The following is a 62,686-nucleotide window of genomic DNA, read 5'->3' on the forward strand; positions in this document are numbered from 1 at the left end:
TTTTGAGTCTCATCTAAATCAAAACCGGACGATCTAAAATCTCTATATCATAAAATAATTTATAACTTTTCATATGAACTTGAATGAAGACAAAATTTATATCAAAATTGTATCTCTCAACGCGATCTACAACTTTGCAGTTTAAAAGTTTTTGAATTAAAATTTTTTAGAGTCCCAAAATTTATTTTTAACTTTTAAATTTTAAAATCTATAAACTTACAATAATATTTTGAGACCCTAAACAGTTTTAATTCAAAAATATTTCAACTAAAAAATTGTAGATTACGTCGACAGCTACCATTTTGATATAAAGTTTATCATCGTTCAAGTTCATATGAAAAAAGTTATGAATTACTTTTTGATATATAGATTTTAGATCGCCTTGTTTTGACCCATACGAGACTCAAAATCAAATTCAGGGACCGGAATGACATGATTGAATAAATTTGAGGACGTAAACGTTTGATTTTCTAGTTTAGGGACCGGAATGACACAGTGGAACAAGTTTATGTACCGAGATGACACAGATGGACAAGTTTGAGTACTTGAACGGTCGGTTTGTGAGTTTAGGGATCAGGATGACACAACGACAAAAGTTTAGGGACCGGTGATGGACTTTACTCTATCCTAAACGCTAAATAGTTGGTTGGTTACCGTTTGTTTAGCATTTAGACCGTTTAGACAGTATTTAAAGGGAGTTAGATAGTCTAAACGGTTTGGTACAACTCTAAAATACACATATTCGTGTATGTAAAATTTAAATATGCTTGAAATTATACACATTTATGCATATAAAAAATAAGTAATCTGCTAAATATTTCTTGGAAGATAATTAAACCACATTCAACTTCGTATACTTAAAATATTAATTAGTTTGATGCCAAAGTTAGCAATTGCAACCCCCTTATTGACCATAAATAGTTGTTTAACTCAACTCTGTCTAGACCGTTTAGAAAGTTCTTAATGGAACAGTATCACTGTTTAATTTACCGTTTAGGACCTATACGACATGGGTGGCCTTCGTTTAGCCTGTTTAAATACCGTTTAGACGAGGGCGAGAGGATGGGATTGGTAGTGTCAAGTGTGGGCAGTGAATGACTACGAAAAACAAAGAGGTCTCCGCGTGTGTAACGCAGGGCGCTTGAATGCTGGTGATGGAGCGAAAGGAGAACGGCGCACGGGCTTGAATGCGTGTGCCTCCGATCCCACTACGGGGGCTACGGCCCTGCTCCTCCACTCCACATGTGACGATCCAATCCTCATGGACGGGTAGAAGAAGAAGAAGCACTTCACTCTGCGTCTCTGCCATGCTCCTCCTCCGGGACCCTTTAATTTCCGTAGCTGTAAAGACACGAGGGCGAGAAAGGGGTAGGTAGCCATACCAGATCGCCTACTCCTAGATCGCTTTGGACTTGGACTAGGATACACGAGCATTTGATGCGACTGCTCCTTGGCAAGGCTACACGCACAGGCACTGGATCACGATCCCCGCGTCAGCTCCAGTCCATAAATACAGTGAGAGGAGCCGGAGTCAACCGACGGGGACAAGGCGTCGCCGGCCGGCCGGCCGACGAGCCTCGCCGTGTCTACGGCACCAGCTGCGAGAGTCAACATGATCGAGTCCACCACAGATGCCGAGATCGAGTTGCTTCCGGAGAGAGTTGCATTGCAGCGACCGTAAGACTGACTCCAACAAGAGAAGGCAAAATGGGACATGCAATCCTTCATTTGTATCTTCCACAGTAGTGTTAGAATTGATCTTCATCAGTTGGTCCAATGGCCAACTAATCCCTTGACCTCGCGCCCTGATTGGGGGCCTAGCCCAAGACGAGGCTGGTGGGCCCCCGTCGCGCAGCCCTATAAAGAGGAGGTGGGGACTGGCAGCTCAAGACACGAGGTTCATCGCCGCCACTGTTCCCCACCTCAAACCCTAATCCGATCAAAGAGGGAGGGCTGCAGCGGCGGGAAGCGCCACCGGCTCGCCGTTACGTCACTGCACCGCGCCTCCGCCGCCCCTGCGTCATGCCGCCATCACCCTCGACGACTTCCGCGTCCTGCGGCCATCACTACACCAACCATCGTCGCCGCCACTGCTTCCACTACTCCGGCGAACTCGGACCTCCACGACAGAGCCATGGAAGTCGGCAAGATTTCCCCCTCTGAAGGTCTCTCCAACTCGATCTTGTGACACCCTAGGTGTCTGCACAGTAGAACTGCATTTATTTTATGCATCATGTGCTTAATTTACTTGAACGAGGGTCTTATTTTAAAAATATAACGTTAATTGTGTAAATATGATTTGATGCAAGGTCATTTCTATAATTTAATTTGAATAGGATGGGTGAATGTTGCTTTTGTGGAGGGTTTCTTTGTAAAATTTAGTGTAATCATTACATGGTAGGAATTTTAATTTTCAGTCTGAAATTAAGGTGAATTTGCTTTGGAAAAGACAAAAGTCCATTAAATTCAAAATACTTTCTATGTTTTCAAAATAACTCTTTAACCTTTGGTCTAATCAATTTTTGCACAACATCAAAGTTGTAGATCTTGAAAAGTTGAACAACTTTCATGTTGGGCACTTTTTCATTTGAGCCCTAGTTTAGGAGTTATTTTTGTTTTACAGCAGGACCCCTAAACTTTTTTGAAATTGCAAACAGGTCTAGCCTGTGTCTTCCTCTTCTCTCCCTCTCTGCTTTCTCTGCTGCCAGCGCAGAGTGGCACCGCCCGCCGCCGAGGGAGGGCCGCAGGCCACCTCCTGCTCGCCGTGGCCTTCCACACGTCGTGCCCGGGCTCCTCGCCGCCCTTTTTCCCTCGCGCTGGACCTCCCCCGCTCCTGCCACGCACCTCCGAGGCCCCAGTCGGCCGCCACCTCGCCGCCGTCGTGGCAAGCTTGGGGAAGAGCCCCGGCTTCCCTTCTCTCGTGCGCTTCTGTACCAGGGGAACCCCCACGTCCCAACCCCCTCACACCCTCGCCACTTCCCCGCTCCAAATCTCCAGAACGCCGCCACCGCCCGCCCGAACGCCGGCGAGCTTGAGCTCCCTGTCGCCCCGCTCCTCCACGGCCGCTCCGCCCATGCAGACCCCATCCCTAGCTCCACCTCGCTCTCGCGTAACTCCCAGACTAGGCCATCCTACCCCTTCGCCGCCGGAAAGTCGCCACCGCGGCGCAGAGCCGCCGCCGGCCATCCTCCTCCGTGGACCCGCCTCCTCCGGCCTTCTCCTGTCGAGCCAAGCACACCTACAGGTGCAGCTCAGCCCCCTCTTGCTTTTCCCTACCCTAGCCCTCGCCGCCGGCGACCTATCTCGCCAGAATCGACGGTCAAAACCCTTCCCTCTGCTATGACTCCGGCCAAGGGCCTTTCTGCTAGAATTCAAAAACTTCCAGGGGTTAAACTGAGAAATGTACATGAACTCTAGAATTCAAATTAGTGAACTTTGAAAATGCCTAGAAATTCATAGAAAAATCAGAAAAATACAAATCCAAATGTTTTGGAATCCTTGTTACAAGACCTACAAGTTTTGTTACATCCACATCTTCAGTTTTGGTCTGCATGTTAATCCAAGAAAAAGAATAGAATAAATAGGCTTTAATTTTTCGAGGAGTTGTACTCAGTAACTTCATGTGGTTTTTGTCTAGATTGTGTCTTGCAGTATTACTAGTACCTGGTAAAATTTGAACCCTTTTTGACATCAATAACTAGGTCAAAGTTTCAAGATTCCTAGATCTACTAGTTTTGCTAATGTAGTTATGCTGGTAGAAATATTAAAGTTTTGGGTGTGAAACTTTTTCCAGGCATGCATGTCACTAAAACCTTGCTTGGGCTAGCTTGGTATCCTTTTGCGACGTGTTGTAGCCGTCATGTTTTATTTTCGCTGCTTAAACTCTGAACTTTAAACTTATGTCTTGTATAATGTTTTACTGAGTTTGGACCTGTAATAATACTTTGAACTTGTTGTAATAACTACTATGCCTGTGTTGTAAGATATATGGTTGTAATATCTCTAGAACTCGCCTTCGTGTGGGGTATGCTTGTTCAATCCGAGATCCGGTGGTTGTATCGAGACGTTACCCGACAGACCAAGAATTGTTCCGTTTGAAATGCGTTTGAGTCGGTGTTGCCTTTATGGTGATGGCCAGCGCACTTGAGCCGGGATAATTCAAGTGGTTCTGCCACAGATCTACTCCTAGATGTGTAAATAGAATTTAACATTGGTATCTAGAGCCGGTCTAGTGTGTAGATCGAATTGGAAATGAGGATTCGCTCGCGAATCGAGAGAAATCAGAGAAAAGAAAGAAAGGAAAGAAGAACTTTTCGATCTCGAATCGGAAGTTCGAACCCTAGCCATAACAGTTTGAGATGGGAAAGAATTAAAGTGACAGTTTCGATCCCGAATCGAATGAAAGATCTAGGAAGAACGGAAATAGAAAGGACTTACCTTGTCCCCTCTCGCCGTCGTCTTGACCACAGTTCGCGCGGAAGAACCGGCGCGCCGACTTGCCGGCTGTAACAGCCCGAAAATTTACCAAAATAAATCACGCACTAAAAATAATTTTCAAATCTCTTTTCATCGTTGAGCTCAAATCAATCATAAACCCATTTTCCGTCCGAACCCCTAATCCTTCGAAATCCTTCCCGGCGATCCACCATCCCGACACCTGCACCAATCACCGTCTCATCTCTCTGTTCTCCTCGTTTCGCGCACGTCACTTCCCACCGAAGCCGCGGCACGCGCTCGCGACCGCCGCCGCGAATCCCGCCGGCGCCCCTCTCTTTTTCCCTCCCTCCTTTTCTTTTTCCTTCTCCCCTTTTTCTTTTCTTTTTTTCTTTTCTTTTTCTCTTTTCTTTTTCTCTTTTCTTTTTCCTTCTCCTTCCCTCCCTCCTTTCTCCCGCACGCTGCAGAGGCAGCTCAACGCCACCCTCCCTCCACGCACGCGCGCCTGCTGTGAATTGTTTTCGAAATTGTGGCAGAAAAGTTCAAGTCACATTTTGAGGGGGAGAAATATGAGACAGTTAGAAAGATACTCCCCATAATGTGCATTGAAAAGCAAGAGATGATCTATTAAAGAATGAATGTGACCGTCTGGAGGAGTACAACGGTCACTATATTGATACCCCTATATAAAGAAATGGCTAAATTCCAGTATTTATGCTGGACGACACTCAAAGATAGTAAGATGGTGCTTACAGAGCACATATAAAGTTTTTAACAGATAACCCAAATAAAGAGATTTACTGATACGCCATATTTACAAAAGATGGCAAAATCTAGGGGAACATGGTATATAGAGACCTAAAACTTGAAGAGAAGTATGAATGCGTGTGCACTTCGATGATTCAAGAGTAACAAGGTTCTCATGCCAGCTGATGTTGTATACAACACCTGTTGTTAGCTCTCAAAGAAAATGAATAAAGTAAAGAAGGATCGAGGTTGGGATCACCACGACTACGCCGTCATGGTCGTGAAGCCTCGGGGTGTACGCTGAATTCGTAGCATGTTATGAGGCCTCCGGGCAGCTTGAATGGTTAAAGAAATTCATACCCGGTTTAAGAGTGGTAGACAGCATTCAAAGACCACTCAGAATGTACTGCGACAATGAACCCGCAGTGCCTAGGCCGCCAAACCAGCCTGCGCGCAGCGCCCACCTGGGCTTAGTTTGGCCCAACTGCCAGGGAACGATCCTGGCCGTCCAGAGCATCGGACAGCCATCCGTTGATCTCGCGAGATCAAAACCGGCCGGCGGCCAGGTCTCTCCCAAAACCCTAGCGCCATTTTCCCTCTCCCCCGTTTCTTTCGCATCCAGTGGTGGTGGCCCGAGCTGTGGCTCGCCGGAGAAGCTTGGTCGGCGCCACCGTCGGCCTACTCGCCGGCATACGCGCTTGCCGGTGCGGGAGCGCGCCACCGTCGAGCGGCCTGGCGGCGGTGCCCTGTGCTGCGAGGGCGGCCGTACCTGGAAGCGCCGGCTCGGGGTTCGCTGTCCTTACGATGGCGGTCGTGCGCCCTGTAGGTGGCGCTGTGGAGCTTTGCCGCGCGGCAAGGGCCGGCGGTGGTACCATCGGCGAGACCCAGGTGAGTCGCGCCGCGTCTGTTTCTCTTAGGGTTAGGGTTCGGTTCTAATTTTTAAAATCGAGATCGATTTGCCTATTGATTCTCTCTGTTTCTTTCGATTCGAAACGAATCCAATATTCCCAACCTCGATCTACACTAGTGCAAGCAATTGATACCATTGTTAGGCCTATAAGATCGACACAGTGCACAATCGAGAGGGAATCCTTTCTCTTTTCTTTGCTCATGTACAAGAGGTTCCTAGATCTACACAGAGTACACAGAGAGGGAGAGAGGGACTGTCACCACCACTGCATGAGGACGATCCAGCCATCTCAGGTTCGTCGATGGAGATCTGTGCTAGGGCAGCGGCGAGTGACGCAGCGGCTTCATGGTCGTGACGGCGTAGTCGTGGATGATGGCAGCCTATACCTTCTGGACATTAAAGGGCCCAAAGTTGAAGGATCTATTTCAGAACAAAGACATGTATTGTAGCTGTTGAATCTATCGGCAACTGACCGTGATGATGAAGCTGCTCTATGCATTATCTGTGATGAAATATGAAAAGAAATAAAGTTGAAAGTACAAGATGAGATCAAGGGGGAGAATGTTAGAATTGATCTCCATCAGTTGGCCCAACGGCCAACTAATCCCTTGACCTCGCGCCCTGATCGGGGGCCCAGCCCAAGACGAGGCTGGTGAGCCCCCGTCGCGCAGCCCTATAAAGAGGAGGTGGGGACTGGCAGCTCAAGACACGAGGTTCATCGCCGCCACTGTTCCCCACCTCAAACCCTAATCCGATCAGAGAGGGAGGGCTGCAGCGGCGGGAAGCGCCACCGGCTCGCCGTGATGTCACTGCACCGTGCCTCTGCCGCGCCTGCGTCACGCCGCCGTCACCCTCGATGATTTCCGCGTCCTACGACCATCACTACACCGACCATCGTCGCCGCCACTGCTTCCACTACTCCGGCGAACTCGGACCTCCACGACAGAGCCATGGAAGTCGGCAAGATTTCCCTCTCTGAAGGTCTCTCCCACTCGATCTACTCCTAGATGTGTAAATAGAATTTAACAAGTAGATGTATTGCCCATGCATTTTTAGTAGTCTCCAACAGCTGACGCAAATCGGAGGCCGCCCAAGGCTCGCCCGCCCAAGGCCGTGGCGGCGCGAAGCTCACCTACCCGCGGGGCGGCGCTGCTCATGCGCGGAGCTCGCCCGCCCAAGGCGGCGCGGCCCGCGCGCGGAGCTCGCCCGCGGACCACGGCAGCGTGGAGCTCGCCCGCCGGGGAGGGATGGAGCCGCGTAGGGAGGGGCGCCGGCGATGGAGCGGGTAGAGGAGCGCCGGCGGAGGGCACACCGCCGGAGATGGGAGGAGGCGGATCTGGCCGCCGTGGATCCGGCCATGGACCGGATCTGGAGAGGCAGAGGAGGTCGGGGAGGGAGGAGAGGCAGCAACTCCGCCCACCTCGCTTGGCCACGCCCGGGATCCGCCAGAGAGGAGGGAGAGAAGGGGAAGGAGCTCACGCTGCCGCTGGACCTCGACCCGCGGACATGCCTGGCAGCGCCGGCCGCTCCTCGCCACGGGCTCGCCTGGCCCCGCCGGCCGCGAGGGCTCGCCTGGCCCCGCCGGCTCATATGCCTACGAGGAGAGAGGGATTGCAATTTTGCATCACCTCTCTCTTCGAACGCAAACTGCCTCTCGGGTATGCCTTCGTTGTTGGAGTGGATGGCTCGCGTGAACAGTACAGTTTGAAGAGGCAAAAATGCATATTTGCCGTCTCTATTGGGGCAAGAGTTGCATTGCAAATTGCAATTGCAACGAGTCAGCCCCATCCCACACGCGGCCGCAGCCGCGACCGCAGCTCGCAGCGAGGTCGCGCTCCATTACTCCCCCTGGAACGGGAACAGTGGCCGCCCGGCCTTGGCCCTGGTCCCGCTTCCGCTCTCTCCTACCGCCAGTCCGACACAGGGCCCCGCCCGGCTCTTGTCCGTCACATCACACTCGCCCTCGCCGCTCGCCGGCAGCGCCGCCGCTGCCCAGCAGACGCGCCGAGGAAAAGGAAATAAATTTCGGCTTATCTCGACTTATTTTCTCTCACATAATACTATTTATTCTATCAGCCGAATATTATTCATTTGGTCAGCCGAACCCTGGAACCTTCGGTCGCCCGGGCGTCGTCCGGCCCCTCCCGCCGGCCCGTCGACCGAGCCGTCCCCAGTCACCAGACCACTGCTGGCTGGCATGGCATCTACTGATAGCTAGCTAGAGGCGTGGCCGTACGACACGACGACACGAGTGGACTTGGGCCTTGGGGTCTCCTTTCTTCCGGCGTAGGGCGCGCCGCGCGGCGGCGCGTTAATGCGAGCGAGAGAGTCAGGTTACTGTCCGAGGTAGGGGCTGACCTGCGGCGTGGATGGCGCCGCGGTTACGAGCCGCAGGGGCGCAGCCAGTTTGGACGGTTTCTTCCTTGGCGCGAGGGGTGGCGCCGCGCCGTGCCGGCTGTCGCCGCGTGTGATCAAGGCATCAAGCTTACCCGGCAAGCCATGCAGAATTATTGCCGTCGCCCGTTCATTGGCCGGTCCTGTGACTTGCTGCGCTACCAATTACTAGTAATTGATTGGTGATGGCGATTATCTAGCTACCTTATTGCTAGGCCAAAGGCCAAAGGAGAACTGAAGACTTTTTTTTTGCTCCATGCCGGAGGAGCAACCGTCTTGTTTTTTTTCCAAGTGACGAACTTTTTCCCCTTTTTGAAAAATATTGGCTTTTTTTTAAAAAAAGCATCCCATATGTCACTTGGAGTGTGAAGAATTTCCCCCCCAAAAGCCGGTTTTTGTTTCCAATGCTCACTTGATTCTAGGACTCTAGTCAACACATGTAACCTATGATTTTTATGTTTACATTGCTTATGATTGCAGTTTTAGCTAAGACCTCTAAACCAATTTATTTGAATATATATGCAATTTTGATATTGACCATGCATGAAGGCAAGCGAGGGAAATTTTATCAACCCTACCCTGAAATTCGCTTCCACGGGGAGTCAAACTCAAGAGTGCTACTAGAGCCACCTAACCAATTCAGCTAGATGCCTGTTTGCTAAGTATGCATTCACAACAATGCATCTTATGAAGGGAATATTGAACTCCTAGTAAATATCGATTTATTTTTAATGAGAACGGGTGGAGAGTATTCCACCTTGTCATTCATCATGGAGCTTCTTGCAATCTCAAAAAAAAAAAAGCTTAGCATCTGGGCAATATAAAACCGACTATGAATAATGTATGGACTTTTTTTTTGAAAAGTTTTGTTCCTAGAAATCGCTATCATATCCAGAACACACGAAAATGTAGTGTTTGTAAATGTAATATGAAACAACTACTTTCCAAACGAGATCAAATATGGTGAGCAGAGGAACAATCTACGTTGTCTTTTCAGATAAACAACTCCTAGCTAGCATAGTGCGTGCCGCGGACAGGATGAAGCAGCAACAACAGAACAATTGTACCAGACGGGGCCTTGATCCAGACGACCAAACCAGAGCCGAGATACTGGACTGTGTGCACACGGCCACTGGTGCCGCGTAAACGAGGAGCTGTGCGCGAACGTGCCCAGTTGTGTGCGGTGCCAGCATCATCTTCACCGGAACGCGTCCTCGAATCCCAGTCGATCGTGAACATGCAGGAGCGAAGCGAGTCCATGTGAAAAACTTGGGAGAGTCCAGTCGTCATCAGAGGCCAGACCACTATTGTTGCCGCCGCCGCTTGTCATCATCATGCATCAGCTTGTCCTGATCATGATGTGCTCCCATGCTAGCTGATCGATCGATGGCTAAGCACCACCACCACTCCTTCCACTTTGGTTGCAAAGCATCAATCTTTCTAAACGAACGTACGTACGGCCGGGCATGCTGCTTCGGCACGACGCCTAGCTCTTGGCACACAGGCCGCCGCCAAGATTCGCCCCATGCATCACCGTCCATGTCGCTGTATCCGCGCACACGCAACGCATGCTAGCGGGCCGGCCGGCGGACGATCGAGATCTCGCGCGGGGGGGGGGGGGGGGGGGGGGGGGGGGGGCGCCGGCGCGTGATCTCCGTCCACGCGCGCAGCACGGGCACGGCCCGGGGGACCCCTCGCGCCATGCCTCCATTGATGAGGAGCGCCCGTACGAGGCGCCGGCGTGGACCCGGGGGGGTGTGGGTCTTAGCGTGGACTCCTGGTGGGCCGACCGCAATTGGACGGATCGCAGTGGATGGGGATTTCGTCGTCTCGCTGGAACAGAGCAGAGCGGTTTTTTCTTTTTTATATTTAAAAAAAAAATAAAATTTCAAAAATATATGTCGGTTTTGGAAAATTTCAAAAATATACCCCGGTCGCCCTATGGGGGGCGACAGGGCTCAAATGTATTTTTTTCTTCAAATTTGCAACGAAGTCCCTGGAGAAAAAAAAGAGGGGGGCCTGTCGCCCGTTGGGGGGGGGCGACAGGCCCCTGTCGCCCACCCCAGGGGCGACAGGCCAGTGGGCCCGCCAGGGGGGCCGGTCGCCCCTCCTGCGGGCGACAGGGGGGGCCTGTCGCCCCCCCCCCCCCCCCCCGGGCGACCGGGTCAGCCTCCCATATAAGGCCCCCTCATTCCCTCCCCTCATTTGACCTCAAAAAATCCAAAAAAATCCAGAAAAAAGAGAGGGGTGAGAAGAAGAGAAGCGGCGAAGCTCTGCCGAATTCCGCACTTGTGATCTACCGGTAACTTTCGTATAAATTCGTTGATATTGTATAACAATTTAATTTAATTAGCAGATTAGCTGAATTAGATTTGGTGCTTTAGAACACTGGTTTAGTATTACAATTTGAGTACTATTACAGACTTTTTCAAATAAAATAATTATACATTAGAATAGAATTATGATAGTACCTTATTGATATTGCAGTATAAGACAATAGAATTATAACAGTACCTATATTTTCACGCATCGATTTGGTATACGATATGTGCATTGCTTAAATTATGGTTTGTTATTTGGCGCACCACACTATAGCGCCAATGTCTTCGTCAGGATCAACCTACATTCCGTGGAGCAAGTGTAAAGCCACCGTACCCAAAGGAATTAATGTGCCAATGTGCTTCTGCGGTTCGTTATGCAAGTTCATGCAATCTGAGGTTTTAGGAGATGACTACGGCATGAGGTTCTTTATGTGTGAGAACTACGAATATGATCCACCTAAGCGATATGGCAAAGACCGGGCCAAAGTAGCAGGATAACATACGCTATTTTTCTATATGACCTAACATTGAATTATGATTCTAACTTGTGTTGGACAAAGTCTCCTCCGCCTCTTTGTGATTTTATGCAGTGGTTCGACACCGTGCAGTCGCAGCAGGCAAAGGACATTGTGGAACAAAAAGCAAGATGGGCTGCAGAACGTTGGCGCCGAATGAAGCACGAGGAGCAGCAAGAGGAGAAGCGCAACAAAGAGCAATAAGAGATCCGCAAGAGGATGGAGGAGGTGGATCGTAAGGCGGCGGCCGAACGTGAAGCTGACAGGGAGAGAAAGCGAGAGAGGGCACGCCGTGTGAAGGAAGCCGGGCCCGAAGCAATTAGGAAGGGCAAATATCCTAGGTGCACTCAGTAGAGTAGTACCATGTAATCCCGGCATTTTACACTCCATAAGGCATGGTAGGTTTAGATGCAACAAGAAATTATCTTGTCGCGTGCACATGCCACTGCAATTAGTTGTTTATGTTTTAAGTTAAGAGCTTAACTCTGTGTGTTGTAGCCTTTACCATTAATTTGCAGTTGTAGCCGGGAGTCTATGAAATCTTTGAACTTTTTCTTAATATTTTCGGAGCTTTTCATGTCACTAGAATACTAAAAAACACACATTAATATAACGATAAGAATTAAGAACTAAGAAATACATCAGGGTCTGCTGCTAAAAAGCTCAGCACGGCGATCACAGGTTTCCCAAATGTCGCATTGTTTGCCTAGACATACGTGACAAAAGACGACAACCTAATAGCAGTGCTCTTCCAACATTTCAAAAAGATGTGACAACACGGCAACCACACCAGTTCACCTTCAAAGCATTCTCTCTGGCGAGGACGACGGACCTGTCATTCTACAGCGAAGGTCTGTGGCGTGTAGTGGGGAAGGCGGCATCTAGGCGCGATCGACCGAGCGACAGTAATGCAGTGCTGTGAGTCTGCATGCACAGAGATGCATCGAGTAGTGAAATTATGACGATTAGGCCGGTGCCCTGCAGTGTTCCGGGCGATGGGATATGTCGGGGCAGTGCAATAATCACGAGTGAGCGCTGTAGAGCGTGCAAGTGCTGAAGTCATGAGCAGTGAGACGTCGTGTCGTTGTTTAAAGTGGGAGGAGTGAGCGGTGTTGAGCGTGCGAGGGTACAAATCAAGAGCAACAAGAGGTCGTGTCTGTGTTTAAAGTGGTACGAGTGAGCGCTGTGGAGCGTGCGAATACTATAGGCTTTTCATGTTCATTTACACTCCACACTCCGGTTATCAGACCTTTGTGCGCCTATAAATACTCACCAGTTTGTGAACTCCCAGCATCACTCAAACACCAAAGCTTATTGTATACCCAATGTCTGGAGGTGGGTCTAGCGGGAAGAATTACTATGGTTTTGGGAAAGGAAAAGGGGGAAGAAAGGGAGACCCCATAATATGGGAGGGGCCTCTTGGACCTGATTCCTTTCCGGAACCAGTGTTTGAGTTTCCGCCACAGCACAAGAGTGAATTTACCAATGAAACTCCTCTTCGACAATACGATAACCGTAGAGAACCGTGGCCAAAATGCAGACATGGTGAGGACTGCTTAGTGCAGATGTGCACCGACGGGATGGATGGCGGTCGGCGTTTCTTTAAATGTCCACACGCATGGGTAATACTTGGTTGTTTCATTTCTTTATCTTCAAGGAGACACCTTACCTGGAATTTATTTTGCAGTCTTCCGATGCTCCAGAAAACTGTGGTTTTACTAGGTGGGTAGATCCTGCACCAATTGATTCTGTTCAGGAGTTCATCGAGTACCTCCATATAAAGATCTTTGATCTGGAATATAAGGTGAACCATTATGAGGAAGTGAGCGATGCTAACAAAGACGACGAAGTTGATGATACCAGCAATGCAGCCGGTTCACAGGATGAACCATGCACTATTCCTTACTGCAACTGCCCTTGTCACAAGAAGAAGGGCCATGCGCCTCCGGCACCACCACCTGCACCACCTGCAATGGGTGGATACTGCGGAGAAGGCTCAACACAGTTTGCTACGTGGGGGTACGGCTACTAGGACTACCCTAGTGCTAGTGACATGCTGCATCATTGTGTTTATTCTGTTTTTTTAAATTACCTAAGGCATGTTAGGTTAGTCCGGAATCTGTTTACCGTAGTTTGCAACGGGTTCTGACATGCCACTGCATGTGTGATGTGTGTTTCATTATCGTTGTATTATGATGTAAAATTTGGTGGTTCACATTATTACTTCTCGTCACCCCTCTCTTTTTTTCTGAATTTTTAGTCTCAAATGACAAAGGGAATGGCGGCGAATGGTGGCCAGGGTTTAAGCAATAACGGAAGCAGCAGCAATTAGTGGATTCATGTTGAGTTCCTCGTGTCAAAAAAAGAAATGGTTAAGGATAAAATCAACCAAGAAATTATTACTTCGAACTTTTAAGCTCTATTGGTAGAAGTAACTAATAAGTACAAATAAATGATAATCGAAATCGTCCGAATTGCTTCGAGATCTCGTTTTTAGTTTCTAATCATTATAGGTTTGTGAAATCTGCATCTACCAGACATCCGCGCTGACAAAAAAGTTTATAGTTCGAAATCACATGAAAAGTAGTTTCTCTAGTGTCATCCTTTAGAGGCCGCATCGCCCACCAAAATTGACATCCGACACCTTCCGTAAATTTCATGATAATTCGAACTCGATTTCCAAATCCTTCTGCAAATATATCACAATAAATCTTCGGACGCTGGAGGAATTTTATGAAATTCAATAGGCTTTGTTGGCCACACAGGACCCTGTCGCCCCCCCAACGGGCGACAGGGGCCTGTCGCCCCTGGGGTGGGCGACAGGGGCCTGTCGCCCCCCAACGGGCGACAGGCCCCCTCTTTTTTTTCTCCAGGGACTTCATTGCAAATTTGAAGAAAAAAAATTACATTTGAGCGCTGTCGCCCCCATAGGGTGACCGGGGTATATTTTTGAAATTTTCCAAAACCGACATATATTTTTGAAATTTTAATTTTTTTAAATATAAAAAAGAAAAAACCGCTAGACCAGAGCAGGCCTGGTGGAGGCCCCTCCTTTCCAATGGGCCGGGTTGTGTCTCTACTTTTTTTCGAGGAGAGGGTGGGTTTTCTGATTTGGGTCGGACCGCCTCTTGCGAACCTACGCGTGGGCCTCTTCCAGAAGAAGACGGGTCTCGGCCTGGCGGCCAACGTTTCCAATCGCGCCTACATTTTGGTACGCTGTCGACTACTACGTGCCGTTGTGCCACTGTCCGCACGTGTGGACTGAGCTCACCGTAAGGCCGACATATCAGCATGTTAAAATATAATAATTTTTTTACCAAACTTTTGGCATTTGATTAGAGCATCTCTAAGAGTTTGCCATATTTTACTTGGCATATCTTGTGTTTTGTCAATTTCTAAAAAGATATGCCAAGTAAAAAAAGAGTTTATCTCCAACAGTTTGGCATAATTCACTTGCCAAATTCAGATCTAACTTACATCAGGAACCCTTAGAGAGAAACAAAATTATATTTATGTCCTTCCACCTCCTGAAAACTTAAATCATGAACTCTTCTCTGTTATTTATTTCTTTTTTCACTCTCCCACCTGATTAGAAACCACGATGCCAACCGCGCGCCGCGCGCGTATATTTACGCGCTGGAGGCTGGTTTTTCCTAAATTGCCAAAAATTGCCAAGTCTTTTGCCAAACTGTTGGAGGAGTATTTTTAACGTTTTTGCCAAAAATCAAAGATAGCAACTCGATTTGCCAAACTGCTGGAGACGCTCTTAGGGCAAGCACAATGGTTAGACGGCTGTCGTCTGTATGTGTCTAGAATACCGCACGCAGACAACAAAACAGACAACATATATAATGGTGTGTCTATGTGGCTGTCTGCAAACTATTTAATATATGCCTAGACTCATGAAACATGGTGATCAAACATGTGGAGTGGATCTTTGTGTATTGTTTTGTGGCACACATGAAAGAATCATTTGTGCATGCAAATAAATCACATGCAAATAAATCACTTGTGCCCGTAAGAATCTAGTATATTTATATCACCAAAAAGAATACATTATAGTATTTGAATATAGTTCAATTGCACCACGAGAACTAATTTTCTTTATTTTCTTTGCGCTGCCATATGTGCTCCACTAAATCTTCCCTAAGTTTAACATGTGTTGAGCGAGCTCGAATAGCAGAATTTCTCCTTAGTACATCGGCGAATACGGGATTAGGTGCAGCAGAAGTACCGACTTCTGGTGGTAACGCAATCGATGCATTTGGATTTTCATTCAAATCCAAAGGAACTCTAACCAATTCCTTCTCATCTTCTACTATCATGTTGTGAAGAATTACACAAGCTTGCATTATGTTGACAACATCATCCCGTTTCCACAAACGTGCTGGCCGTTGAACAATATTAAAACGTGATTGCAGGACGCCAAATGCACACTCAACATCCTTCCTTACTGATTCTTGTTCCTTTGCATATAATTTATCTTTCTGTGTTTGAGGTCCTGGTATAGTCTTCACGAAGACCGCCCACTCTGGATATATTCTATCAGCGAGGTAGTACCCAGTATCATATTGCTTCCCGTTAACAGTGAAATGGACCCGTGGAGCTATCCCTTTCAGAACATCGATGAACAGGGGTGACCTATTCAACACATTGATGTCGTTGTTAGAACCCGCTGTTCCAAAAAAGAAATGCCAAATACGAAGATTTCGCGATGCTACTGCTTCAAGGATCATAGTAGGGACACCTTTGTCACCTCGTGTAAACATGCCTCTCCAAGCAGTCGGGCAATTCTTCCATGCCCAATGCATACAATCGATACTTCCAATCATCCCTGGAAAACCACGGGACTCATTCTCTTCCAATATCTTTTCAAGCTCTTCTGTTGTGGGAGGACGCAAGTAATCTGGACCAAAACATTCAATCACCCCTTCAGCGAATTTCCCCAAACACTCCAAAGTCGTGCTCGTGCCAATTTTGATAACCTCATCAAGAGCGTCAGCAGGGGTACCATATGCTAGCATTCTTATGGCTGCCGTACACTTCTGTAGCTGTGACAGACCATATCTACCTGTTGCATCCACTCTTTGCTTGAAATACGGTGACCAATCGCCGAGAGCAGCTACAATTCGAAGGAAGAGTGGCTTTGTCATTCTAAATCTTTGACGGAACTGCCTGTCGGTGTATATGGGATTCTCACAGAAGTAGTTTGCTACAATATCATCATGGCCAGCCTCTCTATTTCGTGGTATGACTGTCCTTGTCCCACCGCGGCGGCGACTACGACTACGACCAGAAGCATTTGCAGCATTCCTTGCTTTGATGTTGTCACTGATTTTCAATTCTAACTTCTCTAGGATTTCTTCCTCGGCCATAAAGTCTTCCATTGTATAAATTTCAGCAGGATCAAATTCTTCAACGTGTCCACTGCCATCGCTTTCAACATCTGCAGTTTAGTATGCACACTTAATTTGCAAACTTATATAGTATGTAAAATTTGATTTGCAAGAGATATACCTGAAAGCTCATTGAACTCTCCATTGTCTTCACTCCCTGAATTTTCAGGAGAAGTAGCTCCAGTGCATTTCCTCCATAGTTGCATAAGTGGCTTTGGATAATAAGATAGAGCAAGGGGGGGTGTTCATGAGATCATTTAAATTGGTTGACTGAACAATATCAAACTTCTGCAAATCCATTTTAAAGAGCTATTTCAATGGATCATGCAAACATCTGAATCAATAAAAACAATAATCTGTAGCACAAACACATACAGTGTTTACTTGATGCCTTTTGGAGATAAGGCTTGATGCATCGTTCAGCCATGACTTGTAAACATCTCCTGGGATCCATGTTTCATAGTCGAGTTGTATCCCTGCTAAAGAGTAGTGAATAGGGAATCAGGAACTAGAACAGAGACCTTTTCTGCATTGAGCAGTGAACAACAGATGCATTGAGCAGTGAACAAAAGTTACCTTTATCAATATCTTCTGATGCTTCAGATGTAGACGACATGGCTCAACTCCAGGGGAAAAAATGCCCAGTGGGTCATGCGCATGTTCTATATATACACATTTACAAGCCCATCATGAAACTGAAAAAAAATCTGTTCACATCCAGAAACTATTCACATGCAGAAACTGAAATGAATCTGTTCACATCCAGAAACTGTTCGCATGCTCAACCTGTTCGCATGCTGAAAGTGACAAGCATGCTGAAATTGAAAAGCACAAACTTGACAATAAATGTCCTGCAGCGAGAATAAAGACCATGCACAATTTAGTCTGACATCGCTCAGACCATACACATGTTCACACATGCAGGCAACAAAATAAAAATAAAACACATGTTCACACAGGTAGATGAAGGACAGCTAATTGATTCTAAGCTCTGAACTAATCATCAAACTGGTTGATGAAGTACAGCTCCTCTGGTTCTATGATGCAGCCCACTCCATGACAAAGTTGGGGAAGGTGTTGGCTGTCATACAGAAAAAGCCAATTAGCAAATAGTGTCTTCTTCATATTAAGTAGAAACTAAAAATGAAACTCACCTTAGTACATATCAGGAAATATTGACTTCTTCAAGTACTTGAGTGTTGCAACATGATCATCCTTTTCCTCAGCGTTCATTAGCCCAACATCTTTTGCAAGTAGACAGTTATATGTCTCCATCATTTTTGCTTTAACCTCCAGAGTCTTGGCTTCCTTCTCAGCAAGTTTGGCCTCTTTGTGCTCCTTTGCTGCTAGATGGGCAATCTTTGATGACTCTAACCTCTCTGCTGATAATTTCTGCTGTACTTCTAGTACCTTTAGTCTGTTTGCTTGAGCTTCTTTGAGGATTGTAACATCTGCATCTTCTGTTGAGGAAGACATGGAGTGCACCTTTACTTCATGTGCTGCCTTCTTTGCTGCTTTTGTACCCATTGGTCTAGGTTTTACAGTGACATCAAAAGGGTCTGCTTCGTCCCTATCCTCTTCAGCCACATGGTCTGATCCCTTCCTTTTGCGTGCATTTCGGAGGTTATCATTGTAGGTTACCCATTTTGGCTCATTTCTAACAGCATACCAAACATTCATCAACACAAAATGTCCTAGCTTGAGTTCTTCGTTGTCAGACACGTACCACTTGTGGGTGCCAGTTCTTCAACCGGTGGGGCACCGTGAGAGGTTCTCCCAACAAGGTGAGAATTCTCAGACTGGTTTTCGAACATTTTCATGAAGCCGCCTTGTGGAACTGGATCATTGTCCCTGCATGACAGATCCATTAAGACAAAATACCACAGGTTGAGTTGGTTTGAGTTGGTTTTCACTGACAACTAGCATGGTATTGAGTTGGTTATCACTGACAACACCTTACTGGTTACATGAAAACACCTCACTTAAAAAAAACACAACTATCCTATTGTATACATGGCATGATATGACTTGGTTTTCACTGACAACTAGCATGGTATTGAGTTGGTTATCACTGACAACACCTTACTGGTTACATGAAAACACCTCACTTAAAAAAACACAACTATCCTATTGTATACATGGCATGATATGACTTGGTTTACACTGACAAGATAATAAAATTTGTGATGTTTTCTTGCCATAAACTTTTCTTTGATGGGGCTGCCATGATGGTGTAATCCAATGAATTATGTGACTCATTTTCATATAATAACACATGCCACATGCAACTTCAAATAGAATCCATGATTTAACACTGTAATTTGGAGGCTAAACGAAATTTCTCACAACAAAGTACTGAGAAACCTTACCATTCTCTTGGATCGGCATGAATCCATGGTTGAGTCAGTGATGGATGGCTAGCCATGGTTGACGACATCAAGGTTGGGCTGCTGGAGAAGTTCATGCCGCCGTTGTACCTTGAGGCGGCCGGGAAGAAGAAACCTCCTGTTGATCTTGGGTCGGCGGCAAAGCTTTGCACAGGAGTGGATCCAGTGCCACCACCGAGGCTTGGGGAGGCGCCATTGCTTTGCACAGGAGTGGATCTAGTGCCAGCAGCGAGGCTTGGGGTGGCGCCAAAGCTTCGCCCAGGGGTCGATCTTGGGCCAGCAGAGAGGATTGGGGCGGCGAACCTTTGCTCTTCAGGCGGATCCTCCACCAATCGCTGCTGCGCCGGTGTTGCATCGTTCCTCCCCCGCGCCGCTGTCTTCGCGGCCTTCCCGCCCTGCGCCGCCGCCGTCGTCGCAAGCCCGAGCTTCAGAGCCCGCGCCCGCGCAGCAATGGCCTTCCGCTCGCGCGCCGCGGTAGCAGCTGAAGCCGCCGAGTCCTTCCCCGACGCCATTGCTCCCCTTGATTTTGCCGTAGTTGGAGATTGGGGCTTGTCGGTGGGGATTTGACGAAGGGGGCAGATGGATATAGGGGGAAAAGAGCGTGCGCAGATGAGTTTTGCCGCCAGAATCACGCGCGCCTGGGCCAAAATCTTGCGCGGGAGCAGAGGATCGATCCCGCCGTCGCTCGGTCGCCACCGCCCCGTACAACGCCCGGCGAGCCGTCTACAAGCGCTCGGAGCACGAGCCCGTGCCGTCGTCTGGTGAGACGACGGCATCGCCCGGTTCGGCAGTAACTGCGCTTTGGTAATCGGATTAAACCGCTAATAGACGATGTAATTATTGCCATTGTACATGCCCTTAGGTAGACTATTTTTTTAGCCTTCTACTTAATGAGCCCCAAAATTTAGAAGCTTGCACATATTTTTCTGCGGAATATTTTAGAGGGGAATCAGTTAGACCCTTCCAAACGGCACGATCAAACAAACACGAGATTGAAGTATCGAACTGAAATAAAAAAAAAGATCATATCAAAAGAGCCGATGAAAAGTTCATATCTGAAGAAGGAAATAGGCAGCAGTGCAGCACGCATCCAGGTACACTGCGGCCGCATCAGTGGAGGAACGCAAAGGTCGCGGCAGGTCTGGATAGGACGGAACGGCCGAGTCGCCGCAGCAGCTAGCATTCTGCATGCGAGGCCGGGCGCGTCCTGGTCGGTGGAGAACAACGCGGGGGGGGGGGGGGGGGGGGGGGGGGGGGCTAGTTTACGGTCGCCCGTTATTTGGCCTCCGTGCAGTCGATTTCGATTTTTGCAGATTGAGTTTATGTACCCGGTCCCACTATTCCCGGAGTCCTATATCCTCATGATCTCACTATTCCCGGAGTCATCTCATATCATCCCATCTTGTTCCCAGCTTCAATGAAACAGACAACTGTGACACAATTCTAAACAAAAGCTTTTAGAAAAAATTGAAAGAAAAAATCCCAAATAAAAAGATTTCATAAAATTTAGACTAGAATATTTTGAGATCCATAAATTTTTGAAAAGAAAAGTCGTGGTACAAATTTTTCGTACAAGCAAAAAATTAGGAGAAAAAAATCCAGCAAAAGATTTCTGAGATAGAAAATTTGGAGAAAAATATTTTGACATAAAATTTCAGGATAAAAAAGTTAAATAATAAAAAAAAGTTGGAGACAAAAAATATAGAAGCAAAAAAGAGAAGATAAAAAGTGAAACCGGAAAAGCTCGCAGCCCGCTGATCCCACGTGCACAGGCAGAGCGCATCGACCGTTGCGAGCGGTCGACCCCAAAACCAGTATTGCGGAGAACACGTCGCGAAACAAAACAAGATGGCCGTGAATATGTCTGGATTATTTTTTTGGTCGAGATCGATTGCCGAAGGTCGGTGGAGAGACAGCAGAGGAGATTACCGTTCAGTTCTGGTTGTATAGGAATCTGTACAAGTGCCAAACCTTTTCGCAACGAAAGAGAAGTCCGAAACATAACCCGGAAAAAGTAGCACTACGGTCTACGGAAGCAAGAATAAAAGGCTTATTACTGGTCGTCAAAATCCCGTTTACCGTACGATCTGGATTAAACGCGTCTGAAATTCTGATCAATAGTAGAATCGTCGGTTCTACGATCTACGGTTCGGTGAAGATTCTATGATCGCGATCTTGTTTAAAGACCATGCACGATCCAATTTAGCATCGTGCCTTACTATTTGATATGTTCATGTGAGCTCTACTCATACCCTAATACAAACCACGTTCGTATAAATTTAATACTAAGGGCGCACATGAACATGTGTCAATTTTTTTTAAAAAAAACTAAAAAAGTATAAAATTGCCAAGAACATTACTTGCCAAATTTGTGTCTATATCCTCTCTCGTGAGTCGTGACAGCCAAGTAGCGATTACACTTCATACACGCTTGAACCACCGAAAGCATAGGAACCCATACTTTCCTTCTCCTTCAAAATTACGGCACTGTTCGTTCGTTGCTCCTACATGGTGAACTTGCACATGAACCTGTGATCGAATTCGCACGCCCAAAACTAAAAGTCCCCCCATGCTCCTCCTACACGGTACACCGTACACACATGGCTGCATGAGTTCTTGTGAAATGGAGAGCCCAAGTGGTACGGTACAGCCGTGCAGCAGCAGCAGTAATGCATACGCACGCCGTGCGGCTTTAAATGATGCCGTACCAAGACGATCCAGTACTTGATCCATTCGTTTCCCATCATTTCTAATCATTCACCGTCGTCTCCAAAACAAAACAAAAAAAAGGCCGGCCGCCGTTCTTCATTGTTAAGCGTGCCTAGTAGTTCCTCCGCGCCATCGATCTAATTATTCTAACCTGACACTACGCATTATTGTAGCCATGGCTCATGATCGAGATGGAATTAAGCAGAGAAACGCCCCACACGACACAGGCGGACGCCATCTAACTTTTTCACATAAATGTCAAATTGATTAATCATGTTGTGGTACTGCTGCTACGTACTTCTATTTGTGTGATATTTGTTATATAGCCCCATCTGTTCTGAAAAAAAATCATTCTAGGTTTCAAAATTTGTCTCGGAAAACAAGTTACTTACTCCTACATTATTATTTAGAAAGTACATATGCACGTAAAAAACAACTCTTGTCAAATATAGGTAACAAATAGGTGCAAATATGGTCATTTTATCTTCATGTTGGCCTATCCTAAAACTTCTAGGATTATTTGTATTTTGGGATGGAGGGGACTATATTGGGTTCATGTGCATCAGCTGCACACAAGTATCACGGCGGACACTCCATTGATGCGCCAAATAAAATCAGTGATCAGTAGATTGGATGGACCCCGCGCACTGAATTGAAGAGTGTTTTGTACAGTAGTGGGTTCTCGTACCAGCTCCAGCTGCTAGCTTGTACTAGTGCCTTTTTAGGAACAATGTTGTGAACGGTTCATTGCCAAGACACTGTGTACATGTCCAAATTAATAAGCAACTTTGGCTGCCGGTTTTTATACCGGGCAACATAGGAGTACTACACAGTAGTACTGATTCCTCCATCGTTTTTATAGTTGTATAAGAAAAGGATTCACAGAGTATTCAGTGTTGGTGATTTTGGTCCAACATACCCATTGCATTCTCGTTTGAAAGCTCGTCAATATGAGCATGGTTTTGTCGTCACTCGTTATGAACAATACTCTCTTCATCCCACAAAGAGTGTAGTTTTAGCATTCAAATTTTGTCCCACAAAGAGTGTAGTTTTAGCTTGTATGAGATCCATTTAATTAAAGTAATATCAAGTACCAAGAAAGCATTGTATAGGAAAATACATAGAGCCAATCAAATATTTAGTAGATATTAATTTTCTAGTTCCAATGCTTATGCATTCATTGAAGATCCAGAAAACCAAATAAATAACACGCTTTTCAATCATAATTGGTGGAAGTAATTAGGGGCAACAAAGTCATTTCTTTGGATGAGTAATGTGTCTGAAATTTTCTAAAACTACACTCTTTGCGGGACGGAGGGAGTATATCCTAAGAAAAATTAACAGCCGAATCACATTTATTTACAGCTTTAAAGTATTGTGTTACTCTACGCCCTAGCTACTACTTTGAAATAATGGCTGGAAATAATATATAGGAAAATTAAAATCCAATTTTCACTGTCGAAGTAGCACAATAGTCTGATTTTCAACCCTTAACTAGAAAATCAAATAATGGAGGTCATCCAATTATAAAAACCGGATAAATTTTCCCCTTTCGGAGGTTTTTAAAGATGGTTTTGTATTTTTAGAAAACTCTAAAATATTCCGGGGTTGTTTGAGCCACTGTTTGAGGCAGGTGAAAATTAATGAATTGAGAGCCAAAACCAACATAACTTTTGCAATGAACTCAAATTAGGCAATTTCTTTTGAGAGCATTAGAAATCAAATTCTGCTTCTGAACTTCCCTACCTTTGTTGGGTTTGCCAATTTTTGATTCGTGAGATTTAGCTCGGAACATTTGCCGGCTTGGTTCATCCAATGTCTAGAGATCCAAAAAAAACTAATTCATTTTAAATTAGAAAACATGAAAATGTAATATATTTTTTCTAAAAATATATTACATTTATTGGTGGTCTATTTGAATCTTATTTATTAAAAATAATAGATACTATTACAAGCAAACAAATAATAGAAACATGAAAAAAAATTAGATCCAAATAACTGACAAGTGGAGTGTCAATAAATAGGTTATATTTTTGTAAAAGAGTGGTACTTATTTCATATTTATAAGCAAAGCAATAATAGAAACAAGAAAAAAATAAATCTGAATAACTGACAAGTGGAGTACCAATAAATAGGTTACATTTTTAAAACATTGGCACTTTCTCCATAATTTTCTCATTTAAAATAAATTACTTATGAATTTTGATTTAAAACCTAAATATTTTTTGTTTTATCACAAAATTATAAAATAAACCATTTGGAACCACTCAAGGTGCAAAATTTGCCGGTTTGAACTGTTGGTTAGTTCTTTTATGATATATCTAGTTTTGTAGTTAAAGTTTTTTATAGTTCGATGGTGTAAATTAGATTTTTTTTTCTAAACTATAGCATATGTCATAAAAGCGACTGGCGAAAGAGCTTTTCTCTTGTTTCTATTGGCAATATATTCCCTATCATTTTATAAATTGTATTTAGAAGCTAATTCGTTAAGAAATATATTTGAAGAAAGATAATTGGATTAGCTTGCTTTGTACATATTCATGGACTAATTAAAGTACACCACCACTCAACTTGTGAAACTGTAAATATATACCCCCTCTGTCCAAAAAAAAGTCACTTTACGAATTTTAGGATAGATTTATAAAACTGGCAAAATGATCTTATTGCTTGCCGCTATTTATTAGTTATATTTGGCACTAATTGTTTCTTACATGCACATGCATATAATAAATAGAGTAAGAAGATTTGTTTTCTAGGATAACATTGAATCCTAGAATGACTTGTTTTTTCTAGGATGGAGAGGATATGTACTTTATGGACAGAGAGCTAGATTGATAGGAAATACAGGATATCAATTCATCACTCATGCATACTGGCCTGACAAGGCTTCTTCCATCTGTAGATCTCGCGGCAAGCCATCATATGGATATGGTAACTCAACAATCTCATGCAAAAAGGACAGCAGGCGTACAATTGTACAAACACGGTAGCGTGGGATGAATTGGTACCTTACAAATAATTTTGCAGGGGAAAAGGCAATAGCAATAATTTAGCTAGGAAAGAGACATGATCGAGCTAGCTATAGCAGTCAGAGGAGAAGAAGCAGAAGCTAGGCGCGAGTTGCAGCCTTGCAGGCATGGGCTTGGCACCTGCGAATGCGATTGTTGCTGATCTGATCTTTGCTTCTACCTCGGCGTAGTGCTGGACGCCGAGGACTCCGGCGAGCAGCCGGCGCCGGCCGCCGAGGCGGCGTCGTCGTCGCAGCAGCAGCGCCGCACGACGCGGCGGTGGAAGCTGCGGTGGCACCCGCACGCCGCGCAGCGGAGCGCGGCGGCGGTGCCCTCCTCCCCCTCGGCCAGGAACTCGCGGCACCCGTCCACGGCGTGCCCGCCCATGCTCGCCGCGTGGTTCCTCCGGCACTCACCGTACCGCACGCCGCCGCCGCCGCACCCGCCCAGGAGAGCCGCTGCCGGCGGCGGCGGCGGGTGGCACCGCCGCAGGATCACCATCCTCTTCATCATCACACACACACACACACACCGGCCACCTAATCTTTCCGCTCCGATATTCCTCCTGCCTCCTCCTAATCTTCCTGCTTGCTTTGCTTGGCTCTGAATGGTCGAGGGAGGGAAAGAGAGGGAGATTATGAGGGGAGTAATGGCTAGCCCTGCATCTTGCGGGTTTGACGAGTACAGGAGGAGGCGGGCGAGGAAGATCGATCGAGCAGCTGCCCTAGCTGCTAGCTAGATCACAGTGCAGACACAGGCAGATATTTATAGCCCAGCTTGGCCGGGGGCCATGGCCGCGCCCACACACGCCCACCTACACGCACCTAACGCGCCCGCCAATGGCTTAGGTAGTTTGACATGCCGGGGCGCGCGTAAAGCTCTCACATGCATGACCCTTTCAGTCATCCCTGTGGATTAGCTAGGAGAAGACCTCATTGCCTTCGGCTGGCTGAATTGATGGTCCAGCCAATTCCATCTCACCTCACACAGCAGAACATGCATGCTGAGACTAAGGTACACCTCATATATAACTAATCACTAATTATTATTATTATTATTATTATTATCATCATCATCATCGCTTCCATATGGACATGAAAGTTTGAAACAAAAGCTTAATAAGTGCCAAAAAATTGGTTTGCATGGGCGAACTTTGCTGGACAATTTAGCTAAGCTGTGTTCGGCTGCCTGTGGCTGGTAGCTGATGTTGATTTGGTGTCAGAGAGAAAAGTACTGTTGGCTGACTGCTGGCTGATGCTGATTTGATGTGAGAGAGAAACACTGCTGGCTGGCTGGCTAACAAGCCAGCTGATCAGAGCGGACCTCATTTAATTACCTCACAATGGGTATGTTCCTAGTACAATTAACATACTCTTTGAGCCCCATAATAGACAGTAGACACAATACCTCTTTGTGTTTTACCGCCTAAGGACTTATGATGCTCTTAACTGAGTATGATGGCATGCTGATTTTACTCCAAAATTAAGAACAGCCGTATCAAAACATTTTAGAAGCTAGATACAGTACGACGTATACAGTATTGTTGCTCATTGCATACTGATTACATCATTGCTGTTGGCTGTTGCTCTGTTTTGTCTTGGAAAAAAGACATATACAGTACATCAAATAAATGTGATGAAATGAGCATAAGATGTGGGTCCAGCTGCTGGATGAGCAGGATGCCACAGCGGTGGAGCTGGAGCGCCACCACGCCAGCCTAGCGCGACGGCGATGTTGGCAGCTGGGATGCTTGCCTTGACTGGTTCTCCTATCTCCCGTCTGCTGCTAGAGGCCCCAGCTAGCTGCACGGCACGCGTGTGACCGGAATGCCATGGCAGGCAGGGGTCGTCTCGCCCGTCCCTGTTGGTTCTCCCTTTGCCGCCTCCACAGTTGGATGGTTTTCCTTCGCTGTTGCGGCATGTGGCCGGTGAGCAGCTGATGGGAATGTGCGCACGATTGGGGGTCGAGAAGGAAATTGAATGGCCGACCAAGCCAGATTCCGTCGGCTGATAGATCCTGAGCAACAAGAGCTTCCATGTTCAGTTCTGTAGCAAGCAACCAACCTACGGACCTGAGAGGAGGGAACCCAAACTCAAAATCTTCACGGCCTCTCCGTTATCATAAACTCGCACAAATTTCTTTCATAATTAAGCATACCATTTTCAACAAGCATTGGTTGGGAATCGGCACACCGTGCACTGAGGCTGATAAATTGCTCTTCGCGGCTTGCACAGCCACTCATATTGGTGACGGATCGAGCATCTCTTTCTAGCACTCTGTCTGGGCGAGGGGAAGAGGCCCAACATCTATAACGCATCTTGGAAAAAGAACCGATCTATGAGTGACGCTATACTTGACCATGCGTGGGTCAAGGACCTGAATGTATCGACTTGCCTCACCGTGGGCCACATTCAGTAGTTTATTGCGCTTTGGTTTGAGATGCAAGACGTGCGCCTCCAACGTCACACAAAGGTATGCACAAGATCGAGTGACGTGGAAGCTAACGGCTTCCGGAGATTATGACTCTGCCTCGGCTTACCGTGCTCAATTCTTTGGGTCGGTAAAATTTGACCTCCGCTGGCTTATTTGGAAGCTTTGGGTTCCGACAAAATGCAAGTTCTTCACTTGGCTGATTATCAGAAATAGAGTGTGGATTGCGGACAGGTTTGCTACACTAAATCTGCCGCGAAATGAGGTGTGCCCTCTGTGTAGAAGCCGACCGGAATTAGCGCATCATATCGTGGTTGCTTGTCGCTACTCCAAGCGTCTTTGGGGCCTAGTTGCTAGTTGGGCCTCCATCCCCCAAGCCGACCCCTCAAGGTGGCCGATTACAGGTGTAGCGAAAATGGCCTCTCATGCCATATTTCAATATAATATTTTAGCGATTGATGACACACACAATACTTGGACTAATGTGATTGTTAAGATGACTATTCTCAGGCTTTTAGGTTCAAGTGATGACAAAGAGAAGAGAGGCGTAGCAAGGCCCGAAGGACAAGAATCGAAGAGAATGTGAAGAAAGTCAATACACCGGTTGAACCGATGTTAAGGAAAAGACACACGTCGGTGTAATTGTCCAGAAGCTGGAAACTGAAGATACACTCACCGGATTAACCGACGTTGAAGAAAATGCATACGTCGGTGCATTGCCAAACGAAGACCGATGAAAATACATACACCGGTTGAACCGACGATGCATCGGTCAATTGCATCGGTTCAGTTGTCCAGAGAGGTGGTTTTTGGAGGAACGTGAAGAAGTTACAATCACCGGTTAAACCGACGCTAATTTTACATACACCGGTTGATTGCATCGGTTAAACCGGCGATACACCGGTTAATTGCTAACGGCTAGTTTTTCAAGTAGCAGTTTACATACACCGGTTAAACCGATGATGGCTTTTGGGGTACGTCGGTTTAACCGGCGTTATGCAGTTTTCTGGCAGTTTTTCTCCAACGGCTACATTTGCTTGGGCTGCCTATATATACCCCCAAGGCCGGGTCATTTGTGAGTGCTGGAGTTCAAGGAAGTATACAAGAGCTAAAGATCATCTCCAACCACCATAGAGCTTCATTGTACATCATATAAGCTTAAGCACACTTGTGAGAGTGCTTAGTGCTTGTTTAGGCTTAGTTCTTGAGAGAACTAGCTTGAGAGAAAGTCTTGCTGCGGCAAGCAACTTGTGTACTCGTCGTGTGACCCTCCGACTTGGTGTGGAGTGGCAACGACACTTTGTGCGGGGAAGGAGGCCCCTACTTGGTGTTAAAGCTCCAAGATGTGAAGACGGTGCCGTGGTGACGCTTCGAGATAGACGGTGGCGGTGACCTCGTCTTTGTGACTTGGCGTCACTTAGCCTTTGCTTGTCGGGAGCCTTGGAGGCGTGGCAAGACGGTGATCAAGCGAAGAGACTCGGCATCCCACTTGTTCTTTGTGAGCAAGTGGCCGTGGACGTAGGGAGGGACTTTGGTGTCCGAACCGAACCACGTTAAATCGTGTGTCTTAGTGTCTTCACGGGAGTTTGCATATCCTCTCCCTTACCGCTTTACTTACTGCATTACGTTTCCGCATTTACTCTTTCTTGCTTACCTTTACTTTCCTAGTTAGTTTGATTAGGATTGGCTATAAGTTGCAAGTCTTTTGGGGTAAGTAGAGGGTAGCATAGATAAATCTTAGTCATAACTAGCATGTGTAGGACGTGTTAGGTTTATCTTATGCAATTAGATTGAGCCCTAGGATAGAAAAGCGATTAGCGACCCTATTCACCCCCTCCCCCTCTAGGGTCGGACACCCCGGTGATCCTTACAACAGGCACTGGAAAAACTGGTGGCTTAGCATGGGAACCTTGGAGGGGGTTCCGGGCCGCAGATTTCGCTCACTCCTTGTGAATTGGGAGTTATGGCTTGAGCGCAACGCGAGAACTTTCAAGCGAGCAGAGCGGCCTGTACATATTCTGCTGCTCAAGATCAAGAGGCTAGAACTTGGGCTGTTGCGGGAGCTAAGCACCTCTCTGCGCTGCTGGAGGGTGCTTAGGCTCTCGTTCGGTTTTGTGTACTTATTGCTATCTTGTTTTCTTGTATAGGCTTTTCTTTTTGTTCTCCTGTAAATGGTCCGCCGGGATCTTTTACTCGTAACCTTCTTCTATATTAATAGAAATGGCGCAGTCTGTGGCCGTTCGTTCAAAAAACATTTCGACAAAAATTCACTTATGAATCCGACAATATGGAACAGTGGAAAAAGGAGCTCTAGCCCCCAATGACGGTTTTACCGTCGCACGCTCCTAAAGCGATCTCATGGTCGATTAGCACCGCCCGCAGCCGCGCCTGCACAGAGGTGATTCACAAGGTAGGCCCTATTATCGTCCCTATCCTTTCCTTTCCGTTTCCTTTAATCTTCCTCTCTCTTCTCTTTTTGTCTTCCTCCCTCTCTCTCCTTTTTTGCTGCTGCATCCTGACTCCACCGGCCAAGCTCGCGGCGGCAGCGGCAGTGGCTGGGCGGAGCAGCGGCGGACTGGAGCAGCACGGTAGGGCAGCGGCGGCTGCGGCGTGACAAGGTGGAGCAGAGCTGAGCGTCACGGCTGGGCGGAGGCGGCGTGGCCCGGCCGCGGGTTCCTGGGGGCAAGGCGGCAAGCTACTCATGCCGCGCGGCATGCAGTGCGCTCCCTGGGAGGGCGAGCGTCCGACAATTTGCTAAGATGACTTTGGTTCACACGTGAATGTGCTTCGAAAGGCACCGGCGGGGCCTTCCTCGGCGCGGGGTAGCGGCACTCTTTTTCTTTTTTTTTTCTTTTTTTAGATGCAAAAGTTTTTTACACACTTTTTCCACAATCTTTTTTGTTTGGATGCAAAAAAAAGTCTTCATTTTTTTGTTTTTTCTCAAAACTTTCTCTTTCAAACTTTTTCTCATCAATTTTTTTCTTTTTTTTCTAATATATTTTTCTTGAAAAGTTTCTTCAAACAATTTTATTGGGAAAAAACACAAATGGTCGGAAGATCGACTGTAGGTTGCCATCGCTAGAATACCCCGCTCTAGCCCGGGTGGCAAAAAGGTCAAACCCAGCCCACGAGGGAGGAGAGCTCAGCTGGTAATGTTGCTCGGTAGAGTTTGGATAAAGCATTCTCAATTAAATAGTTCATATACAATGGCAACAATATCTGAAGTACTTGGTAGCGTGTCACTATGTATTGTGTATAGGCGGGGCACTATACTAGTTTTTATAGAGTGAGCTGAAATCCAAGAGAAAGTTGGGACGGCAGCAATAATAATAAGTCCGGATTGAGATTATGTGACTTACACCGAGTACTGTTGCGGTGACTTACCACCTCTTGACAATCGTGTATGGCAAAATCAACGGCTGAATCTAGATGGACAGTGCGTGTGATATAGTATTGAACAGCACATGTGCTACAGTACTTTTTGCTACAGAACCTTCTGGGGTGCACTCGCTATAGTGCTTTTTTTTGTCTTCATGCGCCAGTTACGTTGTGAGGCAAGTCACTAATCCGCGTCAAGTGCACACTCCATGGTCCCGTACTCTTGGCGATGCATTGCACTCACTGGCTGTGTTTAGTTCTAAAATTTCTCCCTCCAAATCTTATTTTTTTTGCTAGGTGCAACATACCCGCGCACACACCTCGCCATGGTCACCACCTCCTCGTGGGATATGATCTGGAGAACATGAAAGAGGTGCCTCCCAGGAGGCCCCTCCAAACCTTATTATTTATCTGTCACATCAAATTTCTTATCTCATGTATGGAGCATTAAATATAGATAAATAAAAAAACTAATTGTATAGTTTTGATGTACACGACGAGACGAATCTTTTGAGTCTAGTTAGGTCATAGTAGGACAATAATTATCACAAACAAACGAAAAGTAATACAGTGTCCGATGTGACCCTTTTTTACCACTATTTTACGAATCTAAACACAGCCCCCGTGGCCTGTCCTAGACGTAACGAAACCTGCTCGGCTCTGAAACCATGAAGGCGCTGTAGAGCACTGTAGAGGATTGGTTGGCCTGTACTACGTTTATAGCTGGTCCCTGGTTGGTTCGTTCATGGCCTGATGGGCCCACCAGCTAAGGTGTGGTGTGGGGCCTCTTCACCTCAATCCAAAAAAAAACGATTCCTCAAAAAGAAACTACAAAATGTTTTGCAGATCACCGTGTCAGAAAAAAGCCGTGCTATCTCGTTTTTTAAAATAAAACATCGGTGCAAAAAACCTCGTGCTAGAACGTGTTGAAATATTTGGTATTCCCCTTGCATGAATTGGGTACAGCGCATTTCGATTGTGCAGGTTGGCGCTGGTCCTGGCGTCCTGCTCCAAGAAGTGGGGCTCCAAGCTTATGCAGCAGAGCAGGATGAGGAGGTCAGCAGGCAGCAGTGTATGTAGGTGAACTAATTTGGCCTTATTGAAACACATAAAAGTACTGCACTTGGGTAGGAGGGTAATTGTGCATTGATTTTACTGCAGCAGTTGTCAGTTCCCAGCACATTTAATCCTGCACCGTACGCACGTTAAGCAAGAGATTTGGTCCACAATGACCTGCAATTGCAGTTCTACAGTCTGGAAAACACAAAGGGAGATGTTATTCTTATTTTTCTTTTTCAAAGCAGTGCTCTACAGTGCAGATGCTAAAAAAATCGTAGTAACAAGTTTCTGAGTATATAGAAGTCAAATGTAACGACTACATTTTTGAATGAAGAATTTCAAAGGTTTCTTTTTTCAATTGATGGATCATATTTGCTCCATCCCATAATAATTGCATTTCTAGCTACATCTACATACTACTCGTTCCATTATGTTTTGATAGTTATATTTCACCTTAACACAGGAAATAATTTTACTTATCATATCATAAATGCAACATTGACTTTTTTTTGTTGGTCCTCCAATATTTTAACCGTTCTCGTTACTAGTGTTATTTATTATCATAACTCATGCCAATAGCAAATATAGCTATGATCTATGAATATTTGAGTTTTTGAATTATAGCTGTCAAAAGATAATGGAGGGAGTACTGTCCTGCACCCGTTTGGTTAAATGAGCATATTAGAGGAAAAGAATTCTTACATATAGAAAATTAAATCCTATAAAATTCTTCCACCCATCCTTTTTGTTCCAAAAGGGCACTGACATTCTTCATAAGAGGGCAAGATTTTGCCGTCCACTGTTGTAGTTCCCCAACCAACGTGATTCTGGAATTAAAAGCGCCGCGCGTACATGGTTTCGACGCGTGCAATGCAATGCAACGCTGCTGCTGCGCCCTGCGCACGAAAGATTCTGCCGCAGGCCGCAGCCGTCGGCATCGGCAGCGAGGAAACAAACAGGAACGCTGGGGGCTCGTCCGGTCGGCAGACCATGGAGGCGGGCGCCGACACCTCGGAGGCGAGGATTCCGTCGAGACGACTCGCACCTCCGCGCGCCGCTCGCCTTTCGCCTTTCGGCGGGCCGGCGACATCGATGCGGCGTGCAAGATATCGCCGCGCTCGCGTGGTCGCGTCTTGGCGATCGGATCCCGCGTAAGACGTCGCCGGGGTGCGCCGCGGCCTCCAAGCCGGGGCTCCCCGACCGGTCGGGCGCGGGTGAGATTTCTGACAGCGAAGGGAGCACGGGCGACGAGACGAGAGCGGACATGGGACGGGACGGCGAGGCCAGCAAAAGCCCATCCCGGGCGCGGCCGGCCACCAGTGGATTCGGCGTCGCCGGCGCGGTCGCTGTCGCCGTATCTCCCGATGACGCATCGATGCCAAGACAAGGCGGCTGACCATGAAACCAACACTCCACTCCGGCCGGCGAAGCAGACAGACGATTGCGTCATCCTTCGATGAGTGCAGCTGGGAAGTACGTCATCAGCAAGCAGGCGCCCTACGAGCGGCGACAGGTCGCGATGCCTGTGGTCGCGGATCACTGTTCATGTTTACCTGCCGTTTCTTCTCCGTCGCATCGGGGTCGCCTCGTGTTCGTGCCGACAGAAAAGCCGGGAGGGCCGAGGGAGTCATCCGTCAGGGGGGCCAGGGGCCTCGTCGTGGTTGACGAATGCGGCTCCGGTTGTTGGATCGGTACTGTGCTCCCCAGCTTGACTGAACATGGATGGCAACAGCGTTTCAGTGCAGTAAATGAGCGCTGCTAAAAAAACACCTGCCCCCTCAGGCCCTGTTTGGATGCGAAAAATTTTGAGTGTAGCACTTTCGTTTGTATTTGGTAATTATTATCCCACCATGAGTTAACTAGGTTTAAAAGATTTGTCTCGCAAATTATAGTCAAACTATATAATTAGTTATTTTGTTTAGCTACTTTAATACTTTATGTATGCGTTCAAAGATTCGATGCGACGGAAAATCTTGTAAAGTTTTGAAATTTTGAGTGCATCTAAACAAGACCTCAGCTTCCTGGAACAAAGGTTGATTTTCTGAACAAACCATTCGACAGCACGAAACATTGTCAGCTTGAAAACTTTTCACAGTATTTAGGCCATGTTTAGATTTTTACCCGTAAACCTCGTAAACGCAAAAAAAAAACGTCACATCGAATGTTGGGACACATACATGGAGTACTAAATGAAGTCTATATATAAAACTTTTTGCATGGATAAGCTGTAAATCGCGAGACGAATCTAATGAGCATACTTAATCTATGATTTGCAACAGTGATACTACAGTAACAATCCGCTAATTATGAATTAATCATAGATTAATTAGCATCATTAGATTCATCTCGTGATTTACAACCCATCTATGCAAAAAGTTTTATAAATAGATCTCATTTAGTACTTCAAATTAGCAAGATTCCAACACAAAATTTTTACATGTAAAGAACTAAACACGACCTTAGATGACAAAGTGTAACTGTGGAACACCTGACCGTTATAACAACTTATATGGGCCAAGAATTCAGAGTTTCAGGCATAGCTGTAGACCTATGATTCAGTCATTCAGGATGCTGGAGAGGAAAAACAGCGATGGCAACAGATGGTTGTAAGGCAATAATAAAAAAAAGGCCCGGGACAGTCAAGAATTCAGTGTCTTTGCTACAAACTACAGTTGTATTTGAAGCGATCATCTTACAGACATGCGCTAGTAGCGGCACACATACAAGTTGCTTAGGTGGATTTCACTATGTTTACAGACCGACCCTTTGTGCAGGTATTGTGTATCAACTGAACTTCTGACTCCCGTCACTTGTAGTAAGATGTCAGAGACTCAGAGACCAGTGTAGCTCATACATCTGCCCTACAAATCCATTATGCTTGAGACTGACATGCAGCACATAACCATCTGAACTAAGATACAAAGCAGCTCCTGATAGCTGCGATCAAGTTTTAAGATAATTACTTGACAGATCAACCTGAAGGCGATGCAGAAGTAACGTCCGATGCTTATGGAGTTATGGTTTTCTTTTCATACAGATGGGTTTTCAGGTCTCACCACCAAACAGATTCCACGACCTGAAAGACATGTATGCTGGAAAGATAATATGCTGCACTAGATAATCAAAAACAGGGAACAGGGCATCTGACATCCAGTAATATGCAACAACGCCATACAGGGCACTGCTTTTTTTAGCAAGGGTGCTAACCTGAGAGGTAAAATTCCCTTCATATTTCAAAGATGTGTAGTTTTTGTGTTGATATGATGAAACAACCCATGGCATTTCCTGGCTCCATAAAGAATTCCTCTCGGAAACGACCGACCCGCTTGCTCATGATGTCCAAGGGGACTTCGTCAGTGCTTGGCATCCCTTCAGCTCGCAGCCCATCCTCACAAACGAGGAGCTCATTCCCGACAATGAAGGACCCAGACACACGAATTGCGACACCTTCTTCCCCATGTGCACAACAGCGAACCTTTTCTATTACATAAACGACCTTACTACGAGGGTGGTTACCTTTCAGCATTTTCCTTATTCTTGACAAGGTCCCAAATATGTCGCTTTGGCCAATATGTTCTTCCCCTAAGAAACTAGGAAGAAAAGAGGGGAAAATGTCAGGTCAATTCAGTTTCGGCAAAGACAACAGGACATCAAGTCTGCTATTATTGTCAGCAGTAACAGGAAATAGAAAGAAATATCTGCATCTTAGACAACTTGGAAGACCATTGACGAACACGTTATTTTGCTTAACGCATTAGTAACATTTTCCAATTACTATCATACCTGAAAACAGACTCCTCTCTATAGAATGTTTTCATGTAACGCCAGACAGTATCTGAACCATAAAAGATCAGATAGTAATGTACAGCAAGCATCTAGGATGAAGAAAACAATGTAGGTCAGTAGCTAACTAAATGTTACCTAATTGTGTTTTGCAATAAGAGAAAACATAATACCAGCAAACACATGAACTTTATTCCAGAATCTCATAAACAATGAGAAAGGAAAACCATATGCAGAAATGCAGTTCATGAGTTTCACACACATGATTGCATGCATTTGGTGATAGTATGTCCGGAGCACAGAAACTGTGCTACTAGTCCTGGCTGCCTACAATTGTTATGTTGATAAAAGAAGAACTTCCGCTATTTTTGACTTTCACTAGTTCCTTAAGGCCAAAAAATTTCAATTCTACTCTTTACTTTAAGATAAAATGTTGTAGCTAACTAGGTGCACCCAAAAGACATAAGGGCAGCCACAATGTATGAAAAAGGTGACCTTAAGGTAATGATTGCATCGGTAAAAGTAGCTATAGACGTTGTGGAAATTAGCTTTGGCTTGTGGTGCACCTCAAGCCTAAGGTCGACCACAAACATTTCTCTCTCCTCACTCTGATCGGATCATTCTCTTGCAGTTGAATCATAGCCATACCATTGTGTGCATTGCTTTAACTATGGCTCACTATTCATGGACCCCACCCCTAAGGTCACAGTGCACCAAAACCATTGCTGTTGCCCTAAGACTATATATAAGAGTAGTACACATGCAGAAGCTTCTATAAGCTGCTGGTCGATCATGAGGCCTGGATTAAAATTGCTGAGTTACTGAGATAACTGAGGTGATCACTGGGTAACAGACTCAGTTAATTAGGTGTTCGATAGTGTTACTAACACTGTCATGATTTAGGAACATATCTAACATTATCTTCGTGGTGTACGACTAAATATACCACAGATAATTATTATACACTAGAAAAGGCCGCAAGGAACTCACGTGTGCTATTTGCCATAGTATTTCTGTTGGATCATAAGCACTTTTAAAATAAGCGGACAAGTCCACACCTGTTCTCTTGTATCTATTGATGAAAGGATGAGACAAAAGCTGCAAAATGTTTCAAATGTTAATGGAAAAAAATATAATGCTATAACAAGCATAGTGCTGAATTTTTGTCTGCATGCAAAAGCTAGCCTAGAACCACCACAGTACACTTCCGTGTTATGACTGAAACCATCCATGAGGCATGATCTGAAATACTTGTCTCAAAATTTTATGTATGAAATAATACCTCAATATACCTGCTCGCATGTTGGCCTTGCATCAGCATCTTTCTGCAAGCAAGCACTGATGAAAGAGCAGAACTTCGGCGAATACACATTGACATATTTCGCTGGTATTGGTGATGGATCATCCAATATCTGCAACACAGTATGGTGACATCAAGAGTTAAATATATTTTCGAGTTGAGGATCTCAGTGCTCATATGAATAGTATGTCATAAATTGAACAAGTCATAATATAAGCAAATAATTCATACAGAGAGGAGAACAAAAACTAACTGGAAGCCCCCTGACAACGAAACATTTTTTCTGATCAAAATAGCTTGCGAGACTAAGATAAATAAAAAAGAGGAGACAACATATTTGGCAATAAATCTGCTTGTTCAGTTTCTCATATGATAATCGCATACCAAACAGACAGAGAAAATGCTGTATTTCATCATAAAAAGATGGCCATTCAATAAAAATCACTTACAGCTGGTGGCCATTGTTTGATTATACCCTCACCTGCAACATGAGATCGCTGAGGCCTCCATTTACACAATATGGAAATCTTCCAGTAGCACATTCCAAAACTGTTAGCCCAAGGCTCCAGATATCAGCAGCATATGAGTAGCTGCTGTTTCGTATTCTGTCAGGAGACATATATGTGACAGTGCCAACGAAGGTAGTGCACTGGAAAAGGTTTACTAGACATGTGGCGATTATCAACTTAATATTTTGTAATAAACTTAACATAATATAATTAAGGCTAAGCAATTTTAAAGAACTTTTGTCACCAAGAAGTAGATACCGTGCTCACTGAATCATGAAAGCCAGCAGTCACTCCAAAGTCGGTAATTTTTACATCACCCTTGAGATTTACAAGCAAATTTGCTGGTTTTATATCTCTGTGCACTACATGCTTCACTTCATGCAAGTAGCGCAGGGCCTAAAGTACAGACAAAATAGCAGACACTTGAAGAACTTATTAGTCCATAGGCTTGGCATTAATAAAATATAAATTAACATTTGAAAGAAAAAGTTCCATACCGACAACACTTTTACCAGCATATGTGCAAGAACTGGTTCCAGTATAAATTTCTTGACCCTGATGATATCCGCCTATGCTGACTGGAAGACTATCTCTCTCCTGAGTTGTCTCAACATAGCCGGTCCCAAGCCCGGGTAAAAGAGGAGGGTTGCGTTAGGTTTTGGCAAACCAGCATAAAAAATGCCACTCTAATGGATTTGAAACCCACAAGAAACTCGTTGGGGCGTAACCCTCTTAGCGACGCGCTACATCGGAACCCGGGTGTGGTGATAAATGGGCAAGGGCCGGGTCGCCATCCCCCCAAGGGCGCGTCGTATCATGACCTGGGTACGATGATAAGTGAGCAAGGGTCGGGTCGTCACCTGAATGGCGCGCTACATCTACGCCCGGGTGTAGTGAAAAATGAGCAAGGGTCTTCGCACTTCCCTCGACGGGTGCGAAGGGTAAGGAAGCTAGCCGAGCCAACTAGGATTCGTATAGGTAGCTGGAACGTAGGGTCCCTAGCGGGTAAGTTGCGAGAGCTAGTTGATGTAGCAATTAGGAGGCGTGTAAATATTCTATGCGTTCAGGAGACTAAATGGAAGGGCCAGAAGGCGAAGGAGGTTGAGGATACTGGCTTCAAGCTTTGGTACACGGGAGCAACTCCGGGTAGGAATGATGTAGGCATCTTGATTGATAGGAGCCTTAAGGATGGAGTCGTAGAGGTTAGAAGGCAAGGCGACCGGATTATCCTAATATGGTTGGTAGTTGGAGATTCGGTTTTGAATGTGATCAGTGCCTATGCCCCTCAGGTAGGCCTTAGTGAGAGCACCAAGACGCAGTTCTGGGAAGATCTAGATAGCATGGTTAGTACCGTGCCTACCAGCGAGAAACTCTTCATAGGAGGAGATCTCAACGGCCATGTGGGTGCGACTAATGTAGGGTTCGAGCGAGTGCACGGGGGTTTTGGGTATGGTAGCAGGAGTCAAGAGGGGGAGGATGTGTTGAACTTCGCATTAGCCTACGACTTGTTGATAGCGAATACCGTGTTTAAGAAGAGGGAATCCCATCTTGTGACATTTCGTAGTGGACAACACTCGAGCCAGATCGACTTTATCCTTACTAGGAGGGAGGATAGACGTGATTGCTTAGATTGTAAGGTGATACCTGGGGAGTGTGTTGTCCCTCAACACAAGCTTGTGGTGGCGGACTTTCGTCTTCGGGTACGTGTCCACCGGGACAAATTTGCCAAGATTGCGAGAATAAAGTGGTGGAAGCTTAGAGGGGAAGCGGCACAAGCGTTTAAGGAAAGGATGCTAGGTGAGGGGCCTTGGAAAGGAGGAGAAGACGCAGATAACATGTGGCTAAAGATGGCAACATGTGTTCGGAAGGTGGCCTCAGAAGTGTTTGGCGTGAGTAAGGGAGGCAAACAGGAGGGGAAAGACACCTGGTGGTGGAACGACGAGGTGCAAAGGGCTATTAAGGAGAAGAAGGAGTGTTTCAAGCGCCTCCACCTTGACAAGAGTGCAGCCAACATCGAGGGCTATAAATTAGCGAAGAGGGTTGCAAAGCGAGCTGTGAGTGTAGCAAAGGGTAAGGCGTATGATGACATGTATCAGCGGCTAGGCACGAAAGAAGGGGAGAAGGACATTTATAGGTTGGCTAGGATCCGCGAGCGGAAGACAAGGGACATCAACCAAATCAAATGCATTAAGGATGGGACAGATCTACTGCTAGTGAAGGATGATGAGATCGTGGATAGATGGAGAGAGTACTTCGACAAGTTGTTTAATGGGGAGAGTGAGAGCCCTACCCTTTGAGTTAGATGACTCTTTTGACGATACCAACAGACGTTTTGTGAGGAGAATTCAGGAGGTAGAGATCGGGGAGGCTTTGAAGAGGATGAAGAGAGGTAAAGCGATGGGCCCTGATGGTATTCCTATTGAGGTGTGGAGATGCCTAAGAGATAGAGCAATAGTATGGTTAACTAAACTTTTTAATCTCATTTTTCGGTCAAACAAGATGCCGGAAGAATGGAGGAGAAGTATATTAGTACCTATCTTCAAAAACAAGGGCGATGTTCAAAGTTATACTAACTACCGTGGGATTAAGCTGATGAGCCATACGATGAAGCTTTGGGAGAGGGTTATCGAGCATCGCCTAAGAAGAGTGACAAGTGTGACCCAAAACCAATTTGAGTTCATGCCTGGAAGGTCAACCATGGAGGCAATTTTCTTAATACGATAATTGATGGGGAGATATAGGGAGCAGAAGAAGGACTTGCACATGGTCTTCATTGACCTTGAGAAGGCATATGACAAAGTACCGAGAAATGTCATGTGGTGGGCTTTGGAGAAGCACAAAGTCCCAACTAAGTACATTACCCTCATTAAGGATATGTACAAGGATGCGACGACGTTTGTCCGGACATGTGATGGCAACACCATTGACTTTCCTATTAACATAGGCCTACACCAGGGGTCAGCATTGAGCCCTTATTTATTTGCTTTAGTGATGGATGAGGTCACAAGGGATATACAAGGTGAGATCCGTTGGTGTATGCTCTTTGTTGATGATGTGATGCTAGTTGACGAGAGTAGGGCAGGAGTTAATAGGAAGTTAGAGCTGTGGAGACGCACGTTAGAGTCGAAAGGGTTCAGACTTAGTAGGACCAAAACCGAGTACATGATGTGCGATTTCAGCGCGACTAGGCATGAGGGGGGAGACGTTAGTCTAGATGGGCAAGTGGTGGTCCAAAAGGATACTTTTCGGTATTTAGAATCGGTGCTACAAAAGGATGGCGACATTGATGAAGATGTTAGGCATAGAATTTCAGCTGGCTGGTTGAAATGGCGGCAAGCTTCTGGCATCCTTTGTGACAAGAGGGTGCCACAAAAGCTAAAAGGCAAATTCTATAGGACAGCAATTCGTCTGGCGATGTTATACGGTGCTGAATGTTGGCCTACAAAAAGGCGACATGTGCAGCAACTGAGTGTAGCAGAGATGCGGATGTTGCGGTGGTTTTGCGGGCACATAAGGAGGGATAGAGTCCGGAACGAAGTTATTCGGGATAGGGTCGGGGTGGCACCAATTGAGGAGAAACTTACTCAGCATCGGCTGAGATGGTTTGGACATGTCCAACGAAAGCCTCCTGAGGCGCCGGTACGTAATGGGGTTCTTAAGCGGGTCGATAATGTAAAAAGGGGTAGATGTAGACCTAAACTGACGTGGGATGAGTTGGTTAAGAGAGATCTTAAGGATTGGAATATCTCTAAAGAGATAGCTTTGGATAGGAGCGCTTAGAGACTAGCTATCAATGTGCCTGAATCTTGAACTTATTTCTTTCGGGTTCCATCTCTAGCCAACCCCAACTTATTTGGGAAAAAAAGCTATGTTGTTGTTGTTGTTGACGATGATATTTGCTAAAGAACCGCCATCCATGTACTCAAGTGCAAAATATATTGCTCCAGAATTAGGCTTGTAAAATGCTCCATGGAATTCGACCAAGCCTGGATAGCAACAGGCTTCGGATAATGTTCCCAACTCATTAAGAATCTGTTCTCTTTTCTCCTGTGAAATGAAAGAACAGGATATTCCGAATTAAATTACCATGCAGTTGTTTGCTAAATATGATAAGGAAATGAGCTCTTCAAACCAGAAGTATTAGCTGACTACATCAACATCGGAAACAAGAGAAAATGCTGTACAGATAGCATAACCTGAATGCTAAGATACAAGTATACAACATTGCAAGATACATTACTACAGAGTCTGCTCTAGTCATCTGAAGTAATTTTGATAACCTGATTGCCATACTGTTTGATTCTGTTTTTTTCATTGTGCTTGTGCATTCCTGTTGCTTTGTTATCTGTCCTTCCCAGTACATATGCTTTTCTTCCTTTAACAAGAAACTGGGAACAGCCAAGATCTTACCTTATGTATTTCTAAAAAAAATGATGACTTGATTCAAATATGGGCATACAGATGTGTTTCTCAGGAAAACATAAAAAGTATTATGCTTTGGTATATTCTCCTATGACCTAATAGAAGAAATTAATTTGACACACTCAACTCAGAATTCCTGTATCAATTCCCCTGTATGCCCTGTACTGAAACATTTATAATGTGTATTTTTTCGCCAAAACCTGCTTGACCCACAGTAGTCCATATACTCTGCAACATTGGCATGTAATAGAGATTCCAGCACATAAGTGCAAAACCTGACCTTCTCAAAAACATTCATCTTCTTCAAAGCCATAATCCGATGAGCTGGTATAAAAACAGCTCTGTGGACAACACTGCTTGAACCACTGGCAACAGAATTCGCCAGAAGATCTACTCAGTAAATTAACACTTCTACCTTCCGAAACCTTCACAAAAGAAAAGGTGGGGAAAGGGGGTCAGGTAAACAAGAATATGCTGAATGCTTGTGTTGGTGATATGCCCAAGAGTCCATCATCACAATACGGTTTAAAGGCCCAAGAGGATATTGATCCAAGAGGGATTAGGGTTACTAATGGGCCTATGAGATAGAAGCCCATTAGTACGCCCTATATATACGAGGGAGGGGCTAGGGGGGCAAAACCTGAGAGCTGCGCCACCTCCTAGCCGCCGCCCCTCCCTCTCTCTCTCGGCCGCCGCCCATGCCGTGCGTGCGGTGCTAGCACACCGACGCCCGGCGTTTCATCCCCGTACGTGTGGACTCCGTGGAGGCGCTGCTGCGACTGCTGCGTTGATCGGCTGCTGGGATCAAGTACGAGGAGCTCGGTTCGTGGGACGTGATCGACTACTTCCTCTACATCGACGCGCGACTTCTTCCGCTGCACTGCGCGTCTAGTGGTAACGATCTATGATCTTCTACTCGCAAGTATCTTGGGTATATGCGGTAGTGATGCTAGCGTAGCCTACCCGTTTACCTACAGCTTGTCTTTGCTTGCAGCCTTCAATCTTCAGGATTACAAACTCTAAGAAGTACAGTAGTGGGATAATATGAAGCCCCGTCCTAAAGATCCCCCCCCCCACAAAAAAAAAAAGAGGGGCACAGCGCGGATTAGGGCTAATCTAATCACAATCAAGCCGCGAATTTATTTATTTTTGCGACGACAGGGACAGGAGCACGCACTTCACCTTCACGTGCTCCGATCATCGGCCGCCCCGGCGCCCTGGATCTGATAGTGGGCCCTAATCCGCAGCGGCCCGTCGCCGCGGCACCGGCGTCTTCACCTGCCTGTTGTACGTGCTTGAACAGAGGACTCCTCTCCGCTGGCTGCTGCTTGTAGGAAAACAGAGGAGTTGCGGCACGGCTGGTGCTCCAGTGCTCCCCTCTACTGCTACTCTCATGAGTCTCGAGCACCATGAGTCGGTCAAGGTAGCTGGCTAAAATCAACCCTTTACAGATGTTTGGATCAGGTAGGGTTTAATTGTTAGCCGGCTAAAATCAACATTTTACAGATGTCCAGATACGTGGCGAATAGTTAGTCGAAATATTGACGTAAGCCTATTTTGTCTTTTGGTGGGAGAGAGAGACAAGACCATGTGGAAGGGCAAAAGCGAACTTTTCTGATCATCCACTCGTTTTTCTTTTAACAAATAGCTATGAGAGTGTGCCTATTTCATTGATGGAGAGGAAAGAAGCGCATGACAAACTTAGCTGGATTTGCCCAGCTAATGAGCTTTGCTAGCCCATCTATTTGGCCACATGTTTGGATCAGTTAGTATGCTTGATCTTTAGCGACTTTTGCGTGTATTATCAAACAGGCTCCGAGACTCCCAGTTGAGACTATTTTTCACAATGGCGATACTTTTACGTACTCTGATGCAAGAACTTTATTGACCTATATATAAATATGCCTTGATATACTGAACACCAACAGCAACAGCAACGACGCCTACCAAAATTCCCTTTTTACCGTGGACACCATTAGAGCATCTCCAAAAACTCTTGTATCTTAGGTGAGTTAGCTAAAAAAAATAAAGACAAAAAATTTCTATCCAACGGAAATTCTATCTACCTCGTCTTCTATCCTTATTTTCTATCGAGAGAGTGCTGTTGAGTATCTTTACCTAGCGCTGAGCGTTAGTCATACTTTTTTGGATTTGGACAAGCTGATGGATTTCATGTCTTTTTCGCTAGTTATTTCGTTTTACATAATAGTTATATTAGAATTTTAGTTATTTATAAATACAAGAGCTTTTGGAGATGTTCTTAGTCCATTACCCAGAAGCAGCCACCTGAGGCCCCGCCAAATCCGTTTCTTTCCCTTTTTTTTTGAAAAGCTAAATCCCGAAATGATAGCGCACACTTGATGACACGAAGGGGATATCCTACCTCGCCGCCGCCGCGGTCGTGGAGGCCGCCGGCAGGCGGCGCGCCGCTGCCGTTCGCGTCCAAGGCCAGAGGCCGTAGCCTCCGCTTGAGCTCCTCCAACCCCGCCATTGTTCCACAGCCCGTGAAGCAGAGCAGAGGCTACTGAGAGGGGAGAGCGAACGAACGCACGGCCGCAGAGTGGGTGGGTGGGCTTGGCCTCTCCGAGCTTCCGACGGATGCAGTGTGGGCTGGCTGGTAGGCGCGCGTCGGCGCGGAGAGTTCAGTTAGGTAGGTATGGTCGGAGCACGTGCCTTGCTATCTTGGAACGGTAGGTATGGTCGGAGCACGTGCCTTGCTATCTTGGAACGCCACGTAAAGCTTCCTCCGGAAAGAGACACCACGTACTAGGCACGAAAAGCTGCTTATGTGCTCCACGTCGGCACCAGCTTGTTATTGAATATCCATCTGACTAGCTAGCTAGTCGGTAGTCGATTCCTGTCTCAAATGTACCGAAGGGCGAAGGCTGACTGGATTGGATGTAGTACTTTCTCTGAAAGGCTCCATTGCCGAGGGATAGCACATACTACATGCTACATAAGGGCATACCTCCACTACAAAATGGACCGCTAAATTACTCCTTTATAGATTATAATAAAAAATAATAAAATTATCTTTTTTTTAAAAAAAAGTTACTTCTTGCCCGACTACAGCACAGCCACCAAATCTAGACAGATTTGCTTCTTTTTCTTCCTCCTCTCTTCTCTCTAGTTGTGTTGTGTGTGTTCTGCACCTCCACCCACCAAAGTGACGGCCATCACCTGGTAAAGATGAGAGTAGGTTTTCCTTGCTTCCACTTTCTCTCAAGGAATAATCTCAACCATTAATTCAAGCACTACATCAATGTGCACAAACACTTGGGCTTGTGGGCTGTCTTCTTGAATTTGCTGGGCTCCATATCATCCTCCATGTGGAGGGATAGCCCAACAAAACTCTCCCTCCCGATATCGTGGAGGATCTCACTACCTTCCGGCAGCCATGCCAGCAAGCTGGCAGCAAACATTGAGTTTCTCCTTCGTTACCACTTTAGTCAACATATCAGCACCACTGTTATTGGTGTAGACTTTCTCAAGCTGCATTTGCTTAGAATTCAACACATCTCAAATCCAATGATAACGTACATCAATATGTTTTGACCTTGAGTGAAAACTTGCATTCTTACTCAAACAACACATACTTATCTTGCTCAAACCCAAGTTCATTGACAAATTTTTCCACCCACAATAGCTCTTTGATTGCTTCTGTCGCTGCTATAAATTCAGCTTCCATGTAGACAATGCAACATATTTTTTGCAACTTGCTTTGCCATGACACAGCTCCCCCTGCATAGGTAATCAAATACCCTGAAATAGACTTCCTGATGTCAACATCTCCGGCCATATCTGCATCTGTGTATGCAATTAACACGAGCTCACTACTCCCAAAACAAAGTTTCAGATTAGTGCTGCTTCGGAGGTACCTCAAAATCCACTTCACGGCTTCCCAATGTGGTCTTTCTGGATTAGACATAAATCTGCTCACAGTACTAACCGCATGAGCAATGTCTGGCCTTGTACACACCATAGCATACATTAGACTTCCAACTGCTGATGCATAAGGAACATGCTGCATTTTCTTCTTCTTCTCATCAGTAGAAGGGCACTGCTTGGTGCTTAACTTGAAATGCGTTGCAAGTGGACAGCTCACAGTTTTTGCATTATCCATCTTAAACTTGCAAAGTACTTTCTCAATATACTTCTCCTGAGACAATTACAATCTGTTAGAACTTCTGTCTCTCTCAATTCTCATCCCGAGAATTTGTTTTGATGGCCCTAAGTCTTTCGTGGCAAAAGACTTGCTCAACTGTTTCTCAGCGCTGTAATTTTTGAGACATTCTTGCCAACAATCAAGATATTATCAACATAGAGCAACAAGACGATAAAATCATCACCTGAGAACCTCTGGAAGTATACACAATGGTCTGAGCTACTTCTCTTGTAGCCTCGCTCCCCCATAACTGAGTCAAATTTCAAATACCATTGTCTTGGTGCTTGCTTCAGGCCATAGAGACTCTTCTTCAGTTGCACATATAGTCTTCTTTGCTTTTCACAAAAAACCCCTCAGGCTGCTCCATGTAAATCTCTTCCTCTAGATCACCATGAAGGAAGACTGTCTTCACATCCATTTGCTCAACTTTCAAGTTGGGGTTAGTTGCCAAGCCAAGGATCACTCTAATTGTGTCATTTTCACCACCGGAGAAAGATTTAATCAAAATCAATACCTTTTTTTTTAGCTGAATCCTTTCACAACAAGCCTGACCTTGTATCTTGGATGTGGCGTGTGCTCTTCTTGTTTGATTCTATAGACCCACTTGTTTTTCAAAATCTTCTTGCTTTTGGGCAACTTCACCAACTCATATATATGATTCTTATGCAAGGAATTCATTTCTTCTTACATAGCTTTCATCCACTCTTTTTTGTGCTCATCTTCCATTGCATTTGCAAAACACTCTGGTTCTGAACCATCAGATAGTAACACCACATACTGATCTGAGGGATACCTGGTGGAAGGAACTCGATCTCTGCTAAATCTTCCGAGTGGAACTGTTGGTGGATCTTCTGGTACTGGTGGCTGCTGATTTGGATCATCAATTTCAGCATCAAACTCATGCTGCTGGGGAGCATTTTCATCACCTGTACCATGCACATCATCTTGTGCATCATCTGCAGCATCACCTTCACCTTATCAGCTTGCTGTGGAGCTGGAGCTGCAGGAATTGGGTCTAAATCAACCAATGGTTCTTGCTGAGGAACCTGCACTTTTGTCTTCACAATATCCTCAATTGTTTGATCTTCAACAAACACAACATCACGGCTTCCCACAACCTTCTTTGCAATTGGATCAAATAGTTTGTATCCAAACTCATCCAATCCATAGACAAAGAAGATACACTGTCGTGTCTTAGCATCAAGTTTCAACCTTTCATCTTGAGAAATATGAACAAAGGCCTTGCACCCGAACACTTTCAAGTGATCATAAGAGACATCCTTGTTATACCAAACCCTGTTAGGAACATCTCCCTGCAAAGGATAGGACGATGAGAGATTAATAAGATAAACTGCAGTCATCAAATCCTCACCCTAATAGATCTTAGGTAGCTTTGCATGTGACAACATGAAAGCATCTAGGCCCCTAATTCGAGTTTTGGTAATTAATGACAACGGTTTGTGGATTAACGATTTCATTTGAGATAATGAGTATAGGTTGATCCACGGATGAAGCTCATGGGGGAGAAATTGATGTGAAAAACAAAAGTGTAGCATTCAAAGCTCAAGATAGTAAAAATGAAGAAGAAAGTGGGTGCCAAGAAGAAGAATTGGATGAGGAGATGGCTCTTTTTGTCAAGAGATTCAATAGAATGATGAGCAAGAAGAACTTTGGCAAGAGAGGTCAATCATCAAGAAAAAATCCGTTTGTGGACAAGACTTGCTTCCAATGTAGTGAAGTAGGTCATATCATTGTAAATTGTCCAAACAAGAAAAAGGACAAGAAAAATGATGAAAAAAAGAAGAAGAAGTTCATCAAGAAGAAGAAGAATGGCCAAGCTTATTTTGTTGAATGAGATTCCGATGCAAGCTCCGATGATGATGATGATGATGATGATGATGATGATGATGATGATGATGATGATGATGACAAGCCATCCAAGGGAGTTGCCGGGATCGCCATCAAGGAGGCTCCATCACTCTTCTCTACACCACATTGTCTTATGGCAAAGGGTGGTGCAAAGGTGCAACAAGATGGTGAACTTGGTGAACTTGATGAACTTTCATATGATGATCTTGTTGAAATGCTCAATGATGCCGATGAATTCATGACAAAGGAAAAGGCTAAGTTAAAGGATTTGAAGTTGAAGTTTACTTCTCTTCAAGATTCCTATGAGGAGCTAAAGACTTCTCATGAGAATCTCAAAGAAACTCATGAGAAGCTTGAGGAAGCTCACAATACCTTGCTTAATCATGAAAGAAAAGCAACATTGAGCATTGGTGTTAGTTGTGATTTAATTGATGATAAATCTTATGGCTCTAGCTCTACTAGTTCTTTTTGCACCAAAATTGATAACCCATATTGCAATGAATCTCTCATTATGGAAAATGATTTGTTAAATAAAGAGATTATTTGCTTGACTAATGATTTGAGAAAGTGCTATGATAGTAGAGCCAAGTTTAATCATTGTTGGGCAAGCCAAAAGTTCACCTTGAACAAGCAAGGGTTTGGATACATTCCTAAGAAAGGGAAGAAGGCTTTTGTGCAAACCAAAACTACTTTTGTGAAGAGTAGTGGTAAGCCATATTGTGAAAAAATGCAAGAAGGTTGGTCATGTTGAGAAGAATTGCACCAACAAGAAAAGTCATATCCTTTGATTCAAGTTACATTCTTATGAAAAATTCAAATGGCAATGTTAGTACAAAATTTGTTGGGATACCTATAAATGGTGCTAAAAAAATGCCATTTGGGTGCCAAAAGTCTTGGTCACTAACGTGGTCACTAATGTTCAAGGATCCAAGAAAGTTTGGGTATCTAAAAGAGTTACTTCCTTTTTGTAGGTGAATTACAAGTCCGGAGGAAGACATTGGGTGCTTGATAGTGGATGCACTCAACACATGACCGGAGATCCAATGATGTTTTCCTCTCTAGATGAGAATGTGGGTGGCTATAGTGACATCATCTTTGGTGACAATAGCCGGGGCAAAGTCAAAAGAGTTGGTACAATTCCTATCTCAAGTGATTATTCTCTTTCAAAAGTATTGTTGGTTGATTCTCTCAAGTTTAATCTCTTAGCGGTCACTCAACTTTGTGATTTTGGATATAAGTGTAGTTTCACTAAAGATGATGTGGTAGTGACTAGCTTGGATGGAAAAGATCACATCTTTACGGGATTTAGACATGAGGATGTATATCTTGTGGATTTTGCTACTAAAGAGGCAAACTTGTCTACTTGCTTGTTCACTCAATCATCTTTGGGTTGGTTATGGCATAGAAGGCTTGGTCATGTTGGCATGAAGCAACTCAACCGACTTTTGAAGCATGATTTAGTAGTTGGCTTGAAGAATGTGAAGTTTGAAAAAGATAAGTTATGTAGTGCTTGTCAAGCCGAAAAATAAATTGCAAATTCTCATCCCACTAAGAGTGTCATGTCAACCGAGAGACCATTGGAATTATTGCTTATGGATTTATTTGGTCCTACAACATATAGAAGCATTGGTGGAAATTGCTATTGTCTTGTGGTAGTAGATGATTACTCAAGATATACATGGGTTTTCTTTCTTCATGATAAGGCCGATACATATGACACATTCAAGAAATTCTTGACAAGGGCCAAAAATGAATTTGAGCTCAAGGTGAAGAAAGTGAGGAGTGACAATGGAAGTGAGTTTAGAAACACAAGAGTTGAAGAATGGTGTGATGAGAAAGGAATCAAGCATGAATTCTCAACCAAGTACACTCCGGAACAAAATGGTCTTGTTGAGAGGAAAAATAGAACCTTGATTGATATGGCAAGATCAATGCTCTCCGAGTACAATGTTTCGGATAGCTTTTGGGCCGAAGCAATCAACACGGCTTGTCATGCCTCTAATAGATTGTATTGCCATAGATTTCATAACAAGACCCCATATGAGTTGCTCATTGGAAGGAAGCCAAATATATCATATTCTAGAGTGTTTGGTTGCAAATGCTATATTCTCAAGAAGGGAACTCGGTTATCAAAGTTTCAAAGCAAATGTGATGAGGGTTTTCTTCTTGGATATTCATCTTGTAGCAAGGCTTATCGGGTCTACAACAAAACACATGGCATTGTTGAAGAAGCATATGATGTTGAGTTTGATGAAACCAATGGGTCTCACAATGAACAAGAAAATCTTGATGATGTGAGAAGTGATGGATTGAGAAATGCAATGAAAAACATGTCAATTGGTGATGTTAGACCAAGAGAAGAAGATGAAGATGAAGATGGTCCTTCTATCTCTATTAGAGTTAATCCTTCAACTTCTATCGCAAATGATCAAGCACAACCAATTGTACAAGATTCAAGTAATAATGATTCTCAAGTACAAGATCAAGTTGGTTCATCTAGTGCACCTGCTTCATCAACTCAAGAACCCATTGTTCCTCAAAGAATTCATCGTATTCTTGCAAAGGATCACCCGGTGGATCAAATCATGGGTGATATTAGTAAGGGTGTCCAAACTCGATCTCGCATTGCTTCATTTTGTGAACATTATTCTTTTGTATCTTTTCTTGAACCTAACCGTGTAGATGAAACATTGAGAGATCTGTATTGGGTGAATGTTATGCATGAAGAATTAAATAATTTCACCCGGAATCAAGTTTGGGATCTAGTTGAGAGGCCCAAGAATTATAATGTTATTGGCACTAAATGGGTCTTTAGAAACAAGCAAAATGAAGGTGGAATGGTTGTGAGAAACAAGGCAAGATTGGTAGCTCAAGGCTTCACTCAAGTCGAAGGTTTGGATTTCGGTGAAACTTTCGCTCCCGTTGCTAGATTAGAAGCTATTAGAATTTTATTAGCTTATGCTTGCTCTCACAATATAAAACTTTTTCAAATGGATGTGAAAAGTGCTTTCTTGAATGGCAAGATTAGTGAACTTGTTTTTGTTGAGCAACCTCCCGGTTTTGAAGATCCCAAGAAGCCAAATCATGTATACAAGCTCTCTAAAGCTCTTTATGGTCTTAAGCAAGCTCCACGAGTTTGGTATGAAAGATTGAGGGACTTTCTTATCTCTAAGGGCTTCAAAATTGGTAAGGTTGACACTACTTTGTTCACTAAAGCAATTGGTAAGGATTTGTTTGTTTGTCAAATTTATATTGATGATATTATATTTGGTTCAACTAATCCAAATTTTTGTGAGGAATTTGGTGAAATGATGTCTAGGGAATTTGAGATGTCCATGATTGTTGAATTGAGTTTCTTTCTTGGACTTCAAATCAAGCAACTCAAGGAAGGCACCTTTGTGTGTCAATCAAAATATGTGAAGGATATCTTGAAAAAATTTGGTATGGAAGATGCAAAACCAATCAAGACTCCTATGGCCACCAATGGGCATTTCGACCTAGATGAGGGCGGTAACCTGGTTGACCAAAAGCTTTACCGTTCGATGATTGGTAGTTTGCTTTATTTGACCGCATCTAGGCCCGACATCATGTTTAGTGTTTGCATGTGTGCATGATTTCAAGCCGCACCTAGAGAATGTCATTTGACCGCCGTCAAAAGGATCTTGAGATACTTGAAATTTTCTCCTAATATTGGTTTATGGTATCCCAAGGGTGCTCATTTTGATTTGGTTGGATTCTCGGATTCAAATTATGCGGGGTGCAAGGTTGATAGGAAAAGCACCTCCGGTGGTTGTCAATTTCTTAGAAGATCTCTTGTATCTTGGTCATCAAAGAAGCAAAACTCCGTGGCTCTTTCAACCGCCGAAGCGGAATATATTTCGGCCGGAAGTTGTTGTGCACAATTGTTATGGATGAAGCAAACTCTTCTTGACTATGGTGTGAAATTTGATGAAATTCTCTTGTTGTGTGATAATGAAAGTACCGTGAAGATTGCTACTAATCCGGTTCAACATTCAAGAACCAAGCATATTGATATCCGCCATCATTTTCTTAGAGATCATGTGAACAAGGGTGATATCAAGATTGATGGTATTGGTAAGGATGATCAATTAGCCGATATATTTACCAAGGCTTTGGATGAATCTCGGTTTTGCAAGTTAAGAAATGAGTTAAATATCATTGACTTCTCAAATGTGGCTTGAAAACTAGCACATGTGGCATATGGTTCTTTCATGCACTCTTTGTTTCATTTTTCTGATTTTTTGACGTATTTTTGAGCCTTTTATGAGTTTTCATGATTTTACTCGATTTATTTTTGAATTCTTGTTGTAACTTGCTTATATGAGTCTTTTGAAGGTTTTCATGCAAGATTTGAGATTTTTGGATTTTTATATGAGCAATGATCCCAAATTGAAGTTGGAATTGAGAAAGTTGGCAAAATTCTGTGCTGTCTGAAATTTGGTATAGCGGACGGTCCGCGGGTAATGGGCGGACAGTCCGCCATTCATGAGACTTGTTCACCAGAGGCTCTCTAGAGAAGTTCTCAACTGCAAAAATACACTGCGGACAGTCCGCCAAAGGACCACGGACGGTCCGCCTGTGTTGGGCAGAATTTGCCAGAGGCAGTGTCAGTCGGGTGTCAGTGTAAAAAACTCATATGTGGATGGTCCGCCAGGGTTCTGCGGACAGTCCGCAACTGGACAGAAAGGTGGGGTCGGCCAGACTTGACTTATAATGGGTGTCCCTCTCACAACCCCCCCACCAAACCGCACACATCATCCAAAAAGCTCTCTCTCTTTCTCTCTCAAGCACGTGGGGGAGACGACAAGGTCAAGGCTTTTTGGCGTGATTCCCGAACGGTCCGAGAACATCTCCGGACTATTCTCAAGATTGTGCATCATGTCCTCTCGGTATTTTGACGAATCCCTAACTCTTGTTCTTGGATTTCTTTATTGGAATAAGTTAGGGTTAGATGCTCCGATCTGTTTTTGGACCATGGATTCTTGAAAATACTTGGGGGATCTTGTTCCTAGTGATGAGGAGATGCTATAGTTAAAATTTGGTTCGTGGATTTGAATCGAAACTCAAAATATGGGTGAATCAAAGTTGAGGGCGATTTTGTGTTCCTACGCAGAACAGATGGGTCGCGGACAGTCCGCCTGCTAGACGCGGACGGTCCGCCGTGGTAGTTCATGAACCGCGGACAGTCCGCGTTCAGAAGTGCGGACGGTCCGCCAGTGTAAGATTTTTCAGATGAATGCTGAACTGACTTATATCATTATGGATTGGTTCTATTGCTTTAGTAATTGTTCTTATGGTTAAATCTTGATCTCAGGCCACCCCGGAAGATCATCAAGGCCACTGCTTCTAAAATCAAGAAGGCTATGACTTCCAAAAGACAAAGAGACAGTGATGACTCTGATGATGTGGACTATGCTCCAAATCTCAGTGAGATGGCTGCTGCATCTTCAGTGGGTGATATTGGTGATGAATCTTCAGTGGAAGAGACTGAGGGAGTTGAGGATGATGTTACAGATCTGATGGGGCTAGATCTTCCTAGCCGACAGTGGACTGCAGAGAGTTATGCAAATGCTAGAGCAGTGAATCAGTTCAGCTTGCCTCGTGACACCAACATCCTCTTCTTCAAAACTGAGGTAAAAAAGATGCTTACTTTAGTCATCTAGTTAAGAAGAATGTATTCAAACATTAAACCATTGACCTAGGCTATATGAGACAACAACAAGTCATGTCTGATCTAGTGGATAGATTTCAGCAAATGGGGTTAGCAAATTTTCTGCAGCATAGGTGTGATTGGAATGAAACTGTGATACGTCAGTTCTATGCCACTCTAGAGATCAACATGGTTGAGGAAATATTTTGGTGGACAACTGGCAAGAGAACCTATTATGCTACATTTGCACAGTTTGCTTAGGCTAATCAGTTGGATTATGATTTCATCACTAGTGAGCAAAGTGTGAATGTTGTGTTAGAAAACCCTCTAGATGAGAATGACTACCCCATGTACTATGAGCCTGCACATCTTGGTATTGCTAGAAGCTTTGGGGGCACTCAGGGTCTGAGGCATCATCCTGCAGTGATTAATAAGATTGTCAGAGTCACATTCATGCCTAAGAGTGGCAACAAGGACACGATTAGAGGACTCTATTGGAATGTGATATCTCATGTCATGAACGGGAATAGAATAAATGTCATTGCTCTTATCATGGATCAGCTTGCAGATTTAAGGCTTAACATGGAGATAAAACTATATTTTGCTCGATACATTATGTCCGTCATCAAGGTCAAGTCTAGCTTCAGAGGGATATGTGAAAGCAAGCACACCCCATTCAGGCCATTCAAGAATGACAATACTTTTCTTTTGAGGCCTTTGACTCCTTTCCCTGGAGATGATATGGATGCTGAAGCACAGGGGCAGGATGATGATAGTGATGATGATGCTCACATGGGAGCAGCTGCGGCTCAGCATGCCATGCCACCACCGCATCCTCCAGTACAGCAGCAGTGGGCTCCTCCAACTGGCTACTTTGACCCTTACTTTGCATCCATGCAGGAGAGCATGTCCTCTCAGATTTGCGGGGTTGGCTGATCAAATGCAGAATCAGATGAATCTCAACTTCCAGAACATGCAGCAGCAGATGTTCCAGCCCATGATGGCTCAGATGCAGGGGGTTCAGCAGAGTTTACACTTAGACATAGCAGCTCTTGACTCACGCTTTGAGGACTTGCCCTCTTCTGAGCAGTTTGAGCAGCTTGAGCAGAGGCAGGAGCAGCTAGAGCAGCGCTTTGATACTTTCAGCACAGCCTTCATCGGGTTTTCTGACCACTTCTACTCGGTATTTCCGGCTCCAGTGCCGCCTCCAGAGTTCTACCCGCACCAGCCGTTCTACCCACCACCACCTCCTCCACCGCTGATGGATTGACTTTCTTGGCAATTGATGCCAAAGGGGGAGAAGGAGCTTTGGAGTGCTTGGATATAGGGGGAGCTCATGGACTTCTCATGGAGATCATTCGCCTTCGGCTTCCGCTTGCTACTCATGTTTATTTGCGTTGAACTATTGCATTACATGTTTATGATTTGTGTCTTGCATGAACTCGGTTTGAGACTTGTGTTTGGATTTGAACATTTGGTTTGTAATGTGTGATGAACTAGCTCATGGACTTCTCATGGAGATCATTCGCCTTCGGCTTCCGCTTGCTACTCATGTTTATTTGCGTTGAACTATTGCACTACATGTTTATGATTTGTGTCTTGCATGAACTCGGTTTGAGACTTGTGTTTGGATTTGAACATTTGGTTTGTAATGTGTGATGAACTATGTTGATTTGTGTTACTCTTATCTATTAATATTCATCTTGTGGTTGTGAGGTTGTGCTAACCAAGCTAAAATTTATATCATATATATCTTGTATCTTGTATGCCTTGATTTCCACTTGTAGGGAAAACTCCGTCAAAATTCTCAAATATATATATGTGCTCTTGGTATTCATGTAAATTTATATGCACATATCAAGGGGGAGTTCTCTCTACTCATCGAACTTGGTGAATTTATTCATACCATATTCTGAAATTTTCAAGAAAAATGAGTAAGTTCTTCCAAAGTTCAATTCCAAGTCCACCTTATGGCTAGTGTATAAAGTTGACTTGAACACTTTTATCACTCCAAAATATAGTGTTGTCATCAATTACCAAAAAGGGGGAGATTGAAAGCATCTAGGCCCCTAATTCGAGTTTTGGTAATTAATGACAACAGTTTGTGGATTAACGATTTCATTTGAGATAATGAGTATAGGTTGATCCACGGATGAAAGAGATTTGGTTGTGAACGTATGGAGTTTTGGAGAGGATGAGCAAAGCTCGGGCTCAAGGCAAAGGTATAAAATAGGGCTTTTGTATTTTACCGATCACAAGGCATTTAGTGGATGAAAAGTGACCGGATTTGTTGGATAGATAGCCGTACTATCAAGAGGGGTTGTGTACTCGTGCTTGACGGGTCTTTAGTGCCATTCTGCTCAAAATATCTAGGTGCATGCATGAGGGCTAACGACGTTTTAAAAAGATTTGAAAAAGATCAAGTTTGAGAGCTGACTGCACAAGTGCGGACAGTCCGCTCCTTGGGAGGCGGACGGTTCGCAATCGTTCCAGAGAGCATGTTTGGCTCTGGTGGTATTTAGGTGTGACTGGAGGACAGTCCGGCCCAGGTGGGCGGACGGTCCGCAGCTCTAACTCAAATTGTACCAGAGAGGGTGTTTTCTCTGGTTGGGCTTATGATCTGTGCGGCGGACGGTCCGCCCCTGGGGAGCGGACGGTCCGCCGGCTATTTGACAATTTGTACCAGAGACATTGTTGTCTCTGGTGGTTTTCAAGGTTGAACGGCGGACGGTCCGTACCTTGGGCGTGGACGGTCCGCCGGGCTTTTTCAAATTGTTCCAGAGACGATGTTCGTCTCTGGTGGTGTGGAACACATAACTGCGGACGGTCCGCCCCTGTGGCGCAGACGGTCCGCTAGGGCTGTAACGGCTAGTTTTGACACGCATTAAATGCACTCTGACTCACTGGTTTATAACGGCGAATGGTCCAGTTTTTGAAACGCGGACGGTCCGCGACTTCGCAGAAAAGAGTGTAACGGCTAGTTTTTGATGGGATGTCCATATATACCCAATGCCCGGCCATTGGGTGTCTCTCTTGGCCATTTGGACTGCATACTTGACACTATAGAGCTAAGGCATCCCTCTCACACACACTTGCTTAGAGATTGCATTCTTGAGGGTGGGAGAGCTTCCTAGTGCATTGCATCAAGAGTTTGAGCTTTGTGGCATTAGGGAAACTTCAAGCAAGCGTCATCAACTTGTTACTCTTGGGAGTTGCCGCTCCCTAGACGGCTTGGAGAAGAGGATTTCGTGGAGCACCTCCAAGGAGATTATTGAGGAGCCCCGATTTCGGTTGTGAGAGGTCTTGTGCTCACCTCACCGGAGTGGTGAAGAGCAACTCTAGTGGAATCGAGGTGTGGAGCGGTTTCTTGATTCAAGCCAGCTCAAGATCAAGAGGTTCTTGATAGAGGAGCGGTTGATTCTTGGAATCCACCTCAACGTGGATTAGGGGTGACCGGCAAGTCATCGACACCACGGGATAAATTCTTTTGTCAAGCTTGGTTACTTCTCTTGCTCACTTTAATTCTTGTTTTTTACTTTGAGCAATTTACTTTACTAGAGCTTGATTTGTATCTTGTCACCCTAGGTTGCAAACCCATCTAGAGATAGTAATAGCATGACATAGAGCTTTCCTTTGTTACTAATTAAATTTCTCTAGTGTTGTTGGTTTTAGATTTTAAACCGCCTATTCACCCCCCCTCTAATCGGTGTTCTTGATCCTACACAACATACACCTCACTCTCTCCACAATTGTCCTGTTCATCCTCTTAGCAATACCATTTAACTGTGGTGTCTTTGGAGGTGTGAATTGGTGCCTAATCCCTTTTTCTTTGCAATATGCATCAAATGGCCCAATATACTTTCCTCCATTATCAGTGCGAATGCACTTGATCTTCTTCTCAGTTTCTCTCTCAACTGAGGCTTAGAATTGCTTGAACACACCTAGCACTTGATCTTTAGACTTCAAGGAAAAAGCCCGAACTTTTCTGGAGAAATCATCAATAAAAGTGATAAAGTATTTAGCACCACCAATTGATCTTACTGACATTTTGCAAACATCTGAATGCACCAAGTCCAGTAACTCTGACTTCTTGTGTGGAGGTAGACTCTTGAAAGCAACCATGTGCTGCTTCCCAACTAGACAATCTGCACATTTGTTCAAATGTACACTTTTCATCCCTTTCCATAGATTTTTCTTCACTAGAACGGTCATCCCCTTCTCACTCATATGCCCAAGTCTCTTGTGCCATAAAACACATGGGTCTTCTTTCTTTAATGCATTGACAGAAACACTAGAGAGGTTAGCAGAAACATGGTGCAAAAGTGAAATTCGGTTACCTTTTGCGACTACCATGCTGCACTTGGTGTGTTTATACTGTCCATCTCCAAATCTACTAGAATACCCATCTGCATCAAGCAATCCAATTGAAAAAATTTGTTGAGTCGAAGTGCCTCAACATGCCTCACAGACTTGAGGACCAATTTGGTACCATTAGCAGTCTCTAAATGCACATCTCACTTTCCAATGATTGCTGCTCTATTATTGTTGCCCATCTTCACAACACTAAAATCACTTGATGTATAGTTTGTGAAGTACTCTCAATGAGATGTAGCATGTCTGGTAGCACCGCTATCCGGTATCCAAATCATCTCATCACCATTCACATAGTTGATGGCTGCATCATCAGAAGCTACAGTGATCTTCTGCTCGATAGTGGAACAAGAACAACCCTCATTACCTTCATTTTCAGCATCAATGACAATCATCATCTCATCAACTACAGAAGTAATGCGTCCAACATCACTGTCACTATCACTATCATACTTCTGAGCTTCCTTCTTTTTCTTATCCTTTTCTTTTTTTCCATTTGCGGCATTGCCACTTCTTGTGTCCCTTCTCATGTCAGTGGTAACACACCACTTTACTACTTTTATTTCTCGACTTGCTTCTATTTTCAGCTGCACCTTTTCTCGGACCTCGGCTCATACTTCTCCCCCGTGACTTGGTGACTAGCACCTCAGAATGAGAAGAGCTACTTCCCTTTTCAGCAATCCTTCTGACTTCTTCATTTAGTACCTTGGTCTTGACAAGATTCCAAGTAACAACACCATTAGGGGCTGAATTACAAAGTGTGACTTTCAAAGTCTCCCAAGTGTCCAACAATGAGCCAAGTAGCAGCAAAGCTCTAACCTCATCTTCAAATGAGATCCCCATCGAGGACAACTGATTTATAATGCCTTGAAGTGCATTCACATGATCAGCCACAGGAGCACCCTTTCGGTACCTCAGATTCATCAATTGCTTGATCAAGAACATCTTGTTAGTACCTTCCTTTCGGGCATACAACTCCTCTAGTTTCTGCCATAAGGTACGTGCATGTGTCTCATCACTGATATGGTTGAAAACATTATCATCCACCCATTGTCAAATGAAACCACAAGCTTGACGATGAAGAACCCACCAATCATCATCAGATTTATCATCCGGCTTTGCCTCAGCAAACACTGGCTTCCAATACTCTTTGACATAGAGTAAATCCTCCATCTTACCCTTCCAAGCTTGGTAATTTGTACCATTCAATGAGATCATTCTGCTTGTATTTGCTTCCATCTTCAACACAAGGCAAAACAGCAAGTGAGTCAAGTTGAATACAAGCTGAAACAATCTGAATTTAAGCTCTTGATACCACTCTGTTAGGATAACGGCACTAACAAATGCACTATTTAATCTCTCATCTTGTGATGACCATTGAGGAGAACATCTTCCAACAGATATGCAGCGGAAGAATAAGAATCACAGGCACAAGAGACACAATGATTTAGGTGGGAAACCTCCTCAACGTGAGAAGTAAAAACCCGCGGGACCAATCGGTCCACTCCAAGCTTCCACTATAATCAACAATAGTTACAAGAAGTCTTCTCTAGGACCTCTAGAGAATTACACCAGCAGAAACATATTCACCATGATACACTTGACATCAACAATAATAACAATAACAAGTATATATCAAGAGGTATGACAATTGTCAACAGAGAAGTCATAGATTCTATCTCCTTCGGTAATCAGTTCATATTTCACTAACCACAGCTCCATTGTGCACAAATTTTTTCATACAAGTAGATATACGAGTCCTCTGATTATTGACAAAATTTCAGCTCAATCGGACACCGTTTGACCACCCAAACAAATCATCTACCGAAACTGCTCTGTGCTGAAACTGCAGTCACCCGAACTGACAAAATCCCTATCAAATATGATGCTCTGCTCAACCAATCCTCAAACCCACTGACCAGATCAAAGTACTCTAAGTGTAGAACGAGATAAAAAATTTGGTGCAAATCCAAGCACGTTTGAGCCTCCAATCACTGGCTTGAAGCAGATCAGTTCGCAGCCACCAAATCTAGATAGATTTGCTTCTCCTTCTTCCTCCTCTCTTCTCTCTAGTTGTGTTGTGTGTGTTCTGCACCTCCACCCACCAAAGTGATGGCCCGCACCTGGTAAAGATGAGGGGTAGGGTTTCCTTGCTTCCACTTTCTCTCAAGGAACAATCTCAATCATTGATTCAAGCACTACATCAATGGTGCACAAGTAGTTGGGTTTGTGGGCTGTCTTCTTGAATTTGCTGGGCTCCATATCATCCTTCATGTGGAGGGATATCCCAACATCTATTCCATCATGCAACGTGTGAATCATCAGGTTTTTTTTCTTTATCTTCATAGAGGGTCTTTTCCTCTACGAGATAGGGGGCTTGTTCACGATTTGTGTGGGTCAGGTGCTTGCGTTGAACATAATCTTAAATTGTAGTGTATGAGTAACAAAATCTTCAGAATGTTGGTTTTTCTTGTTGAGTTAGTTATTTTTCTTCTTAGATATATTCATGTCTACCATGAACATCACAACCAAGGTTGTTTTCTTCTTCTTCTTCTTCTTTTATTTTGAGAATTTATGACCATGCTTGTTGGGTTGTAGATGGATTGATTGCTTCGGCGAATAAACCCTTTCATTCACCCTGTCAACAAGATGGTGATATTGATTCTCTACCTGGCGAACCAACGATGAGGTGTTCAGTCCTGTACCTTCTAGAGGTATGTGGCATGAAATTTTTTATTATGGCTGGATTATCTTGCAGGAATAATATCACCATAACGGCTGTTAGCATACCTCTACTCTGCTAATAAATTAGTAGTTTTCCTGTCTATTGTGAGTCTTAGATCAACTGTGGGTTCCTAGAGTTATCTTAGTTTCTCTTAAATTCATTGCTGCTTTAGCCTATTTATAACACGCAATTAGCTATTTGCATGATAATGCTGTGCATTTTGGTTAGCTATTAGCTATTTGCATGATAATAGCAAACAATACCTTCAGAACCTTCTTTTTTTTGGAGAACCACTTAAAGTTGACAACACTGTTAGACAAAAACTTTTGCATGCAATGCTCAATCTACATACCGAGGTTACATTCAATTTCACTATCTACCTAAGCGATGTGTGAATCATGTCGAGTTCTATCCAGGGTAGAATGCTACTCCATGTGGTTCTACTATTTTTCTCTCTGTTTAAGTAACAATTTAGTATGACAATCCCAATGTTAACATTCTGTTCCCATGCTTGCCCATGCAGGATATTTGGCATCATATCCATTCTCTAATGCCATTGCGTGATGCTGCTCGTGCTGCTTGCCTGTCTCATGCCTTTCTATGTTCTTGGAGGTGTTATCACAACCTCACCTTCAATAAGGATGCACTTAGGCCTGAAGCATGTACATACAGTGGTGATTTCGCAGACGCAGTTGACTGTATTATGAGAAATCACTCAGGCATTGATGTGAAGATATTGGAGCTCGAACCATTTTGTATCGCTTATCATAATCTTAATAGTTGGCTTCAGGTTGCTGTTAAACCATTTTGCTCCAAATCTCACCACTCTAGACTTTTGTGGAAAACCAAAACTATTGCTTGGAGAAGATTGGCAGTTCAAGAAATTAAGCATGTCACATTCAGATGTTATCTATTATGCTCGTACTTATCTGCCATCCATTATGCCAAATCCTGATACTCTTGAATTATGTTCTAGTGATGAGGTAATCTAAAACTTTTTGTGGTAGATGATTAGCAGTATGTGCACATCTCAGTGGTCATAGCTTGTGAATTATTTTAACCTGACATGTGGCGTATTGGTTTATGCAGGTGGTCGATACACTAATGCTGCCTACAAGATTCCTCTGCCTCAAGCACCTAACCATTTATCTAGGATCCTTTCCTTGGTCCTATGACTATTTTTCTCTGGTTTCTTTCCTTGTTGTGTCTCCTTCCTTGGAGACTTTGAGCTTGAATGTCTGATCGCGGTGTTGGACCAATTACTTGCATTTCCTTTTCATCTTTATAGGTATCAAAGAAACCTATGAAGGATGAATTGATTGTCTCAAAAATCCTCACAGTTGAGGCAGAAGGCTGAAGGCCAGCATTTCCACCTCAAAAATGTGAAGATCACAGGGTTCAGCTCTGCAAAAGGCTTTGGTTGAGCTGACCTGTTATATCCTCAAGAACGCAGTGTCACTTGAGTGCCTTACCTTGGACATCCATTATGGTTCAACTCGGAGGTGTTCTGACAGCATATTGGACAGTGCAGCCCCTTGGGCAACGGTTTGAGGGTAGCCCGTAGAGCGCTTGTGGCCATCAGAACATACATCAAGGACAAAGTTCCCATAAGAGTTAAGTTGACTGTTGTGGAGCCTTGTAGCAGATGCCATAAGTTTTCATAATCACTTGCATCATGTATGATAATCTTAATTTAACTTTAGATGTACCATGGTGTGTTTCCTGATCAAGCTATTGCAGTTGAGCAAATGTGGAACCATTTTAATTTGAGATGTAACTTAGGTTGTTTCTTGAGCTTGTGCCCAACAATTTGCCGTCAGTGAGGTCTCATCATGACAATAGGATCGACCATCTATGCAAAGAACGAGTAATGCTCGCCGATAGATCTATCAGCTGAGTGTTACCAGGACAGCCTAAACGTGTCCACACTCTATTTTACTTTCCCTCAAACACGCAGGAGCATAGTTCCAAGGTCAGAAGTTCAGAACAACCCTCTTTATGTTTTTAACATTCTTATCTTGATAGAAATCAGTTATTAACTTTCTGTGCAAAAGGGTCAGAGTTCAGAATAGACCTCTTTATGTTTTTAACATTCATATCTTCATATATTGATAGGAGAACTTTTTGTGCAGAAGGGCTTAGAGTTCAGAATAGACCTCTTTGTGTTTTTAACATTCATATCT

The 62,686-nt window shown here is 44.6% G+C and overlaps 3 protein-coding genes, 1 long non-coding RNA gene and 1 pseudogene across 12 annotated transcripts; 1 reads left to right on the forward strand and 4 right to left on the reverse strand.

The window, feature by feature from the left end:
- Positions 1-15,400: 15,400 nt before the first annotated feature.
- Positions 15,401-17,081, reverse strand: LOC120679260. Its single transcript, XM_039960805.1, has 2 exons — positions 16,839-17,081; positions 15,401-16,767 (listed from the first exon to the last, which is right to left on the reverse strand). The coding sequence occupies exons 1-2, from the start codon at positions 16,921-16,923 to the stop codon at positions 15,416-15,418; spliced, it is 1,437 nt and encodes a 478-aa protein (XP_039816739.1). The 5' UTR covers positions 16,924-17,081; the 3' UTR covers positions 15,401-15,415.
- A 510-nt stretch (positions 17,082-17,591) lies between these two features.
- Positions 17,592-18,447, reverse strand: LOC120677400. The gene is made up of 2 exons (XR_005676307.1): positions 17,872-18,447; positions 17,592-17,798 (listed from the first exon to the last, which is right to left on the reverse strand). It is a non-coding gene; the product is annotated as an uncharacterized LOC120677400 (long non-coding RNA).
- A 6,062-nt stretch (positions 18,448-24,509) lies between these two features.
- Positions 24,510-25,639, reverse strand: LOC120679299 (mini zinc finger protein 4-like). The gene has a single exon (XM_039960853.1). It carries the CDS (start codon positions 25,332-25,334, stop codon positions 24,999-25,001), a length of 336 nt encoding a protein of 111 aa, XP_039816787.1. The 5' UTR covers positions 25,335-25,639; the 3' UTR covers positions 24,510-24,998.
- Positions 25,640-34,279: 8,640 nt separating this feature from the next.
- On the reverse strand, positions 34,280-43,181 carry LOC120678943 (mitogen-activated protein kinase kinase 3-like). 9 transcript variants are annotated; one of them, XR_005676898.1, is made up of 11 exons: positions 42,880-43,176; positions 41,181-41,327; positions 37,778-37,849; positions 37,539-37,676; positions 37,253-37,420; positions 36,764-36,883; positions 36,462-36,569; positions 35,472-35,563; positions 34,896-35,278; positions 34,665-34,764; positions 34,280-34,544 (listed from the first exon to the last, which is right to left on the reverse strand). XR_005676898.1 is itself a non-coding variant. In XM_039960402.1 (11 exons), the coding sequence occupies exons 2-10, from the start codon at positions 42,013-42,015 to the stop codon at positions 34,915-34,917; spliced, it is 1,242 nt and encodes a 413-aa protein (XP_039816336.1). In that variant the 5' UTR covers positions 42,016-42,127; positions 42,880-43,138; the 3' UTR covers positions 34,280-34,764; positions 34,896-34,914. The 9 variants fall into 9 exon arrangements, 5 of the variants coding, with proteins under 5 accessions (XP_039816336.1, XP_039816337.1, XP_039816335.1 ...); XR_005676896.1 differs by having other exon boundaries at positions 34,280-34,549; XR_005676897.1 differs by having other exon boundaries at positions 34,652-34,764.
- Positions 43,182-61,066: 17,885 nt separating this feature from the next.
- On the forward strand, positions 61,067-62,054 carry LOC120678159 (annotated as a pseudogene).
- The last annotated feature ends 632 nt before the right edge of the window (positions 62,055-62,686 follow it).

This window comes from Panicum virgatum, chromosome 6N, assembly GCF_016808335.1.
Source record: "Panicum virgatum strain AP13 chromosome 6N, P.virgatum_v5, whole genome shotgun sequence".
Taxonomy (NCBI): domain Eukaryota; kingdom Viridiplantae; phylum Streptophyta; class Magnoliopsida; order Poales; family Poaceae; genus Panicum; species Panicum virgatum.

Coding starts and splice junctions, on each gene's coding strand:
- LOC120679260 (XM_039960805.1), bottom strand. CDS start 16,923: ATGCAACTATGGAGGAAATGCACTGGAGCTACTTCTCCTGAAAATTCA. Junction 16,768..16,838: donor AGAGTTCAATGAGCTTTCAG/GTATATCTCTTG, acceptor ACTAAACTGCAG/ATGTTGAAAGCGATGGCAGT.
- LOC120679299 (XM_039960853.1), bottom strand. CDS start 25,334: ATGATGAAGAGGATGGTGATCCTGCGGCGGTGCCACCCGCCGCCGCCG.
- LOC120678943 (XM_039960401.1), bottom strand. CDS start 43,113: ATGGTGCTCGAGACTCATGAGAGTAGCAGTAGAGGGGAGCACTGGAGC. Junction 36,884..37,252: donor TCAGCGATCTCATGTTGCAG/GTGAGGGTATAA, acceptor ACTGTGTTGCAG/ATATTGGATGATCCATCACC. Junction 35,279..35,471: donor AGAGAGGAGTCTGTTTTCAG/GTATGATAGTAA, acceptor TTTTCTTCCTAG/TTTCTTAGGGGAAGAACATA.